Source organism: Gossypium hirsutum, chromosome D13 (genome assembly GCF_007990345.1).
Source record: "Gossypium hirsutum isolate 1008001.06 chromosome D13, Gossypium_hirsutum_v2.1, whole genome shotgun sequence".
Taxonomy (NCBI): domain Eukaryota; kingdom Viridiplantae; phylum Streptophyta; class Magnoliopsida; order Malvales; family Malvaceae; genus Gossypium; species Gossypium hirsutum.
The window spans coordinates 56,676,644-56,748,732 of record NC_053449.1 but is presented as its reverse complement, the minus strand read 5'-3'; the positions used below and the strand labels follow the sequence as shown (position 1 = coordinate 56,748,732).

The window sequence follows — 72,089 nt, the reverse complement described above, 5'->3', positions numbered from 1 at the left end:
AACGGACGAATATTTTACCTCATATTCAGTGAACTTTTTGCTGAGGTAGTAGATCGCCTTTTCTTTCTTTCCTGACTCGTCATGTTGTCCCAGTACGCAACCAATTGAACTTTCGAACACTGTCAGATACAAAATTAATGGTCTTCCCGGAGTTGGCGGTACTAGCACTGGAGGACTGGACAAATATTGTTTTATCTTATCAAAGGTCACTTGGCATTCCTCGTTCCATTCTCCCGGGTTATGTTTTCGAAGAAGCCGAAAGATTGGGTCGCATTGGTTGGTAAGTTGAGCGATAAATCGGGCGATGTAATTTAATCTCCCTAAAAATCCTCTAACTTCCTTTTGCGTGCGCGGAGGTGGTAATTCTTGGATGGCTTTTATTTTATCTGGATCAACTTCGATACCTCTTTCACTGACAATGAAGCCTAGCAACTTTCCCGAGGTAGCCCCGAATGTACATTTGGCTGGATTAAGCTTTAGCTGAAACTTTCTCAGCCTTTCGAACAACTTCTTGAGGTTCATTACATGCTCTTCTTCTACTCGAGATTTAGCAATCATATCGTCGACGTAGACCTCTATTTCTTTATGCATCATGTCATGGAATAACGCCACCATAGCCCTTTGATATGTTGCCCCAGCATTCTTTAACCCGAATGGCATCACCTTGTAGCAGAACGTTCCCCACATTGTTATGAAGGTAGTTTTCTCCATATCCTCAGAAGCCATCTTGATCTGATTATACCCCGAGAATCCATCCATGAAAGAAAACAATAAATGTTTTGCTGTGTTGTCCACCAACGTGTCAATATGTGGCAAAGGAAAATTATCTTTTGGGCTTGCTCGATTTAGGTCACGATAATCCATGCACATTCATACTTTTCCATCTTTCTTTGGTACCGGGACTATGTTAGCCACCCATTCTGGATATTTGGAGGCTTGTAGGAAGCCAGCGTCAAATTGCTTCTTGACTTTCTCTTTTATTTTCAACAGCATTTCGGGCCTCATCCGTCTTAATTTTTGCTGGACGGGCTTAGATTCTGGCTTTAAAGGGAGCTTATGGACCACTAAATCTTCATCTAGCCCTGGCATGTCCTGGTACGACCACGCGAAAATATCTTTGTATTCGCGGAGTAAAGTGATCAAACTACACCTGGTACTTTCTGAAATAGAAGTCCCAATCTTCACTTATTGTTTCCTCTCTTCAGTGCTCAAATTTATTGTTTCTACAGATTCTTCATGAGGCAGAACCTGTTTATCCTCTTGTTTCACCATTCTTAACAATTCAGGAGACGAGACATAATCTTCAGCATTTTCTTCGACTTCAAATTCTCTTAAGCAAACAGCCTTCTCAACATTAATTTCAAGATTCGTAACGGGCTTATTCATGTCGTCAATATCTGAGCACCTGAAAGTTGAATGGAAAAGGAAGCTATCGGGGGACATCCAAGTATTGGAAACAACAAACAAAATGTTATGTCATGGCAATGAGGCAAATGTAAGGATAGGCTATGAAATGAGAAAATGATTATGAAATTAATGATAATGCGAAAAATCATGACAAAATACATCTTCATTGAAATTCATTTAAATGATAAAGAGCGAATGCAAACTCTTACAAAAGAACTCTATTATATCTAAGGACACAATAGAAGGTTGATGTTTGGCATTACTCTGAAGGCTTATAAACTACAAGAAGCTCCTCAGCAATCCAATTGTTCAACATGAAACCAGGAGGGCAAGGGCGTATCCTCGAGACATCTTTACTTGCACCAGCTTCTTTGTCAATGACATTTATACTGACATTCTGAAAATCCCTTTCAATTAATCCCAGCATGTTTCGTGGATCATCTTGTCCAGGGTACATCATTCCCGCAGATGTAAATGTTTTTGACAAAGGAGGGTACTCTATTGGTTCCCATTCTGGTTCTCGGCCCAAAGTTCTTGCAATTCTTCTCTCTTGATCCTTCTTCCACTGTCTTCTTCTTTAGCGCATGTCAGGCTGGAACCCCAAACCGTATCGGGCCTTGTGGTGCACTGGTTTTAGAGCCCTGACTATTCCTTGCAGATATCTCCCTAAACCTCTTCTCACTCGAGCTCCCCTTCCTACAGTCAACTTGACACCCATTCTAGTATTTCTCGACAATTTAGGCACGGGAATTTTGTTTCCCTCAGTGAAGAATGTGGCATTGACGAATTCAAGGGATCGGAAGGAACATTCCACTACGTCCTTGCTCACTTCAAGGTATGGCGCATCAGCAGAGATAGATGCGACAATGTCTTCTTCTCCCTCGACAGTGACCAAACAGCCATCCATGATAAATTTCACCTTTTGATGGAGGGATGATGGAACCGCTCCAGCAGAATGGATCCAGGGTCTTCCCAAAAGGCAGTTATATGAGGATGTAATGTCCATGACTTGGAACTCGACATCATATATGTAGGGACCCACTTCCAGAGGGATCTCAATTTTTTCCATGACTTCACGCCTTGTCCTGTCGAATGCCCTTACCGTAGAATGACAAGGCCTTAAATGGGACAGATCCATCGAAATTCTGGAAAGCGTGGCCAAAGGCATAACGTTGAGTGCCGAACCATTATCGATGAGCACGTTCGGTATTATGTAGCCCTTGCAACGGGTTGTGATATGCAATGCTTTCACTGAGCCTCTACCATTGGGCGGTATTTCATCATCACTAAAAGAAATGAAATTATCCGCATTCAAGTTGTTCATCCACCTATCCAGTTTTTCAATGGATACATTGTTTGCCACATAAGCTTGATTTAACACTTTCAGCAGAGCGTTTCGGTGTGGTTCTGAGTTCAACAGCAGAGATAATACCGAGATTCGCGCTGGCTACTTACTCAATTATTCTACCACGTTGTACTCACTGTGCTTGATAAATTTTAAGAATTCCTGTGCTTCCTCCTCGTCCACAGGATTTTTAGCTTCTTGTTCAGGCGCAGTTTCATGCTCATCATCAGTCACATGTATCGGTGTTTTTCTTTTCTGTTTCAAGTCATTGTTCTTCTTTATCTCCTTCGAATAACATCTTCCACTACGAGTGAAATGACCTAATTCCCCGACGCTTCCAGTCATGGATTTGGGTTTTTCATCTTCAGGTGTGACGATATTAACGTCATATTTCCATGGTACTGCTTTATTGTCCTTGTAAGGGAAAGAAGATGGTACTTCGATTATCATTTTTAGTTTCACCGGCTCTTTCGTCGCATCGTAATAAATTACTAACGGTTGATCAGCGCTATAAGGGGGACCTGATGACTGGCTATCAGAGGCGCATACTTCTCTTTCATTGGTCTCTTCCCTTTTGTTAAGGATCTTAATCTCCTTATTATCCATCCGGTCTTGAAGCAACCTTTTAAATTCCTCACACGACTGAATGGCGTGTCCCACAATTCCATGGAAATTGCAAAAACTTTGACCTTCTTCTCCGATAATTCTATCGGGGTGACAAAGCAATCCTTTCTTAACCAGTACCTCCCAGATTTTCTGCAGAGGCGTCCTTATTTCCGAAACACATCTTCTGACTTTCCATTCTTCCACTTTCCCCACTATGCTCACATCCTTTTCGATATGGTTAGGGAATGGGTTCCCAGTTGCATTACTGGCACTATCGAATCGTAGGATACCTGCATCAATGAGTCCTTGAACTCTTCTCTTAAAGGCTAGGCAGTTTTTCATGGAATGTCCCTGGTTTCCCGTATGGTATGCACAACTAGCAAATTGTATGTTTTAACCTCAGCGAACGAGTATGGAATATGCAATGAATGAATGAATGCATGAATGTCAAATGACTGTTAGTCATGAAAGAAATGCAAGAAATTGGTGTTGATTTCAAGATAGCCCCTATTTAGGCATTTCCTTAATCAAAAGAGTCTATTACACAATGTTTCGGTCACTCGTGTAATTGACTCCTCTATCAGAAACCCCTTTTTGGCAACCAATCTCTAATCAACCCTTTCCTAACAAGATGTATATGATGCATGATGAAAAATAGAAATACAGACAAACAACATTGGTTAGCAAAACACATATGATCAGAGAAAAATTGTGGAAAATCTAACAAATTAAGCTACTTGGTCCAATGGACTCGATTCCCTTGCATAGAAAGCGAAAGTGCAAAAGGTAAGAGGCGTTCCTCCCGTGCACTTATTTTGGTGACTACTAAACGGACGGAGGTTCAGCATGGCTCTAGTTAGGTGGCTCGTATGGTTCATTATATGCGGTTTTGGTTCTAGATAGGTACTCGAATTGCCCGTACTATCATCTACTAATATTAACACGGAGCCTCGGTCATAGCCTATCACAGGCTCACGAGTTCAATTCGAGGGGTTACATTTACTTATGCCTATGCGGAGGGACAAGTTAACTCACGAAAGCATAAATCATATGTAACCCGAAAGTATTCACTAGCCTGTGCGGAGGGACGAGTTAACTCACGAAGGCGTAGCATTTACTTTCACTTAAACGGACGGAGCCCGGGTAGAGAGCTCATGTTATGCGAAAATGCAAGTGCACGGTGTGTGGGGAACAACTCATAAACCTTTACGTTTCACTTAAAGAAACTAAACCAAAATTAAAACCATAAAAAATTAAAAACTGAAAAACAACCAAATAAGCAAGTTAGAAGAAATATTTACAGCACGATACAAATGCATGAATTTTGAAAACGAGATTTTCGGATCACGACCAAATATTTACTTTGAACAAGGAAATTTGAAAATTTTGAACAAGGAAATCTGAACAATAAGATGATGAAAGAAGTGTGCGAGCAGTTCTAAATAAAACATCATAATTCCTCGCCCTATCGCCCAAAGATGAACGGGGCTGTTGAAGCAGCTAACAAGAACATTAAGAGGATCATTGGGAAAATGACTGAGACATATAAAGATTGGCACGAGAAACTTCCATTTGCTTTGTTTGCATATCGCACATCTGTGCGAACATCTACGGGAGCAACTCCTTTCTCTCTAGTCTATGGAATGGAAGCTGTGCTACCTATCGAGGTTGAGATCCCCTCTCTGCGAGTATTGATGGAATCAAAGTTAGAAGAAGCAGAATGGGTTCGAGCTCGATATGATCAGTTGAACCTCATTGAAGAAAAACGTCTAAGGGCAATTTGTCATGGGCAAATGTACCAAAAGAGAATGATCGCAGCCCATGACAAGAAGGTACGACCAAGAGAGTTCCATGAAGGAGAACTCGTTCTGAGAAAGATTCTCCCAATACAAAAAGACCTGCGAGGAAAATGGGCACCAAATTGGGAAGGACCATGCGTTGTAAAAAAGGCATTCTCAGGAGGAGCTTTAATCCTTACCGAGATGGATGGGAAGGAGTTACCGAATCCGGTGAATTCGGATGCGGTGAAGAAATATTATGCTTAAGATGAAAACCCGAAAAGGGCATCTAAAAAAAAGGGCGAAAACCCGAAAAGGGCGTCTTGATTAGTACAAAAAGATTAGGATGAAAACCCGAGAGGGCGTCCTAATGAAACAAACCTGGCGGTCAAACGATAGGTCAAGTAGTGAGACTACAGTATTTGAAGCACTTCTGAAAGCTCGAAATTTTCTACGCAAGAAGCCATGCTCGAAAAGATTATTGATTGAGGAACGTGGAAGAGTTCATGTGTTGAATATCTAGAGCATTTGTATCCGTTGAATACGACCTTTTCTTTCTTTTTGACATTTTTACTCTCATTGGTTAACTTTCTTTGTTTGCCACACTTGAAATAAAGGAATATGAGATATCCTTTGTGTCCCTACCTGACCATTTTCATGCATCTCATTATGTGTTTATTTAATGATAAATAGTGAAATGACATACTCTAAACAAAAGAAATGTCAAGCATTACCCGGATAAGAATTTGATAAGTGCAAGATCTTCAAAGCAAGAACAAAGTTTAACCAAGGGCAAAAAAGGTGATATCTGAGAAACGTCGATTACTCGTAAAGCTCGAAGATAGGTATGAGGCCTGAAGAGAAGGTCGAGAATCAAAGCAATGAACGCAGATCCTCAACAATCATGGCGAAAATGACATACGACCAATATGCTTAAGGAGCACTGCATAATCATGTAGGCATAAAGGCATTTAAGACAAACATGTGCATATCATGATGACATCATGCATGGCATATACAGGTAATCCAGTAAAGCAAGAAATCTTGAATGAGAGTCGCACTGAATCAAAGGAAAAGATACCCGAGTTCTACCAAAGGACTGGTTTTGGTATTTTGATGTTTAATATTCATGCTTTCCAAGGAAAATCAACTCATATTGCGAGAAATGAGTTGAGCCTCAAGACACGTTGAGGTATTTTTAAATTTTTAAAAAAATCAACTCATATTACGAGAAGTGAGTTGAGCCTCGGGGCACGCCGAGGTATTTTTAGTTTATGTTTTAAATTGACTCATATTGCGAGAGGTGAGTTAAGCCTTTTAATTTTTGTTTTTCAAAATCAACTCATATTGCGAGAAATGAGTTGAGCCTCAAGACACGTTGAGGTATTTTTAAATTTTTAAAAAAATCAACTCATATTGCGAGAAGTGAGTTGAGCCTCGTGGCACGCCGAGGTATTTTTAGTTTATGTTTTAAATTGACTCATATTGCGAGAGGTGAGTTAAGCCTTTTAATTTTTGTTTTTCAAAATCAACTCATATTGCGAGAAATGAGTGGAGCCTCAAGACACGTTGAGGTATTTTTAAATTTTTTAAAAAATCAACTCATATTGCGAGAAGTGAGTTGAGCCTCGGGGCACGCCGAGGTATTTTTAGTTTATGTTTTAAATTGACTCATATTGCGAGAGGTGAGTTAAGCCTTTTAATTTTTGTTTTTCAAAATCAACTCATATTGCGAGAAATGAGTTGAGCCTTAAGACACGTTGAGGTATTTTTAAATTTTTTAAAAAAATCAACTCATATTGCGAGAAGTGAGTTGAGCCTCGGGGCACGCCGAGGTATTTTTAGTTTATGTTTTAAATTGACTCATATTGCGAGAGGTGAGTTAAGCCTTTTAATTTTTGTTTTTCAAAATCAACTCATATTGCGAGAAATGAGTTGAGCCTCAAGACACGTTGAGGTATTTTTAAATTTTTTAAAAAAATCAACTCATATTGCGAGAAGTGAGTTGAGCCTCGGGGCACGCCGAGGTATTTTTAGTTTATGTTTTAAATTGACTCATATTGCGAGAGGTGAGTTAAGCCTTTTAATTTTTGTTTTTCAAAATCAACTCATATTGCGAGAAATGAGTTGAGCCTCAAGACACGTTGAGGTATTTTTAAATTTTTTAAAAAAATCAACTCATATTGCGAGAAGTGAGTTGAGCCTCGGGGCACGCCGAGGTATTTTTAGTTTATGTTTTAAATTGACTCATATTGCGAGAGGTGAGTTAAGCCTTTTAATTTTTGTTTTTCAAAATCAACTCATATTGCGAGAAATGAGTTGAGCCTCAAGACACGTTGAGGTATTTTTAATTTTTTTTTAAAAAAAATCAACTCATATTGCGAGAAATGAGTTGAGCCTCGGGGCACGCCGAGGTATTTTTAGTTTATGTTTTAAATTGACTCATATTGCGAGAGGTGAGTTAAGCCTTTTAATTTTTGTTTTTCAAAAATCAACTCATATTGCAAGAGGTGAGTTGAGCCTCGGCTCACATGCTGAGGTATTTTCAATTTATGTTTTTTTCAATCTATGCTTTTCAAAAATCAACTTATATTGCGAGAGGTGAGTTGAGCCTCAAGGCACGCTGAGGTATTTTCAATTTCTGCTTTACTAATTCTACTTTTCAAATCAACTCATATTGCAAGAGGTGAGTTGAGTCTCAGGCCACACGCTGAGGTCTTTTCAAATTCTGTTTTTAATTTCTGTTTTTTTAATTTCAGTGTTTCAAAAAAAAATCAACTCATATTGCAAGAGGTGAGTTGAGCCTCAGGGCACGCTGAGGTATTTTCAATTTCTACTTTTCAATTTCTGTTTTTCAAAAATCAACTCATATTGCGAGAGGTGAGTTGAGCCTCAGGGCACGCTGAGGTATTTTCAATTTCTACTTTTCAATTTCTGTTTTTCAAAAATCAACTCATATTGCGAGAGGTGAGTTGAGCCTTTTAATTTCTATTTTTCAAAAACCAACTCATATTGCGAGAGGTGAGTTGAGCCTTTTTCTATTTTTCAAAAAATCAACTCATATTGCAAGAGGTGAGTTGAGCCTTTTGCAAATTCTGTTTTCAAAAATCAACTCATATTGCGAGAAGTGAGTTGAGCCTTGGCTCACGTGCTGAGCTATTTTCAATTTCTATTTTTAATGTCTAGTTTTAAAGAGTCAATTCATATTGCGAGAAATGAATTGAGCTCAGGATCACATGCCGAGTAAAGAATAAAGATTGGACAATTGAACAAAATTTAGTGCTTTTAAGTCTTTGCACTATCCTTGTTTCACAATGATGAGCAAAGAGGGGTAGTTGTAAGCACCAAATTTTTGTCCGACTAGAATTTGTGTTTAATTTTCAAAATTTCAAAAAAAAATTTAAAAAAATAAAAATTGCATTTTGACCCCTAAACTTTTCCTAAATTTCATTTTGACCCTTAAACTTTCTTTAAATTTCACTTAGACCCCTAAACTTTCATTAAATTTCATTTTAATCCTAAATTTTCTAAAAATTACATTTAGCCCCAGAAGTTTTGCTGCATTTGTGATTTGGTCCTTCAGACAGGTTACGTGATTTGGGGCACCCACTTCCCAGATTTTCAGGCCACAAACATGGGTGGCTGCTCCTTCTTCACCTACCACCTGCAAAAAGGAAGCAAATATCAACTATAAAATGGGTTTAAAACCCCAAAATCAAACCCCACACCCACGAAAAAAATCAAAAAAACTTGCAAAAAGAGAGAGAAAAAGCTTCGAAAAAAAGAAAAGAAGAGAGAAAGAAAAGAGGAAGGAGAAGAAGGAGGAGTCGGCGGTGGCACTGTGGCGTCGGCGGCAGCAGTCGACGGCGGAGCAAGCAACGGTGGAGGCTAGACTTTGAAGAAGAAGAAGGAAGAAGAAGGAAGAAGAAAAGAGGAAGAAGAAAGAAAAAAAAAGAAAAATCCTTTTTTTTAAAATCAGGTTAACCCGACCCAAACCGGTCGACCCGACTGACGACCCGACCCGACCCAGCAGCCCAAGAAAAAAACAACAAAAACAAAAAAAAGAAACAAGCCCAAGAAAAAAAAAGAAGAGCAGGCCATTTCTTAGCAGACCAGCAGTAGCCCAAGCCCAGGCCCAGCGCAGCCTAGCAGGCCAGCACCAGCAGGCCAGGCCCGCACGCACCAGCCCAGCAGAAGCAGGTCCAACGGGTTGGCCCAGCAGAGAAAAAAAAAGAAAAGAAAAAGAAAAAAAGAGAAGGAAAAAAGAAGGAAAAAAAGAAAAAGAAAAAAGAGGTTCAATTCGTGTAACCCGTTCGACGAAGCTCGTGTTTCGGTAGCTTTTCGGTAATTTCGTTTATTTTATTTTTAATTTAATGCTCGTATTTTTATGTTATTTCGTTTTAATATTATTAGCATTTTATGCATTTTTATATTTATATTTTAAATTTAATTTAATTTTTATTTTATTTTATTTTAAATAATTTTAATAAATAAGGCAACGAATCGATTTAACATAAAATCGTTGATTTCATCGCTATGTTGGGTGAATATCACCGGTTTGCGTTAAACTCGATACGCCCTTTTAAAAATAAAAAAATATTCAAAAAAATTGTATTTCAAAAAAAAAATCCTCGGGTTTCGAAATTTTCGTGTCTTCAAAAAAATTTCTCGTGTTTTTCAAAAATAAGGTAACAAATCGATTTGACACTAATTCGTTTATTTCATTGCTATGTTGAGTGAATATCATCAATTAGTGTTAAATACGATACGTGCTTAATAAAAAAATCGGAAAATTTTTCGTGTTTTCAAAAATTCCAGTGTTGCAAAAATTTTCATGTTTTTCAAAAATTCTCGTGTTTTCAAAAAAATTCCAATTTTCAAAATTTTTCGTGTTTTCTAAAAACTTCTGTGTTTCAAAAATTTTCGTGTTTCTAAAATTTTCGTATTTCAAAAATTTTCTTGTTTTCAAATTTTTCGTATTTAAAAAATCCTCGTGTTTTCAAAATTCCAATGTTTCAAAATTTTTCGTGTTTCAAAAAAAATTCCCGTTTTTCAAAAACTTTCTCGTTTTAAGAAATTGACCGTGTTTCATAAATTTTCGTGTTTCAAAGAAATCTTGTGTTTCAAAATTTTCGTGTTTTTTTAAAAATTTGTGTTTCTAAAATTCTTGTATTTTAAAAAATTCGTGTTTAAAAAAAAGGAAAAAGTTGTTATGCTCTAAAATTATCGTGTTTCAATCGGATCACGACTAATATTAAATTGAACTCGTATTTTTGAAAATGAAGACAACGCGCGTTTAACGAGATATCAATTTTGGGCGTTGCGAGGGTGCTAATACCTTCCTCACGCGTAACCGACTCCCGGACCCTAATTTTCTCTGGATTTTTACGTGGACCTAAAATTACCTCTTTTTTAGAAAAAGTTTAAAAATAAATTTTTCTTCTAAAAAAGAATTTTGTAGGTGTCCGATCACACCTAGAAAAAATATCGGTGGCGACTCCTTTTTCAAATAAAATCGAGATTCAGTTTTCAAATTTACAATAATTACTTCGACTAGCGCCCGTGCCGAAATTTTTAGGTCGCTACAGCTAAAGTAAATGGATAAGTGGTAGTGTATTTATATCAGGACGATGTTTTTATTCAAGCTAAAGTGATATTTTCATTGCAAAATTGAGAATTTCATAAATGTGTTATTGAATGGTATAATCAATAAACATTGAGTTAAATGGTAAATACGTATTAGTGTTGAACTTGATGTCATTGAATTGTACGTGAATTAAATGGAAATTGCTAGTGATATGATCTAAATCGTGAGCATGAGAAATCGCGAATTGAAGGAAATGGAAATGAAGCATTGAATTGCATGAGTATGTATCGGGTCTCGTAAGCCCTAATTATTATGATTATAACATTTTGATGGTATACTGTGAAAAGTTATAGAAGCATGTTAATTATTTTGAAAGTTTTAATTTAGATGAAATTTTATAACTCGGTTAAATACGTTTACAAGTGCATGTGTTTTGGTAATGTCTCATACCCTATTCCGGTATTGAATACGGGTAAGCGGTGTTACAACCAGAATATGGTCGGAGGGGAAAGGGTTGAGAGCATTTTAGTGTTTTTTTTAAAGAAGAAAAAAATGAAGGTTTTAGGAAAAATTTTTTGATTTAAATAAGAAAGAAAATGGCGTCATTTTAGGTTAGAGACCCAGGCGCCAAAACGATGCCGTTTAGGGCCTATCCGCGCGCGACCCGACCTGCTCTAGGGGGTCCACGTGTTTTTGCCTTTTGGGTTATTTATAGCCCTTGCCCTTCCGCATTTATGTTCCTTTTAATTTAGTCCCTTTGATTTATTTTTTATTTTTTATTTAATTTAACCACATAATTTTTTTTTGTTTCTCAATCAGGTCCCTAGCTCACTGACACACTGGAAAGTGGACACGTGTCTAAGGATTGGTTTATTTACCCATGTGGCCCTCCGCCCTTTCGCGCCCTTTCATTTTGGTCCTTCTTTGTTTATTTTATTATAGTTTTTACCTTTAATTTCATTTTTTGTCTTGATTTAGTCCCAAATCTGCTTGGTTTTAATTTATTTTTGAATTTGTTATTCATTTATTTATTTTAAACCTTTTTCTTATATATTATTTATTTTAAATTATTTTATTATTATTTATTTCTAGTTTTCCATATGTCATTTATTTTAAACTATTTCAAACTATTATCTATTTTTTGTATATATTATTTATTTTTAAACTATTATATATATTATTTATTTTGAATTGTTTTTATATACCTCATTTATTTTTTAAACTGTTTTGTATATTAGTTATTTCAAACTTCTTTTTGCATTTTATTTATTTTAAATTTTTTATATATTATTTTAAATTGTCTCATATGTTATTTATTTTAAATTGCTTTGTGTATTATTTATTTTAATTTGTTTTACATATTATTTACTTTAAATTGTTTTATACTATTTACTTCAAATTATTCTATATATTTTTTTTCGTTTTCTTTGATTGTTAATATTCATATTAAAGTGACATGCTTCATGTGATTATTGTCATCATGTATACTGTAATTCGTTTATTCGTGTTTTCATATTATTGTCACTCATTAATGTAACATTTTATTCACAAATCGTTATTCCATGTTCTATATTATCATACCATTTCATTTTATCACTTCAAAAGTCACGTTTAATTTTTTTTATATACCCATAATAAACCATTCTATTTTATCCCTAATAAAATAAATGCACCTCGTTCAAGTATTGTACTCGCTATTATTCAAAAAAAAAAGAAAATTTTTAAAATAAGGTAATATTTCGAGTTTTGGAGATTCAAGAAATCGTACCCTAACTTACGGGGTTTCGATTTTCTTGTTGAACCTAAACAACCGAATATCCTTTTTGAGATTAAAATACATAAGTTTTGAATAAAAATAAAGGCAAGCTCATTCTCAAAGGTTCAATGTGTTGTGTCCTAACGTAGGGGATGTGACATTTTGCTATCACGAGACGAGAGGGTCTTTAATATTTATTTCGATTTATTCAAGCATTTTTTTTTAAAATAACATTAATAAAAAAGGGATCGTATTTTAAATTTCCTTTCAAAATTTCGACTTTCGACATTAAGACATTAAATAATCAATTAGGTACCAATTTTGGGTGTTACGAGGGTGCTAATCCTTCCTCGTACGTAACCGAGTCCCAAATCCGTTTTTCTAAATTTCGTAGACCAAAATTGTTATTTTAATAAATTAAATCGTTTCGAGGTGACCCGATCACATCTCATAAAAATGATCGGTGGCGACTCCCTTTTCGTTTTCAAATAAAAAGTCGACCCTTTTAAAAAATATGATTTCGACAGAGTATAACTTATCTAATCCTAATATTTTAGTTTACTTATTTTCTGAAATTAGTATTTATATTTTAATATTTCTTAACTTTAAATTCTTTTTTTCTTTTTTGCTGAATTACAATAACAATGCAAAGCTCGAACAATAAACGTGATTAGCACGACTCGAACTCATGCCACATCTGAGGCGGTGAACACCCTACCATCAAGCCATCACATGAGGTTTAACTTTAAATTCTTTTTATTTTCAGAATTTGTGAAGTCTCATTAGCTCGTGACGTTAAAAATAATGACATGAAGGCATAACATCATCAACGACAAATTAGAATAATTAAGGAATTGCTACTTAATTATCAAATGTTATAATATCGTCACTCACATTGTTAAGGTGTAATATGTTAATCACTCCTTAGATAGATGTTGTTCCCCCTTAATGTAGATAATTAAGTTAGAGTTAATATCTAATTTGGCCGTAGTTAAAATATTCAATTTGATACTTTACAATTTTTTAATAATATTTTTATAAACTATTTAAAAATTCTAAAAAAATCTGAAAATTCATACTTTATTTTCTAAAATTTTAAATTATAGTTATATAAAAAAATAAAAATTATACGACCAGAAAAAACGTTTATGAAGCTATTTATAATAATTGTATCCTCCATAATATTTTTAGCTTTTTCTCTCGATAATATTTTTTAAAAATAAGTATAATTTAATTAAAAATTATTAGTTAAAATATTTATATTTATATTAAAATAAAGTGAGTAATTAAATATAATTTTAATCATAAAATATAAAAATATATTATAATTTAATTTAATTTATAATTATTAATTAAAAATTTTAACATAAAAAAATTGTCTTAATTTTTTTTTAAAATATGTGCTAATTTTATTGATGTAAAATAAAATTATTACTTGAATAAATCATTAATAGCATTAATAAGTTAGAATTATATAAAAAGAAAGAACAAAATGTTAAAATAATGGTTCTTCAAGGAGTCAATATCGATATTATCTTCTTCTTCTTTTTGTATAAAAAACCATAGTATCTTTTTTTTACTTTTCTATAAGTTATTTAAACTATGTGAAGCAAGCACTTTTAAAATTGGTTTACTGTCTGGTGTATGTGAAAAATGACTTGTGGATTTGTTTTGAAAAGAAACTCAAATTTTAAATTTATTTTTTAACAACTATTATTATTAAATGTGTTTATTGATTTAATGTAAATATCTTTCGTATTTATCTTGAACAATTATTATAATTGTTATTTTACCTATTTTTTTATTTTTTCTAATTAAAATTACTGTTTACTTTCTTATATAGTGCCAAATTATCTATTATTTAAAAATTAAGATTAAAAATATGCAATTTAAAAAGTAATTAAAAATTAAATGCGTAAAATTATTGTATCTCGTGACATGTATGTAAGGCGTCAATATGCTAAGTTGATTATTATTTAATAATTGAGTTCTGATGTAATGTTAGAAGTTTTAAATGAACACGTATAATAAGCTTGATGTGTTTGAAGTTTATCCATCTTTGCATTCATAGAATTACCTCTTCACTTGAAGAAGGTTTTAAAGTCCATCAGGTTTGCTCTTTTATGGTGTCTTTGAACTATGATTTAATAAGTTTTGTGAAGACACTAGCCAAATTGAGATACTTAAGTATGCTTTTTTCAGTTGTTTTTGGTGTTTTATATTCAGTTTTTTAGTTTTATAAATGTAGAATTTCATATTCAACTCTTAGATATCAAAATATGGGAATTTCAAGAAAATTTTTGTGTTTAGTGTAGAGATATTAATGCTTGGAGCTTGTAATATCGCAAACAAATTAAACAAAATATAAAAATTTATAATACAGGACCTTGTATCGATATAATTGGGAACTTGTACCAACATTATACTATCTAATCAAGGTCTTTGTACTATTTTAAACCATTTTAACGTTATCAGTTCCGTTTTGAATTTGATCACCCTAAACACTTAAAAACCGATTTAAAATTGAATCTATCTATTTTTAAGATTTTATAAAAAAATGTTTTAAAATTTAAAATTTAATCTAATTTATTACTTAATGTGCCTACAATGTTTCGAGCTTTTTCGACTTTTCGAGATTTGGGGTCAGTTCTTCATTGCTTTTGAGAAGTGCTTTTGAAAAGTTTGTTTTAAAATTTGAGTGTTTAGTATTGCTCTCAAAAAGTACTTTTGAGAAATAAAATGTTCATTTTAGACATGTTATTATCAAGTAACAAATATGTATTTAAATAATATTTAAATTAGTTAATATTATTATATTTTAGTAAGAATATAAAAAATTATTATAACTTGTTAATATTTTAATATATGAAATATAAATTTTAAATATTTTTAAGCAATAAATATTAATTATTTATAAATTTTAATTAGAATATGTAAACTACATTTTAAATATTTAAATATAACCATTAAATATTTGTAATTAGTATTTTAAAATTTTTTTTTATTTTTAATTAATGATTTTAACACAATTGTAATTAAGCACCAAGAAAAAAAAAAGAAAAATACTATGTTATTTGAGGGGTGAAAAAGTAATTAAGCACCAAAAGTTCTTTTGGGAGAAAAAACTAAAATTTTTAGCTTCTCCTTTTCAGCTCCTTTTCAGAAGTGTTTTTCAAAAGCACCTTTGAAAAGCTAAAAATTTCAGCCAAAAACAACTTGTTTGTTCTTCGCAGCTTTTCTTTCAAAAGTACTTTTGGAGTCAGAAGTGCTTTTTTTAAGCAATGAATAACTGACCCTTGATGTGAGTTACGAAAACCTCCTACCCACCTCGATTCATTTTTAAATGCTTTTAACTTGTAAATATTTCGGTCATATCTCTCATTCGTGTCAACTATCGGAACAAAAGGAGGTTTTTTACAAAAATATTATAAAAAAAAATAAAAAATAACCAAAATATTATAACTTTTTTTTATTTACCAAAATATATTTTTTTATTTACCAAAATATATAAAAAAAACAAAAAAAACTGCAAAAAAAACTCTGCACCGATTTGACGGCACCTTGGTCACGCCAAAACGATTGGCGGCACCAAAGGTGCCAAAACGATTGGCGGCACCAATGGTGCCAAAGGCATTGGCGGCATTACTCGTGTTATAAACACGACCTCCGTTCAGCTGAAGGGAGAAAAATCAGAAGAAAAAGAAAGAAGAAGAGGAGGTGTTGCGGAAAAGAAGAGAAAAAGAGAGAAAGAGAAGAGAAAAAGAAGGTATTTTTTTAAAAATAATTGATTATATTGTTGTTATTGTTTTGCAAATTTTGTAATATTTTTTGTTTTAGTTTAGTTATTAAGATTAATAAAACTCAAATTGATCGTTTTAGTTAGTATTATTATTGTTGTTGTTGTTGTTGTTGTTGTTGTTGTTGTTAGTATTAAGATGTTATTAATGTATTAAGATGTAACTTAGTAGTATTATTGTTAGTAAAAAACTAGTATTATTATTATGTGTTCTTGTAGGTGAGCCGAATTTGGGGTGCATTTAATTAAGATTCATGCACATCAGGTTCAATGAATTGGTAGGTACATGCATGGACGGCATTGAAGATAATACATGCATGGACGGCAATGAAGATGCTTCAATGAAGGTGCATTGTGACTGATCACATGGAAGCTCAAATTCATGTCATGTCCATTCTTTAAAGATGAAGATTGTGGCTGTTCAATTCTGCTCATACATGAATTAAACAAGAGGAACGAATCTATCCATTCATGCACTCCAAAGGGAATTGTACGGGTTTTAATGTCATGCCTTGAATCTCCAAGATACATGCTTCAAGTTCATGAATAATTAGCTCATTAATTCAGCCTATGTACCAGCACATACATTCATCGAAAGTAGGGGCTAAATCAGTTAAATGCCAATTGCCCATTTATGTGCTCAATATGCCATTAAGATTCAATTAAAGGATATGCATGGCACCTTCACCTTCAAGATCGTCCAAGGGGGGCATTGACACATAAATTCAACACATTGAATGACTAATGTGCATGCACAAAGGGGGGAACGAATTTAGAAGGTACATGCTACCATTCATGAACCAGCCCATCATTAAAGCTTCAATTAAGAGAGATGCATGTCTCATGTACTTAGCATTCGACCAAGGGGGTTGGATATGAATTGAAGATGCACATTCATGGAAAAAGGAAGCTTTCTTATTGGTTAAGCATGCATGAACCGGTTCTGGGAAGAAACATGATTAGTCAACCATGCATGAACTTACACTATCCATGAACATATATTTAATGCTTGAACTGTGAACATTTTTATTATTGTGTGAACACATAGATGCCAAATTTGAGTAGTCATCTTTGTGTTTATAAATAGCCTTCTTGTAAACATTTTGGGGTTAGACTTTTGAACCTCTGATAAACGTTTATAACATTTTGTGAGTTTTCAACTCTTTTATTTCGTTTTATACTCAAGCTGACTTATCTAGCATAGCAAGTGGCGTCTACCTTATTTCTTTGATCTTATCACTCAACCCTAAGTGTGGCGTTCACCCCAATTATACCTTTGGTTCTTACTTTACTAAGTAACAAGTCAAGGTTCTATCCTATCTGTAACACCCCTTACCCCAAACCGTCGCTGGAATAGGGTTACGAGGCATTACCGGACCTATCAGGCAACTTACTAATAATTTATAATTAAAATAATGTTCATAGTATAATCTAATAATTAAATTCCTATAATGGACTCTCGAAGCCCAAAACATATATTAAAATTAGAACGGAACTTGTTCGAGTATTCTAAATTTTTTTTTAAATTTCGACAGTATTTCTACTTATTTTTAAATAAAACCCCCTGCAAATTTCAAAACACAACCAACCCAATTCCAGTATTTCAACCAAGGCATCTATATACTTAAATATATTTAAATCTTACTTGACATAATGTCTTAATAACTTAATTAATAAAAACCCTATTATCATTTTTAATTAGCTCGTAAAACTATTCAAACCATTTTAGTTCACTATTAATGCCATAAACAATTTTTATCATTTCACCACTTAAATCATCAAATCACCTAATAACTTACTTTACAATAAAATTATATAACATACCAAAATAACCATTATAATCCTTATGTACATGCCACTTTCACTTAAGGAAGAATACATCACCAAAATCTTTATGCTGGAGTCGGGATTGATTTGGATGCTGAACCGGAACCTTTGACTTCTATCGACCTGTGCACGGAAACAACCGTACGCTGAGTATTTGAACTCAGTGGTATTACCATAATTCAAATTATAACAATAACAATAAACATAATCATCAAACATATCATGCACAAATCATACATACAAGTTTAAATTCAAATTTCATAATACAACAATAACAATTTATCAATTAATTCATATATCCACAATTTGAGCTTTGAACACATCATGAACATTAAGTTCATTCCTCAATCTCGTATCACATTTCAATTCACAATTTGACTTTTTCATCTCATTTCAGTAGCTCGATTAACCAAACTCATTCGATTTATCATTTCATTATTTACCCCTATTAACAAAACTCGGACTTTGGCGGATACACGGATCCAACCAAACACTCCAATATGGCACCCAATGCCTCATCGGATAGTTCGAAGCAATAGTTGACACCCAGTGTCTCATCGGCAAAGCCGAAGAAAGTTGGTACCCAGTACCTCATCGAATATATCCGAAGAATTATAGTGACACCCAGTCTCATCGACTCGAGGTCGAAGTATCCCTGAACTATTCCAATCCTATGGCATGCCAACTATATCCGACTCAGCCCAACTAGTTAATAGGGTCTTCAAATTCACATTTCAATTCAATTTCACTTTTTTACTTTCAATCACAATTTGATTCAAATTCACTTTTCCAGTCTGACATCAATATTCAATTCAATTCCACACATAAATTCATCATTCAATTAAATTTCTTTCAACTTAATAATAATACTTACCTCATATTCACTTACTATACATATAAATTTAAATATAGCATTTAATAATAAATAATTTGAATTATAAAAATACAAACCGTAAATCTCCCGTTTTAGTCCTCGATAGCTTTCTCATTTCCTTTTGATACCGATGCCTCGGGTTCTTTGTTAGCTACGAAAATAATAATAATTTAAACTATTAATTACAACACTAATTAATAATAATAATTGAATTTCTATTCAATTTCTTCCTTATTCTCAATTTAATCCTAACTAAGTTCACTTACTTTCCTAATTCAATTCACACTCTATTTCTATTCAAATTTCATCCAAACTCAAAATTAACTATTAAAATTTCAGCATATTTTCCTAATTTCGAATTTCCCTCAATTTAGTCCCTAAAACATAAAACTTATAGTTTCTTTTACAACTTAATCCCTTTATCAATTCTAATTTAAAATTCATTCAATTAAATCCCTAATTCAACAATTTATTCAACATGAACCATGCTTAAAAACCTATAAACTTTCAAAACCTCAACTTAATTTCAACAAAACTCTATTCTAAAGCTTCTAAAACATCAAAATTAAAAGAAAAGACTTAATTGACTTACCAAATTAAACTCCAAGCTTTAAAAACCCTATTTTCTCTTTTTCTTTCTTTTTCTTCTTTCTTTCCTTCTTTTCCCCTGTTTCGAAATAGCTTCTGTTCTTTTTTTCTTCTTGTTTCTTTCTTTTACTTTATTTTATTTGCTTTATTGTTTTTAATTACTAAATAATTAATATAATATTAATATAAATATCTTATGCTTAAATATTAAGTAAACTAATTGTTTAATTACATTTGTACATATTTATTTTATTTATAAATGTACAATATCATCTATACCATACATTTGTCATCATTTATTTTATTTATCACACAAAAATCTTATAATTTAATTATTTATCTAATAAATATCTATCTAATAATTTAATATAATTATTACAAATGTCTACACTTCTATCAATACATTTGTATTAAATCACTACTATACATTTGTCTTTGTTTAACTTATTTCATAATAATAATAATAATAATAATAATAATTTAATAACATATTTTAACACATAAAAATCTTATGCTTATGTCGCCTTAAATTTGGCAATTGGCATAATTGCCTATTTAGCCCCTATTATTTTCTTTTAATCTATAATTAAACTTTCACCTCTATTGTAATTTAATCCTTTTTTGCTAATTACTCTTAATTAAGCTAAATTCACCTATCTAAAACCTAATTAAACACACAATTAGTCTAGTAAATATTTCTAATAATTATTTTCGAACTCAATTTCCTAAGGCAGAGGCCCGATATTATACTTTTTCGATGCCCGTGAATTTTGGGTCATTACACTATCCATTCCGTAAACCACCTTAAGGTCTTATAAGTTTCGGGTCGACACTCAACTATAGTGTTGGTTCATTCTTGATCTTTAAGCCCATTCACTTCTATCTTTCACCAACCATTTCCTTTACTTATCTTCTTTGTTTAGCCGAACCTATAATTCCTCAATATTCACTAATTTGAGCCTATCCTTGTTACCATCATCTAAACTTAGCCTAATTTCCATCGTATTTCAAGATCGAGCGATACTTCTCCATTTTAACGATCGAGCACATCAACGACTCGACTCTCATCACTGAGACCGAGATCGCATCATTTGGTATAGTGCTAGTCAAAATCGAGGAGTACGGACGTTCGTGAAGTTGCCGGAGTAAGTGATTGTAAAAAAATTTTGAAAAAAAATTCAAAAAAAATTGTACGTGATTGTACAAGTGTTGAATGTGTTTGTATTGAAAAAAAAGGAGAAGTTACGAAATTAAAAAATAAAAAAGAAGTTGTTTGAAAGTGTTTATAGTTTTCCTGATCTTCAAAGTACTTTCGACCAAAAACAAACCCATCGCCACACTTAGCACCACATATTTTCTTTTTAGCCCACCTTATACCCATTAATCATCAATACCCTTGCAAGCCTTTTGAAACAGACCCCTAAGCTTGCTTATAAGTCAAAACGAGTTTTTTACGAAGTTTGAGAGGTGGATTCGAGAGGTAAAAGGAACGAGTGAAAATACATCAAGATAAAAGCCAAAACGAGTGGAAACACGAGTGAGTGAAATTTTTTTTCCGAGTGACTTGCGAGATTTTGTGGTGAGGTATCTAATTTTCTGTTATTATTCTTTAACATTTCTTCTTTCAGTGAATAATCATGTCTCGAGAAGAATTCTCTACCGATGAATTCTCTGCCGAGGATTATGTTTGCTTGCTGAAATAGTCTTTTTATGGCTTGAAACAGTCACCAAGGCAATGGTACAAGAGGTTGGATTGTTTTATGACTACTCATGAATTCTGAAAAAAAATTAGCTTTGATAGTTGTGTTTATTTTAAGAAAAACAGTTATGGTTCTTTTGTGTATCTTCTTCTCCATGCTGATGACATGATGATAGCAACCAAAGATAAATGAGAGATAAGAAAGGTCAAAGCCTAGCTTAATAAAGAATTTAAGTTGAATGATTTGGGAGTAACAAAGAAGATACTTGGGATGGAGACTCTCAGAGATAGAAAAGCATGTAAATTGCACCTAAGTCAGAAAGGGTACATTGAGAAAGTTCTTTACAGGTTCAATATGCAGAATGCCAAGCCTGTTAGTACTCCATTAGCAGCCCACTTCAGACTTTCATCGGCTTTGTCACCGCAATCAGATGATGAGTTGACTACCTGTCACCTATTCCATATTCTAGTGAAGTGGGATCTCTCATGTATGTTATGGTTTGCTCACATCCAAATTTGTCATATGCAGTTAGTAGATACATGGCAAATCCCGGTAAAGAACATTGGAAAATAGTTCAGTGGATTTTCAGATACTTACGATATACTATTGATGTTTGCTTACAGTTTGGAAGAACTAAAGATAGAGTTATTGGGTATGTTGATTCTGATTTTGATGGAGACCTTGATAAAGACGGTCTCTCACAGGGTATGTCTTTACACTTGGGGTTTGCGCAATTAGTTGGAAAGTCACTTTGCAAACTACAATTACTTTGTCTATTACTGAAGCTGAGTACATGGCGATTACTAAGGCTTGTAAAGAAGTTATTTGGTTAAAGAGACTCTTTGGTGAATTCAGTAAAGACCTTCAGATTAATACAGTGTTTTGTGACAGACAGAGTGTCATATTCCTTACGAAGGATAAAATGTTTCATGAGAGAATAAAGCACATTGATGCTCGGTATCATTTTATGCGTGATATTATTGCTCGTAGTGATATTGTTGTGAGCAAAGTTAGTACTCATGAAAATCTTGCAGATATGATGACTAAGTCACTTCCTATAACCAAGTTTGAGCATTGCTTGGACTTGGTTAGTGTCATTGTTGAAGAACACCCCTTAAGGGGTTTCGTGGAAGAGGTGAAAAACTTGTTTGTTGAGAGTTCGTGGTGAAGAATTTGTTCGTTGAGAATTCGTGTCAAGGTGGAGATTGTTAGAGTTGAGTGACTCAAATCCTTGTTAAAATAAAATACAATGGTAAAATAAAATAAAAGTAAAATTTATATAGAACTATACTTTTTTTTATTTTACATTGATTAGAATAATGTTTTTTAACCTTACTACACTTCATCTATGTGACATTGATTAGAATAAGTTTTTAGATCTATAAATATATGTAGTCTAAACTCCTCTTGTATCATTTGAATTCGAAATTAGTGAATTTTCTTCTCCTCTGCCGTTGATTTTTCCCAAAACTGTTTTCCACCTAAAATCTGTGTGCTTTATTTTTATTTTTCTTTTTTTATTATTTTGTGATCATTCTATATTGCTATTATCAACATTAGTTGAACGCCTAACTTAACAAGCACAACATTTTCCCTACTGTCCACCATTAGCTTCAGTATACATTGAGCTCTCAACGTCAACAACGATGGGTGGAGGTGGTGATGAACATGTATCAATTATTAAGCTAACTCTACATAAAGGCCAAGTGGGGAGACAAAAGTCAAGCATGATACTATTTACGTGGGGAGCATGGCTGCATACCTCAAATCCACACAAACAAACAACACAATCAGAACTGAATTAAAGATCAAGAAGGTAATAATTGAGATGGTTGGGGAGAGGGACGATGGGGGAGGGGTATTTGTTTTTTTGTTTTTCAATATTATATAATTATTTTATTTAATATTAATATAAAATAATTTTTAATTATATTTTAATGGATTAATTTTTTTTAAACGATAACAGCGAATTCTAAAACCCAGTTATGTCCACAATTTAAAAATGAGATATAGAAAATTTAATGAGTTTAATTACGTATACGAAAGTGTACTTCTGAAAAACATGATTCATATGGTACTAATGACGCAAAGCTGTCCCGATTCTGAAAATTGATAGTGATGTTGAAATTAAGGTTTAAATAATAAATTTGACTATTAATATTGGTATGTTTTTGTAAAAGTTGTCTTAATTATATTTTTGAGTTTTTTTTTACTATTAATCTTTAACTTTTTTTAAATTGTATTTTCTAATAGATTTAATGAATAAATTCAATGTTTTAATCTTTTTTTTCTTTCAAAAGGCTTTAATCTTTTGTACATTTATTTATTGAGAAGTTTTTTTATTAAGTTTATTTTTTTAGATAATTACATTTATTTTCTTTAAATTAAGAATTATTTTTTTAATTTAATGTATTATTTTTTATTTTTTTTATTTCCACATGTAATTATTTTATTTTGTTATCTAAGTAATAAATTACATTTCATTAAAAATATTTTACATACAAAATTTTATATTATCCCCGTAAACTTTTAAATCTATTAAAAAAACAGTTTAAAAAAAATAAAGATTAATAGCAAAAAAAAGCTCAAAAATACAATTAAGACCATTTTAATAAAAGATTTAAATGTTAGTAAACAAATTTATCACTAAGCCTTAAATTAAAACCTCATCAACTTTGCCCAATCAGCTTCTTCTTCAATTCAAGCGATCCTCTTAGCAGACTCCAAATCTCCGATTTATCATTTTCAATCAAAAGTATCAGATCAGCTAATGCGCTTGCATTATTAAAAAAATTTACTCATTGAGTTTACTCATGTTTCTATTTTGGTTATCTATTTCAAATTTTTTTATTTTAGTCCCTCATGTTAGATAAATTATTGATTTGAGTCACTTCTATTAGATAAGTTGTTAATTTTAGTCACTCTATCATTAAAATGAGTTTGATCACTAAACAGAATGCTGATGTGGCTTGGTATAATAACAAAACTAGACCTCAATGTTTACTAATTTTATTAATTTAATCCTGATTTTGAAAAAAAACAAATTCAACCCTTAATATTTACACATTATACCAATTTGGTCATAATTCTAAAATTTAAGAAAATATAAATTAAAATTAAAAAAATTAGAAAATACATAAAAATCAACAAATGACTAAATCCTCAAAAAAATTATATATAAAAAATAATGATGTAGAGCAAAGTACTCGACATATATCATTCTTGGAAACCTTCATTGGAGAGTCTCATGGATGATGAACCTCAAGGACTTGAATTAATGGAAGAAAATAAATCATGAAGGCTTTAACCCTTTTTTTTTTTGTAAACTACTAAATATATAATCGTTTTCCCCTCATATTGGTTTTCTTATTCATAGTTTTAGTTGGGAACTTCATGGCAGATGGTATATCAAAATCTTCATTTTTTTCCTATGTCGATCATTGACTTATGTGATGAACCAAGTCTAGGTTATATCGATTCCTTAATTAGCCAGGAGTTAAATACAGATCTATATATATATATATATATATAACTTTGGTTGATTTGCAACTCTTGATGGATTTTTTAAAGATGAATGTTACAAAGATATTAGTTGAAGTTCTTGATGAAACAAAATTACTAAGTATTTATGAAATTAGTTTTTAGATACAATTTTGTAATTAATGTTTTCTTAGTTGTAAACACAAGATTGTAGCATTAACTGTAAAGAGTGTATACTCATTTAATGATAGAGATTGTAAACACAAAATTTCTGGCTATTTATGAAATTAGTTTTTAGAAATATGTTGAGTAATTTGCTTTGCATTATTTTTTTATAATTTTTTTGAATATTTTATATATTTTTATAAATTCTAGTACTTTTTAAATAGAACGCAGGTAAATTCGAGTGACTAAATAGGTAGTTTACCCTTTTTTTAATAATGTGTAACCCTCTATCTGGTCAATTACCACCAATTTAACAACCCTATCAGAACCAATTTAGGGTTTAAGAAGAGAAAAAGAATAAGAAGAAAAGGAGAATAAGAAGAAGAAGGAGGAGAAGGAGAAGAGAAAAATGGAGATGCCTCCAGTTTTCAAATCAATCCCATATTGTATCTCTGCAAGTGATCCGTCCAAACTTCAAAGGTAACGATCTAAGGCCAAAGCTTTAACCCAATTGCTTCATATTCTTCTACAGTTACTTAGGCATGGCTGTTGCAGCTTCAAACTAGAATGTTGTTGCCTTGGGGGTCACAGTAACACAAGGGGAAGGCAATTTACCCAAGCTTCTCCTCACTTTTGATCATGGCATGTAATGTTCAAATCTTCAAATTTTGAAGAAATGACCCACTTTTTGCAAGATTTTCTTTTCTGGGTCTTTTCCAAATTTATTCAACTCCTTTGCTGGTTCAATCAATGGGTCAACTCCTTTCCAATTTTTTTTTCTTTTTCATTAATTCAAGTCTAAAAGAAATTTTATCTTTGTTTTTGGGTGTTTTAGTGAAGCTGAGATTTATCTATTTGGTGGTTGCATTACATCTTGAAAAGACATGGTGTTTTAGTGGTCGAAGGTTACAAAAGAAGAGAACCAAGAAGAAGAAGAGCAAAGCCATGGTGTTTCAATGGCAAAGAATCAAACCCTGCCAAATTAGGCAAAGAAGACTTTTTTTTACAGTCTCTTTGTTGACACCATTTTTTGGATGAAAACGGGGTCGACTTGGGTTTTGAAAAATGAAAATGAAAACAGGAGTCGCCACCAATATTTTTGATGAGGTGTGATCGGGTCACCTCGTAAGAGGGGTTGTTTAATAAACAATTTAATTTTATTAAAACAACGATTTTGGTCCACGAAATTCAAAAAAATGGGTTTGGGAGTCGGTTACGTACGAGGAAGGATTAGCACCCTCGATACGCCCAAAATTGGTACATATAACAAAATCTAAAAAATGGTATAAATGGATAAATAAAATGCAATAATAATAATAATAACAATAATAATAATTGTAATAAGGCCCAATTGGCCTAGACTATTTACAAAATAAAAATGGGTCGTCCAGGCCCAATAGTCCAAAACCTAGCCTACCTAACAGCCCAAATTACCCAAACCCTAGCCCCATGTTCGGTTCAGCGTCGCAAGCCCCCAACAGTCTTCAGTGTCGCGCCCAACGCCCAGTCACCGCAAGACTCGGAGATCGGCCTCCCCACGCGCGCCGTTCGCTCCTCAAATACCAGCAAAATGGACTCAAAGAGTCCAGATAATGTAAAACAACAAGAAACAAGGAAAGATGTTAGCGTTAGGCTATAAAAGCCTTAGAAAATCTATAAAAATGGGGGATATTGAATGGGCAGAGAAATAGACAAAAAGAAATAGAAAGAAAAACAGAAAATACAAGTTTTATTAAGGTGATTCTTTAGTTTTCTTTGCGGTTACCGTCGTTTTTGTTTACATTTTTTTTATTTTTTCTCCTTTATTTTCATTTTATTTCATTTAAGATAACAAAAAGGGAGGGAAACTTACCTGAAAACGCCGTGCCACCGCCATCTCCGTCGTGATCGGAGTTTTGGTGAGAGGGCCGATTGAGCGGCGGCACGATGATGCTAGGGGCAAAACCCTAGCAGAGCACCAGAGGACCTTTGAGTGTTTTTTTTATTTTTTTCTTTTACTCTGTTTCAAATGTTTTTTTAAAGGAAAAATCTGTTTTAAATAACAGATCAAAACGGCGCCGTTTCGTCTAAGCCTTGACCCGCGCGGTGACCCGACCCGAAGGGGAGGATCCGCGCGTTTGGCTTCAAAGGGAAAATTTTGCATTTAGTCCTTCCCTTTTGTAGCGCGCACCAGTTAAACCCTTTTTACTTGTTTTAAAATTGGACCGCATATTTGATGTCCGTTTCAATTTAGTCCCTTGCTGCGCAGCGTTTTGGAAGGAGGGGATAATTTCCCTTTTGGTCCTCCACTGTTGTGCGCACATTCAATGTGGTCCTGTCCTTTAATTTGCTTCAAATTTACCCATTTTTTTTCTTCTTTTTAGGTTCAATTTAGTTTTTTTTTACTACTTTATTTATTTAATTTTTTTTTTAAAATTATGCTATATCATGATTTCATTTTTTATTATTATTACCATTATTTCATCTATACCTACGCATGTTTTATACATCATATCTAGGCCTATTTAATATACATGTATTTTAGGTTTTTATATATGCGTGCTTTGTTTTATATACATTATCTTATTTCCTTAATTTTTTTTGCATCCATATATATATATATGCCTATGTACATACGTTTTTGTATATGCTTCTTTTCTTAGACTTTTATATATTTTATATTTTATATATTTATACATACTCATATATTTCTGCTATTTTGTAAATATATACCATGTGCATACTTTTATCCATTTATTTTATTTTCATGACTTCCATATACATATATACACGTTTTTATTATTAGTTTTTTTATTTAATATCTTACATTACTTTTGATATGTATCCTTGTATATGTGTGTTAAATATATGTGCACACATATTTGCAAATATACTCGTAAATTGTACTTGTATATATATATTTTGTAAATATTCATTCACATATGTTTTAAATTAAAGTTTTTGTATCATATTGTACTTTTTTTTTAAAAAAACATTCCCTTTTTGAAAATATAGTTTGGCTTTAGCCATAAATCAAAATCATCTTCTCTTGATTCAAAGGTTTTTTTTAAAAAAAATAAAAGTAATATTCAAAGTTTGGGGATTTTCAAGGAAAATTGAGCCCTAACATATTGGGTTCCGATTTTCTTTGTTGATTTCGAATAACCAAGAATATTCTTTATTTTAAATACGTGAGCACAAAAAATTCATTTTTGGGAACTTAACTTGTTGTGCCCTAACGTATTGGGTGTGACATGTTACTTTCTCAAAATGAAGATTTTCGTATAAAATAAAAGTGATATTCAAGTTTGGGGATTATGAGGAATTGTACCCTAACGTATTGGGACTCGATTTCTTTACATGACTTGAACAATTGATTATCCTTTTGCAAATTTCATCATTCAAGCTTATTTTAAATTTTTTTTTAACTTTCGACACTAAGACATTAAATAGTCAATTAGGTACCGATTTTTGGGCGTTACAAGGGTGCTAACCCTTCCTCGTGCGTAACTGACTCCCGAACCAATTTTCAAAATTCGCAGACCAAAATAATTTTTAAGGTGGGCCGATCACACCGTAATAAAGGATCGGTGGTGACTCCAATTTTTGTTTTTTAAAGTCGACAACTAAAATTTTTGTTTTCAAAAAACGGTTTCGACAATAATAATGATAAAACTAATTATTTTAATAATTAATAAAATAACGGGACTAAAATGAAAACAAAACAAAATCAAATGAGTAAATTTAAACAAAGAAGAAAACTAAAACAGGGACCAGATTGAAGGAAAGCCCAAACGCGGAAGGACTAAAAGGGTAAATAGACCCTCAGTCAAAAAACACGCGGATCTTGGCCTGGAGCGGGTCGGTTCTTGGGTCGACCTTGAAACAACGCCGTTTTGGGGCTTCTGAGCACCAGCCAAAACGACGTCGTTTTATCACCCTTATATAAGTTAAAAATTTCTAAAAAAAAAAATCATTTTCCCCTCTTTTCTCCAAAAAAAAAATTCTGAAAATGCTCTCAAGCTCTCCCCCCTCTAGCCCCGAATCCGGCGAAGGCTCCGGCGAGTCACCACCGCTCCGGCCGCCGGTCACCGGTGACGGAGCCGCCGTCCACGGTGGCCGAAAAAATTGAAAATGGCCATTTTTTGCTTTTCGACTTCCCTGACTCAAAAATGCCATCTTTCATCGAAGATGACAACCTTGGCCCCCCCCACGACGGCGTAAACACCCGAAAAGGTAAGATCTGGCCTCTCTCTTTTTGATTTTATACTTTTTTCGACTTTTTAAGACGCAAAATAAAATAAAATAAAATAAAAGTAAGGGTCTGTTTGATTGCCAGTAAAATATTTTCCGTAAAATGATTTCAGGAAAATGTTCTACTTTTTTGTAAAATGATTTGCTGGAAAATATTTTCTGGTGTTTGATTGAATCTGTGTAAAATATTTTCGGCTGTTTGGCAGATTTCCTGGAAATATTTTTCGAAAAAATTGTTTTTACATATATTGATATATATTAATAAATTTTTATATTTTAAATTATTTTTACATATATTGCAATGATTTATTTATAATAATACTCAATTATTAAGCTACAATATTAATCGTTATAAATTGAAAAAAATTAATATCAAATAAATTATTTGTAATTGTGTTAAAAAACAAGTATTGAATAATTAAAAAAACAAGTTACTGGAAAATCGATAAACATAAGCAATTTTCTACCGGAAATGAAGAAGGAATGAAGGAGGCGATAGAGAGGAGAGCACGGAAAATGTCTTACGGAAATTGAAAGGGTAAGACATTTTCCCTAAAATGTAACCCATTTTCCCTTATTTTGGAGTTCATTTTCCAAATGGAAAATGTTTTCCGCCAATCAAACGCTGGAAAAGTTGGAAATGATTTTCCAGAAAATCAATTCCTTCAATCAAACAGACCCTAAAGTAAAGAGCAGAAAAAAATAAAAGAGTAGAAAAAAACATCTTGAATCTGTTTTTTTTTTTTGCTTTTTATTTCTTGAATGTTTGTGAAAAAGGGGGGGAACTCGTTTACAGTGGTGGTTATGGCTTTATAGCCATTTTTTACAATATTTGCTATTATTTGCTATTGCTTTTTCTCTTGTTTGTAGGTGTTGACGTTGATGGAGTAGGTGATTGAAGGGCGGCTCGGCGTCAGAGGTGGTGGTGGCAGAGGCTACGAGCAGCGGCCAGACTAGAAGATGTCAGAGGAGGCAGAGGCGGCTAGGGTTAGGCAGTAGGCTAGCGTTTCATTTTTTTTGAAAAAGTCTCAAACATTTTGGGCTACTGGGCCTTCATTTTTTGGGTTGGATATTGGGCCTCGGGTTTGGGTTGAATGTTGTTGGGCCAGGTGTTATTGGATTGAGGTTTGGGTGTATTGGGTTTTTGGGCCCCGGGCAAATTTGGGCTTGTACACTCTTCTTCTTCTTCTTCTCCTCTGTAATTTAGGGTTTTTTTTATATTTCTTCTTAAATTGGGTGGGTTTCCACTGTGGACATCCAACATGGCAAGTTAACTGGACACATCATCAATTAACTTGCCACATCAGCAGTCTTGTTAAGACACTAAGGGAAACTGTTAATTAGTTGAGTGACTGAAATGGAACCTAGGTAATTGTTTTGTTAACTACCCCAAAGTTGAGTGACTGTTGGTGTAATTTACCCTAAGTTTAATTTTAAAACATAAAAAGTGACATTAAAATGATTTTAAAGAACTAACAGATTGTGTGAAAATTTATTTCTATATAGTTTCTAACTTAATTTTAATTAGTAATTAATGAATGTAAGTTATTAATTAAATTAAAAACAATGTGAACAATAAATAAATTATTGTATATCAATAAAGTTTAAGTTATTTTAAGCTTGGAAAAAATGAAAAATTCTATTTCTCTTTGTGATAAAGAATGGTGAAGGAGATAACCCTTCTGCTGATTCAAGTACTAAGAAGGTTCGGTTAAGGAATCGGTGACCAATCCAAAGGATGTGATGGTTGTGGATTCAGCGCCAACAGGTTGAATTTTCTCTCCTTAAAAGGGATGTTAACAAGTCGGTGGTTAATGGTATTCCCTCTATTGAATTCTCGAAAAGAATACATCAATTTCTTATCAAGGAAATGTCCACTTTAGTAGTTCTCAATTTGTTGGGAAGAAATATCGGGTTTGTGGCTTTGCAAAACAGACTTTATGGAATTTGGAGGACATCCAAGCCTTTTCAATTGATGGACATTGAAAATGGCTATTTCTTAGCTAAATTTCAAAGTCCTGATGATTATGAGAAAATATTATCACAGGGATCGTGAATCATTTTTGGGAAATACTTAACAGTTCAGCCCTGGTCAATTGGCTTTAACCCAATGCTACCTTACCCCCAATACGGTTCTGACTTGGATTAGGTTCCTAGGTCTTCCCAGTTATCTTTACAAAAAAGAAGTTCTATGGGAGTTGGAGGAATTGTTGGCAAAGTGACTTAGTTGGATTTTAACAGACATTAGGGTGAGGGTATGATATGCACGTATGGCAATTTACGTATATCTGGATAAACCTTTGATCTCAAAAGTTCTAATCAATGAAAATCTTCAAAGAATTGAGTACAAGAGCCTATCGGTGGTATGCTTTTCGTGTGGGTGTTATGGGCATAATAAGGATTCTTGTCCACATGTTTCAATAACACCCACTTTGCCGGAGGAGGTTGTTCCGTTGGCTAAAATCATTCAGGAAAATACGGCGGCCAGGAAAGGGGAATTCTGCCCCTGGATGCTAGTGGAGAGGAAAATCAAATGCATTTCTCGGGAGCCTAAAATATTAGGAAAGTTTGGATTTGATGAGAAATCATCGGTTTCGAGATTTCAATCTTTAAAAATTTTAGATTTTGAAATGTTGAAGGAAAATCCGGGAAAGGAATTCACACCGGATCTGAAGAGGCATGGAAAAGGAATTATGACAAAATTTGGGAGAGTCTCAAACGAGACAAACTTCTATAGTTAAAGGATCAAGAAAAGAGACTTTGGGCCAGTTGGTGGAGGTTCTTAGTTTAGGCCAGGTTTAGAAGCCCAAATCCAAAAGCCCTCTTAATGGCCAATTTCCTATTTGGAGATAATAGTGGACTGGAGCAATCTGTTAAATTTTAACAAAGACCAAGGCTGCAAACGGTCAAGGTGTTGGGCCATCCAATGTTTTTGAAATTAGGGTGACGGCTAGGGCGGGACCTTCAAGCCCTACTGAAGGTTTTCGCATCTCTTTGGATAGTAATAGGGAGGTCCATCTGATTGCTGCCTCAGGTAAATCTGTTCCAGTTTCTCTTCCTATTATTCCGGTTAAAACTGTTCATGCGACGTGGATATGGTTTCTTTAATCCCTAGCGGGCTCCAAAAGGATCATTTTTTACATTTTAATCCGACTTTTAAGGAGGTGACGGAAGTCAATGTGGCTGTGAAGGAAGGGATTTTGGATGCTAAAAATCACACAGCGGTAGTATTTAAGGAGAACACCCACCCGAATTTATCAGGAGAGGCAGTTGGAGGCAATTTGTCTATCTCCAAAAATCATCCCATTATGGTTAATGGTAGGGGGAGTGGAGTCAAAGCTTTCGGTTCGGAAGGAGGGTGGAAAATCAATAAAACTTTGAAGGGTCCGGGTAATCGATTCAAGGCCACCGAAAGTTCTCGAGTTTCCTTTGCTGAAACTATGAAAATGACAACGAACCTTATTTCAATAGAATTGGATAGGCAAGTTGTTAAGAACTTGTCAACAGAAGAAGGGGAACAGGTGGATAACGTTGTCACTGGTCGACAGTAAGATAAGTCTTTTATTATTATTATTATTATTATTATGAATTTATCTATCTTGGAATGTGCAGGGGTGTGCGAATGTAAAATTCTCGACTCTTTCGTGAGTATAGTATAGAATACAAGCCGGATATAGTTAATCTTCTGAAAAAATTTCATCGAGTGGAAGCGATTGGCTTTTCTGGAGTTATTTGGCTAAAAAGAATCAATTGATGTAGAGGTGACTGGAAATCATCCCCAATTTATTCTGTTTCACATTTGCTCCATTCTCCAATCACAGCCGATCTTTATCGCCTTTGTGTATGGGAGTCTTGATAGGCAAAAAATGAAGATTCCTTCGGAGGGATTTGAGTTTGTCTATTCTGCCAGGGCATTTTTCATGGATGGCCATCGAGGATTTTAACACCATTCTCTCGCCGGATGAAAAAAAAGTGGTTGGAAATGATTGATCACATAATTATGTTCATAGTTGAATTAATAGATTAAGGGGGAATGAAAAATTGTTAGTTATATGAATTAGATATAACTCCCCCTTTTAATTTAGTCCGTCTTTGGTTGGCCAATGTAACTTGTCATATTTAATTGGTATGTTTTGACCAAAATTATAGAACGCTTTAAATGCACATTTTTGAGAATTTTTAACAACACTCTAATGAAGTAAAATCGTGGAGAAAGTCAAGTAAGAGTATTTTGAAGACTTTCAATGTGATCGTGTTTGATTTGTCAAGAAGAACCGATGGGATCTTTTTTTAATTAATTCGATGTTGAAGACTTTTACTAAGTTGAATTCAAAGAATTAGATATTCACATCTATTGTAATTAATCAAGTCATTTTATATTTATTTAATGAGATTGAGAAAACACTTATCCATTCTAATTAGGAATTTACTTTTAGTAAAATTGTTGTAAACAAGTTGTTCAGATTGCAACTAAGCTTTTAAGGGAAAGTCTTGATAAAAAAATTTTAAATTATGTGTAGAAATAATATTACAACTTGATAAGTGAGTTGAACTTAAATTATGTATTTTAGAAATAAATTTATATGGTATTACTGTTTAGCTAAAAAATTTCCAAACAACGTAATAAAACTTCAGTGAGTAAAAATCCATTCGCAATTGGGATTAGAATACAAAATCAACGAATTCTCAAATTTCAATTCCATTTTCCTTTTCTCGGAGTAAAATGGGGCATCAAAAGAGGCTTGTCCGTCCACTATTCTCAACCAAGAAAATGCTGTTATGTTATTTCTTCAAAAGCGACTTTTCTGTATGTACATATGATATCAGTCCTCATTCACAGATTTTGATGGAACCAAATTCCTTGAGTGTGGAAAAATATAACTTCAAATTTTAAAGCCGATATTGTAAAAAAAACAATCACAAAACCTCAACATGAACTATAATACCAAAAGTATTCATTATTGTTGAAATTATAAATGATAACAAATATAATGTATGAGTCATGAAAATCAGGATCAAACGTCATTTTCAGATTCTGTTCGAGTCACTCTCAATCCAGAAAATGCCAGCAGCCCATTGTTTAATTAGCTTTAATGGACCCAATCCTGCCGGAGCCGAATTTCAAGAAAGAAAAAGACAATCATCTAATAGCTGAAAAAAGAAAATAAAAGACTCTTTTGTTTCAATATGTCGTAATTTGAGAAAAAGAAGATGAATTCATGCGGGCCTGCTGAAGAATGATACAAACAGTAATTAAAAAATGATTCTTCTGTTTCAGTATGCACGTACTGTTGGATGTGGTACAAATTCAAGAAATGAAATAAAATAAGCCCAAATCATAGACTAATTCAATGACTTCAACCTATAAATGGCCATTCATTCATGCAGAGCCTCTCAAATAAATAGATTATAACTCTACCACATACAAAAAATGGAAGCCCTTCAGATTTTCGTAGCCATTTTCATCTTGGCTCTTGCATCGTCTTTGACCTTTGCCTCTGATCCTAGCCCTCTTCAGGACTTTTGTGTAGCCATTAATGATCCCAATGGCTCTGGTATGTCTTCTCTTCAAATACTTTCATTTTTCTTGAGCTACTTGTGTCTGTGTCTAATGTACATCCAAACATGTAGGGGATATGAATCTTAAGACCTTTCACACTCGTATCTATCACATCCATATATTCGACACTTATACTCAAGTTTTAGTAACATAAACTCATCTTTTTTTTTCTTCTTCTTCTGGTATTGACCAACATTTCTTGCTTTCATGCAGTGTTTGTCAACGGAAAATTCTGCAAAGACGCAAGCTTGCCAAAGCAGATGACTTCTACTTTTCAGGTCTCCATATCCACAAAAACACATCCAACACATTTGGATCAACTGTCACACCTGTTAACGTTGCACAAATGCCAGGACTTCACACATTGGGGATATCTATGGTTCGAATTGACTATGCACCTAACGGTGGCCTGAACCCTCCTCACACTCACCCTCGTGCCTCAGAGGTTCTAGTTGTTCTGGAAGGCACACTCCATGTCGGTTTCGTTACATCGAATCCAGATAATCGTTTGATTTCTAAAGTCCTATATCCCGGAGATGTCTTTGTTTTTCCTGTGGGTCTCATTCACTTCCAATACAACATTGGGAACACCTATGCTGTCGCCTTTGCTGGTCTTAGCAGTGAAAACCCAGGGGTGATCACCATTGCAAATGCAGTATTTGGCTCAAACCCTTCGATTAATGCTGATATTCTTGCCAAGGCTTTTAATCTGGAAAGGAAAATGGTGAAGAATCTTCAATCCAAATTCTGATGGGATAACAATCGAAGGAATGTTCGAATGATGTTTGAATGTCATTTGTTATTTATAGTAAAATTAATTTTTCTTTTTCTGAAATATAGAATAAAAGAGGTTCTTTTTATGTAAACATGTTTAGCATATTATAAAATTTTAAATTCATAAGATATATTTAGATTTGACCCAAAAATATTATCTGTTGAAATTCAAATATTATTCAAAATTTGCAATATAAAAATTTAAATATTAGTTAAAATTATAATAACTGAATTTGGAAAAAGACAAATTATATTTGTGTATAATATCTCAATTGTCATCCGTCTAAAACTACTTCTATGTATGTTGCTACGGATGAAGTACATCCAAACTGTTGAGTCAATCATAAATTCATATATAAGACCATTCAAGTTAATTTGGACGAAATAATATCATGCTATATTCATAGGTATTTATTTTTTATTAGTTTGGTTATTGTATTTTCATTAAAGAAACTTAAGCCAACCAAAGAGGCATTGCCATATGAAGAAAAAGTTAAAAACATACTTCAAAATTTTAGAAAATAAATCTTAAGAGTTAGAAAATTATAAAAATTTCATAATTTTTTTTTTTGAAAATTGTAAAGATGCGAAACTGTAAAAAAAATTAAAAAGAAATTTCAAATTAAAATTTTTTTTTTGGAATTTTTGGTTTTTTGGAAAAGTTTAAAAATTTATGAAGTTTTTAGAATTTTAATGTTTTCTTTTTGGAATTTTTTAGGAATTTTGCATTTTTTATGATTTTTTTATTTTAAAGGAACTTTGAGTTTTTTACACATGGTAACATTTTATTGGATGGGGAGATTTTCTTACCTTATGTTTGGATAAATATTATTAAAAGAAAAGAATGGAATGGAAGGTTAAAGATAAGAAAGGATATATTTATTTTTTGTTTAGATAGTTAAAGTTCATAAAGGAAAGGAAAGGTTTTTTATTTTGAATGAAATTTTGAATTCGCATAAATAATAAATTAAGATTAATATTCTTCATTTAAAAATATAAAATGTTACACATTTTCTTATTTAAAACAAGCTTGTTTTACTAAATTAAAAAAAAAATGTAAAAAGTAAACATTATAATTACATGAGCTAATTATTTGGACAGAGTCCCAAGCATCCTGTTAGTGGCTAACTAATATTTAAGATTTAAATGCTAAAATTAATAGTAGAAGGATAAGTCTAATGTTGAATCTTCTCTAGGTAGAAGGATGATCAAATAAAGAAGTTTTGAGAACAAAAATATATTTCCTTTCCTTTCACTTTACCCCAAATTAGAGTCTTAAACAACAGAGGAAAGTAATGGAAATTGAGGGACTCTCAACTTCTTTTACTTTCCCTCCTTCCCTAAAAATAAATTATCCAAACAAGGAAAAGTGGATTCCTTTCCCTCATTTTACATAGCTTTACATATTTTGATTTTCGATTTGATGCACACTTTTTCTCTTATAGAAATTGTTCTGCACTGCTTGATTTATGTTTTCGGACATTGATGCATAGAAAACAACCTACTTCAACAAACTAATCCTTTGACATGAAAGATACCTTGTGTTCTGTTGCTGCAGCAGATTATATATATATATATATCAAATAATTTACCCAAGTTAGTTCGTTTGGGACCTTCCATCTGGTCAAATTCAAAGTAGCAGTTAACCTGAGCCACTTGATATATATATTTATATATATTAGTTGAATTACCTTCAACAAAAAATGTCTATTATTATAATTATAATACATGAGGTCAGAGTTTTGAAATAGAAAAACAGTTGCAGATTCGAAATTAAAGAATATCTTATGTTACCTCAACCAGTTTCTTCTCTTCTTAGAACTGGATTTCAAGCAGAAACAAGTGTATTCAATGGACACTATTTTCATATTAGAAACCTAATAACAGTGTCTTCAACATTAACTGGACACCATCCTAACCCACAAATGGTCTTCCAAATATCTCTGTTCTTGCGTTTCGTTTTACTTTCTTGTCACCTAAAACCCATACTTTTCACAAATCTGACACTCATTTACCTGCCTGTTGGTTTCCATCTATAAATTGCTTTATCTGCCATGCAAAGTTTCTCAATCTTCTCCCAAGCAATAGCAAACAACCAGCTAAGTCAACACATATCATAATGAAAGGAATTCGCTCCATTCTTATTGCTTTTGGCCTCTTTGCTTTTGCTTGCTCATCGGCCTCAGCATATGACCCCAGTCCTCTCCAGGACTTTTGTGTAGCTATCAAGGACTTCAAGAATGGCGGTACGCATTCAAGACTTTGTGTTAATGTTCATCCTCGTGATGTTAATAAAGACTGAGCTGAACAACATTACGTTTCAATGTTCTAATATAACTTTTTAACATTTCTTCATTGCATTGTTTGTAAATGGCAATTTTGCAAAGACCCAAAGCATGCAGTTACAGAAGATTTCTTTTCAGGCCTAAACAGGCCGGGAACACATCAAATCCAGATGGATCAAATGTCACTATGATCAATGTAGATCAAATACTAGGACTTAACACTCTCAGCATATCTCTGGTTCGAATCGACTATGCACCTTATGGTGTCAACCCTCCCCACACTCACCCCCGGGGATCCGAGATCCTGCTTGTTGTTGAAGGCACACTTTATGTCGGCTTCGTTATGGCGAACCCAACCCACTGTCTCTTCACTAAAATCCTAAACCCTGGAGATGTTTTTGTTTTCCCCTTTGGGTTGATTCATTTCCAGTTCAACATAGGAAAAACTGCGGCGGTTGCCTTTGCTGGTCTCAGTAGCCAAAATGCTGGGGTTATCACCATGGCTAAAGCAGTCTTAGGCTCAAACCCACCGATCAACCCAGATGTTCTGGCCAAGGCGTTCCAGTGGAACAAGAATGTGGTTAAGTACCTTCAATCTCGATACTAATGGGATTAGCAACTACTTTAAGAGCCAAATTAAAACCCCAGAAGTTTGTTTGCTTGTTTGAAATAATGTTTGCATGCATTTTTCTAAATCAAGTCGTACTATTCTGCTAAGTATCATGTAATAAACAAAGAGGTTTAAATCTACTTCTCTAGTCTCCTCTCTTGGCGTGCTGCTTTCAGATATAAAACCAGAATTTGTAATGCTCTCGGATTTAAATTAAGACCGCAATCAATGGCACCGAAGCATATGTAGTTCATGTTGTTATTGTTATATTTATGTCATGCTAGCCTCAGACATGTACACAGCCTTGCTTGTATTCCTTGTTAGTTGGACTTAGAATGCAAGTGTTGGAATTTCTTCATCTTGATTTACGATGAGATAACAAATTGATCAAGAAATTACTTGAAATCTATATTTTTTTAAATAATAATTTGGATGAGATCCATCTATATATCTCAAAGAGAAATCAAATTGGAATGAAGGGTTGAGCCAATTATATAAAAATTAATATGAAATGTGTGACTCAGATTTTCTTTCTTCCCCTACATATCTTATTTAAGTGTTGGATTCCATTTTATAAATAAATAAATAAATAAAAAAGAAAAGTGTTGGATTCCATCCAAACTAGCCCATCTATCAAATGGGTTCGCCTCAAACTTCATATTTTGATTTAAATATATGAGGTCAGGATTTGTTGAGTTGCAGGCTTGTTGAATCAGCCAAGAACGGCAACTAAGGAAGGGTTTGTGCTCTGATTGAACAATAAATTGCGTTGCTTTTATTAAATTTTATTTTTGTATTATTTAAGTATGCTCGGCTTATTGAGTTTTAGTTGATTCACTTGTCAGTGTAGAAAGATATGAATTCAAATGTATTGTATCAAAAAATAATAAATATAATAAGAATATTTAATGAGATTAATATTGAAAAAAAAGTGTAATTTTTACATGCATGTGTGATAAAATTTTTAATTTATTATATAAAATTATTTTATCTTTGTCGTGACTGTGTCATAATTTAATAATCTACTATATATAATGATTGTATTAAAAAACTATATATTTGTAATTAATTTTTTAAAAATTTATTTTAATTTTTAATTGAACACAAAGATATGGGCCTTGTTCGGCAATTGGTTGATAGCTGATAGCTAATTGTAGTGGCTGGTTTGACAAACTGATTGTATTAACTGTTTATTTAAAAGAGTTTGATAAAACTTAACTGATAGCTGAAAGTTGATATATGTAAAATGACAAATAAGGGCATGACATATTTTATTGTTAAGTATTTATTTGTTTACAATACTTTAGTCTTTATTGGGTGAAATTATTGAAATAAAACACTATTACCAAGGACTTAAAACATCTATTATGGAAATTAATTAGTGAATATTCCTGAAATTTTAAATAAATAAATTTCTTAAGTTCCTTATTTGCAAATATTAACCTTGTTGAAATTGATAAATATTAATAGTGTATCAATATAATTGTAAACCATATTCTTAATGATAATTATGTCATGTTCTTAGTATATAAATTAGTGATAATTATGTCACAGTCTGAATAAATTTGTCAAGTAACATATTTCAATTAATATAAATTTGCATAAGAAATCATTTTACACAAGTAAATTGAAAATAAATTAAGAGTACATAAATATTCAAGAAATTTATACATATCCAAACAAGTAAAAACAAATATTTAAGAAACACGATGTTGTCGTCTAGTTGCCATTAAACTAGTAGTGATGTCATTATGAACTTTTGTCATTTCATTAGTACCCATACGATCAACTTCTTGAATGGAAATGCATTCAACATCCAAAAATGCTTCGGGAGGAATAAAATTTGGATCTCCATCTATGACCTTAAATGTTGGGTCAAGAACTTTACTTAATCTGATGTAGTTATGTAATGCAAATGCATCACAAATTATTCTATTTTGATCTTGAGACGAATATATCGATATTTTCACTAAAATCTTCCATTGCACCTTTATAATGCCAAATGCTCTCTCAATACAACTTTTTAAGGATGAATGGGCTCGATTGAAAATTTCTCGCCCCTCTTGGATTTGCACCACGAAACTTTGATGGGTGATACCTTATTTTATGATAAGGTGTCAAGTAGCCTTGTCTTTCAGGGTACCCTTTGTCTGCTAAGTAATATTTGCCTAAGCATGACCAAATAGAGCCACAAAATTAAAAAGCCTTTATTTTAAAATTAAAATGAATATGCACAAACAAATAAGAACAAAATATTAACTAAAATGAAGAAATTTAATCGGAGGAGGTTTTGGAAAATTTAGACTTGGGTCCCCAATTTTATCTAGGAAAATACGAGAGTCATGAGCTGGTCCCTCTTAACCACTTAGCACACATGTAAAAAGCAAATCAGAATCGCATGCCGCTAATACATTAACGGTGGGTGTCATTTTCATTCCTCTATAATGCAATTGATTTTCTTCATAAATTATAACATCTATATGAGTACCATCAATTGCTCCAACGCAATCCTAAAGTGAAAGAATTTATTATGATATGAGATATTGATGAGATTGTAAATTATTACTATAGAATATAATATAAGGAACAACAATATCTATAAATAATCGCCTTAAAATGCAACAACCCGGTTTTGACCCTAATCGGAATAGTAGTTTCGGGACCACAAATCCGAGTCAAAAAATATTTTAATATTATTTTTCGTGTTTATTATATATAAATTTGATGTTGTGAAAATTTCGTGAATTAATTTTGTTATTTGTGTGTTTAATTTGACAAAAGTATCTAATTGCATAAAATGTGAAATTTGCATATTAAAGTGTAAAGTGTTTATTTGATAGTGGCTTTTTAATATGAGGTCCTTAAAGGGCAATTAGCCCATTTAAAGGATAGTGGACGGTAATGGTCAAAAGTGACCTTAATTTATATGTTTTGTTTGTTTATTTTTTTAAGGTTATTTTAGTAAAAGGTTAATAAATTATTATATGTTAAAATTTAACTAAAAGAAAGCCATGTTCATCTTTGTTATTGCCGAAATTCAAAGAAAATAAATAGAAAAAAAAACCTAGGAACATTCGGTCACTTGGAAGCTCAAATTCAAGGTATGTTTTGTTTCGTTTTTGATAATTTTTATGTTTTTGATATCGTTGCTTCGTGTTCTTCAAAACCCATGTCTTAATTTTATGAATTGTGGATAATTTTGAAATGTACCATTGATGAATGCTTGAGTTTTATGATGCTAGTAGGTGAAATATAAAATAAATTTGTTAGATTAATATGTATTGTTTTGAATTTTTGATGAAATTGAGTAATTAGGGTTAAATTGTGAAAATAAATTTTTCAAGGGGCTAAAATGCTAAATAAATGAAAATATGGAATTATATGGACACTAGGAATATTCAACCATTAGGAGTGTAGTTTAATTTTGTGTATTTTGTGTTTTGAGCAAAAAGGATTAAATTGTAAAAAGTGCGAAATATTAGGGGCAAAATTGTAATTTTCCCATTCATGTATTTTTAGGCTAAATTGAATAGAATGGTGTTTAAATAAGCTTAATTTGAATATGTTTAGATCAAGAATTAAAGAAATCGAATTTGCATCGGGGAAAGACAAAAGTGATCGAATAGCCGATTTAACAGTGGACGATATCCGAGGTAAGTCAATAAGCATTTAAATGTTGAACTAACTATGATATATATATTTGTTATGCATTAAAATGAATTATTTGAAGTTATATAAGCTAGGGCCGGATGTAATATTGTGAATTGATTATATTCCGAGAATGATTTAATTTAGATGTGAATTATGTGACAGACCGATTTTGTAAGTTTAGGCTTTATGCCTAGCAGGCTTTATGCTGGTGAATTATATCAGGCTTGATATCAGAAGGCTCTGTGCCAGTGAATTATATCAGACTTTATGTCTATCAGGCTTTGTGCCGGTGAAATGTATCGGGCTTTGTGCCTAGCAGGCTTTATGCCGGTGTTTTATACAAGGCTTTATGTTCTATAAATCTTATGTGAGCAATAGTAAAAGAAAATAAATGTGTTAAGAAAGCTAAATTATTCAGGTATGTTTTAGCCATTTGCTTAATTGGTGATAAGGTAAGTTGATTATTTTAAATTGATAATAGTTTCAAATGAAATATAGAGTATGAGTTAACCATTTGAGTATAAGCATGTTTTGGCATAATGATTTATTGAATATTCGGCTTTGCTAAATATTTATGTGTATTTGGCCATATGGTTTGTTTATATGAAAATACAATGTGATCTTTATTCAAGTGTTATATGGTACAAAATATTAGGATATTTGGTTTATTTAACTTAATGATGGAATAAGCATTAATATATATATATATATGAATTTTTGCTTATGACTTACTAAGCTTTAATAGCTTAATGTGTGTTTGTATTTGTTTACCTCTGTTTTATAGATTTTGGAGTCACGTTACGAGCTCGGGGATCATCAGCATAGTCTATCACACTATCGACCGTCTTTGGTATTTTATAAATTTGAATTTGAACCTATGGCATGTATAGTCTAGTTAATATGTTTAATTTTGGGATATGTGAATATGAGCCATGCGAAAATGGCTTGCTCATTTTGGTTAAGCTTGGTTTTATGTTTTTGATCTATTTGATATATATATATATGATGTTTAAGCTTATGTAAATTTCGGTTATATATATAGAAGTGTGATGTGTTTAGCATATTTGTTATTAGTTGTATAAATTAGTTATATTTAAGCCTATTTCGAAAATAATATTTGTATTATATGTATATGATGTATTATGTATATGCTGCCCATTTGTTGTATATATACTATTCAATTTTGGTGTAAAATTGCAACTCAATTTGGTATGTATATGTTGCCTATTTGTTGTATATATGCTGTTAAATTTTTGTGTAAAAATGCTGCTCAATTTAGTATGTATATGATGCCCATTTGTTGTATATATGTTGTTAAATTTTGGTGTAAAAGTGCTGTTAAATTTGGTATGTATATGTTGCCTATTTGCTATATATATGCTGTTAAATTTTGGTGTAAAAGTGCTATTAAAATTGGTATGTATATGCTGCCTATTTACTGTATATATGCTGTTAAATTTTGGTGTATAAATGCTGTTTAATTTGGTATATAAATGCTGTCCAAATTGATGTATAAGAGCTGTCCAAACAAGGTAGATTACCTATATTATAATATGTAGTATAGTTAGTAAATTGAAATGAAATAAATGTGTACAGATAAGTGTTTGGATACATGCTTGATTTATGATATATAATCTTATAGGTTTGGAAATGTTTTAAGAATTTGAATTATATCAAATTTTGATTAGGTAAATGATAATGATATGGTTGAATTTTGAAACATAGTTGGTATATGTAATTTGATTAATGATGCATGTTTGATTTTAATTGATTATGTGCTTAAATATATATATATGTATATATATATTTATGGGAGGAAATTTTGTGGTTGAGTTAGTATTAAAAAAGAATTTCGAATTGGGTTTTGATAGGTAATGCCTCGTAACTCTAATCCGGCGACGAACACGAGTGGGGTTGTTACATAAAATGTGACATATATTTGGTATCATTGGCAATCAGGATCTCTTGGTCTTATTATGTCTCTTGACAAGCCACCCATGGCATCTAAAACCTCTTTAAAAATTCTACTTACAATTTCATTAGAATGTTGAAACCTCTCTTGGACATCCCGATTGGAGGCTCCCTTACTAAGAGTAAAGACAAATAAAATCACTTCTCCAAAGTTTATATTCTATATGAAGGAAGCAACCTATACTTACTTTCGAAATCCATGCACAATAGGCTAAATGTGCGTTGTGTCATTCTAAACATGTTAAAACAACACTTTTCATGACCATTCAACAATTCTTGCATCCATTTTTCTCCCGTTTGAAAAGAAATCATGCATGGCTCCTTGTGTATGTACTTTACATGATAAAGAGATATATAACCAAGTGCACAAGCTACCAAGTCCTAGAATTCACTATTTTTGTGCCTCTTACGTATTCTATTGTGTATAACATGCAAATACATGCCTACAAATATATATAAAAACTATAATTGCTTCAATATTGCCCACATAAAAAAATTAGGAGAACAAACATTGCTTCCATAATCAAAACAAAAATCAAAAGTAAGAACCAAACTTTAGATAAGTCAGTTTCACATTACAAATAAGATCCATTACAAAATGTATATGTAGCATCAGCTTGGTCTTTAAAATGTCATCACATATTGCATCAAACAACAAAATCTAAGCAAGCATACATTTGCTAAATACTAATTGCTAAATACTAACTAAAAGTTGACTTCAAAATATGTTTACAAATCGATAATAGAACTAACTAGAAGATAACAACTATATTAAAGTTAGTATGATATTCATTTTTCACTCTCATACAAGTATTTAATCCAATGAAGTCTAGCATCGTCATCTGGTAGACCATTAAGTATTGTCATTTTTTGGGGATCCTCAATCAAGGTGCAAGCAAAACAAAATTTTGGAGTACTAGGTATTAAGCTAGGCAATGATACTAACTTCGTTAGAAAATCAACAAATGTATGAGAAGAATTAGCAAGTGTGCATGCTTCAAGATTCATTAACTCTATCTTTAATGCTCCTCACAGTAACAGCCTGAATCATAGCATCAAGTTTCTCCATCAACATTGTTGATCTTCCAACCCTTCTAGAGGATTCAGTCTTAGAACTCTTATTACTCCCAAAAGCATCATTCTCAGAGCCTCACTTGCTTCCTCTTTGACCGCCTCCGGACATACTAATGTCTAAAGTGTGAATACTGCAACTAAAGATATGAAATTGAGGCGGTGTCAACAAGTATACGAGTTAAGTTGTAATATAGCTTTTACAACACTAAACGTAAATAGACGTTGTTTCAACACTAAACGGTTAGCTAGAGACTTAGCCACATAAACAGTTTCTAACCTTTTCCACAATGCGGATGAGATTTTCTCCATCAATACCTCTTGTAATACCCTATTCGCAGGACGACTGGATTGCAGACAGGACCTCTTCATCAAGCTCTTCCCATTCTGTCTGATCTAGATTCTCAAGCTTTTTCCCAATAACGACCTTTTTTAGGCCTGTTTGAACTAGAATTGTCATCATTCGAACTTGCCACAGATTGACATTTGTGACACCATCGAACTTCTCAATGTCAAACCTTGTTTTTTTGGTGAATTTTCTACAATTGTAAAAGAGCCTATTTATAGGCTAAATTCGTAGCTCAAATAATAATAAAATAATCTAGACTAATTAGAGTTCAACTTAAACAGATAAAAAGAGTTTAATTGGGAGATTATCTCTCAAATTTTATTGAAATATGAGACATATTCAACAAAAATTTTCAAGAATTTTGGATGAAAAAGTTGGTTTTCATGGCAAAAGACCAAATTGCAAGAAAAATAAAACTTTCCCTTTTCTAGCTCTCTCTCACGTTGGAGCATGGAAAGATAACAATTTCTCTTCATATTTTGTTCCTTTTTATACTAACATTTTCATAATAAAGTATTAATAAAAATCTAATTAAAATATTAATATTATAACATTTATCTAATTATTTAATTTAAAATATCTCTCATGTCATCATTACACTCTAGAATTCTATATCATGCTAATTAACCATTTTGCCCTTTATAATCCTTAAAAATTCCATCATTGAACCATCATTTAATTTGGTAAAATTACAATTTAGTCACTCACAATTCTTCATTTATTCAATTTAGTCATTATTCATCCATTTTTCTTATTTTATAGACTCATCCACCTTTAATGTATTTTCATTATTGTCCCTTCAACTTTTTTATATTTATACTTTAACCCCTATATTTTAAATATTTACACTTGGACCACAAAACTTTTCATATCCTTACGATTTAGTCTCTAGCTCAAATTAACATTTCACAACCTACTTCTTATTTCATTTTTCTCTAACATCTCATGTCCTTTACTTTCTTTGTATCTTATTTTACTAAGAATCTATCTCATATTATTTTCTACCAATGGGGTTTTGACAATGTTGCATTTTCGATTAAATCCTTCATGTGATTTTTTATTTATAGAAGGAAGACCTTAAGGTGACACATGCCCCACCATTTCACACAATATCTTTTTTCTACATTATAAAACTGGTCAAATCTCATTTTTGGTCCTTCTAATATACCTTAATTAGAATTTAATCTCTATTCCTTAATTTTTAATATATTTTCCCCTATATTAGTATAATGTTAGTCCAAATAGTTAATATTTTATTATTTTAACTAAATTGTTAACATGATTTAAAAAAAACAGCTTGGTAAATTGGAATAAGTGTTATAAAAAATTCCACATTGACATATGGGTTCCCTTTTTTTCTTTTACATTTATATGAAAATTATGAAATCTTAGTTTTGGTCTATTTATTATGCCTATTTTTTTTAGATTTAACCTCTATACTTTAATTTCTAACATAATTTAGTCCTTATATTTGTTTATAATGCTATTTGTTAGTCCAAATAGTTAATATCGATTAAAATTTTGACATGATTTTTCAAAAAAAAAAGCTACTATTTTAACAAAAAAAATTAATTTCAGCATGATGAATTGGAGTAAGTTTTTTTTTAATTTTTTTAAATACAAGTTAGCTACTAAAATCATTAAGGGTTTTAATTATTTAGACTAGCTAATGAGATTATAATAATAGAGGACAATAATAGATTAAATAAAAGTATAGAGATTAAATTATAAATTTAAGCATAATAGAATGATCAATACCTTAATATGAGCTAAGAAAAATTTATACCTAACACAATCATTCCTAATATATATAGTCATTGAATGTGTAATGACCTAATTTTCAGTAGTATCAAAAAATGTGGTTTTGGGACCCTATTTTTGTAAACCGAGTACATTAATATTAAATAAAGATATATACGGATATATTATATAGATAAATTAAATTTTTGATAATTAATTTAGTCAAATTAGTAATTAATTAAGGTTCAGAGACTAAATTGTAAAGTCTGATCGCTATAGATTTTTAATTATAAAAAGACTTGAGGACTTAAATTGCAATTAACCTAAGGTTTAAAACAAAAATTAGACCATGTTAAAAGGTATGTAGGTGGACGGTATAATAATATAATTAATAAATTAGTTAAAATAAAGTTTAATTTAATTAAAGTAAGGTTGATTATGCAAATTAACCATTTTTAACTTAATATATATGTGTGTTTGGTGGGAAGGAAGAGAAATACACCTTCTCCACCTGAACTTAAAGAAGAAGAATAAGAAGCAGCCACCATTAATGCACCTTCAAGCTTTCAGTCTTTAAATTGGTTAGTGCAATTTAGTCATTTTCTTGTAACTTTTATAGATTTGAGGTCATTAGAACTTGATTTATAGCTAGCCCATGTACCAATTTGTAAAACTGCTAAAGTTTTGAAAGATTCAATTGTTGAGAATTGGAAGTTTTAGGTGTTAAATTGATAGATTTTAAGCTTAGACATGCAAAAAGACTAAATTATAAAGCTTAATTGATAGTTCCGTACATTAGGAACTAAATTGCATAAATTGTAAATTTGACAGTAGAAATAAGAAATAGGAGGTCCCTAATGAGTAATTGGAGCTTTAAATTGAAAGTTAGGTTAGTCCCGATTTTAAGGACTAAATTGAATAAATTAAAAATTTTGTATAAATTGGTAATTGATTGTAAATTGAATGATTATTGATGATTTCATATGTCTTATGTTAATCTGTAACTAACGTCACCTGGATTCATCGAGAGAGAAAGGAAAATCCAAAGCTGTTAACGAATAGCTCAAAATTTTTGGTTTGTGTTTCTATGATTCAATACCTATTTAATTACTACATTTTCATGTCATTTCACATCATACATTGTTTAGGTAAGCCATTGATGACTATTTGAGTTGATTTGGTATGTATGAGATTGATTTTCGATATAAGGACTAAATTGAATAAAGTATGAAACTTGAATTTACTTGATATTTGTTAAATGGTATGGACTTGTGTTGAAATATGTTATATAAGTTATGGAATTATGATATTTTGATTGATTTGATAATTTTGAATTGTAAATTGAGTTGACTATAATGAATCGGAAGTGGAATACTCGATTAGTTGTTCGGACCGAATCGGATATAGTTGGCATGCTATAGGGTCAGAGTATTGTTGGTAGCAATCATTGTGGAGCAACCCGGGATAGTAGATTATATATTGAGTCATCGTTGTCGGCAATTCGGGGTGACAGGTTGATTGAGTTGAGAAAATCATTGTTGTCGGGCAATTCAGGATGGTATTATGTATTGTTATAGAGTCATCATTGCCAGGCAACCCAGGGTGACAGATTCGCGTATTCGTTCTGAGTCCATGTCAAGTTAATAGGGTTAAAAACATGTAAATTGGTTAAACGATAAATGAAATGAAATGTGAACTTTATATTATGCGAATTGAATTGAGAACGAGCCCTAGGGGCCGGTCGAGTTCTGACAAGATTTTAGTCTCAGAAATGATTGATTTAGTAACATGGAATTGTGTTTAATGGGTTCAAGTGAGTAAATTATAATTTGAAGAAATGAATGATATGTTTAGACATGCCTATGTAATAAGTCCAAAGATAATGATGTTTAAATTTATATGTATATAAATGGTAGTTTTTGGTATGACTAGGTGAATGGTTGACATGTAAGATTGGTAAAAGCATGTTTTATATGAAACTAAGGTGCTTGACTAGAATGGAATGAAATTAGGTTAGAAATTAAATATGTGCAATACATAAACTTGTTTATAATGCTTGAATAATAGAAAATACCACTGAGTGTTTTACTTAGTGCATAGTTTTGTTTTCTCCGTGCGCAGGTACAATAGATTCCTGATTGTGAAAGCAATTGGTCTTGCATCCTTGAAGCAAATTCTTGGCTCACCAAATTTTGTTACATTATGTTTTGGTATTGAATTGGGCATGTACCTAGATTGAATTATTTTGGTATTATGCTATGTTATTTGCACATTTTATATAAGATGTTAATGTATGAATTGGTTAAATTGTTAGTATGTTTAAGTGAATGATGAATATGTGTCGATATGGTATAAAATCTTGAAAATGTTAATGATCTTAGTGAATTTGGTAGATTTCTTATGTTTTGATTGAATGGCACTAGAAACTAGCTTATAGGTAATGAGGCTTTTGTGTGTATTGTTGAATAAGGTTGAAATATTCATGTTTGAGTATTGAAATTGGCATAGGTAAGTTGAACTGAATGGAATGTATATGTACTTGGTGGTTGGATAAATTTGCAGGTCAAAGAACATTAGAAATTATAGAAATAATATGTGACGTCGCGACGAGGGCTGTACTCCAAGCCACGTCGAGATGAGGAACCCTGTCATCACGATGAGGACAAGTCAGTATGCCACATCACAATGAGGAACTCCATCATGTCTTGACGTCAACCCTGTAATTTGATTTCTTTACAATTAAGTCATGATTCAATCTCGGGTTAACTTTAGAGCTTATGTAAGCTCGTATAAGACCCGAAAATATAAAATTAACATATTGTTTGCCTATAATGTTTGTATTTGGATGATAAATGGCTTGAATTGCGTTTATTTTTATTGTTGTTGCTTCGGCAACAAATGTAGCACACTGTAGCTCGGACGTGGCGGTCGAGTTAGGTATGAGTGTTACAGAATGTATAATAAAAATTAAATATTTAACACTATTCAATCTAGTTTTTTCACGAATTTATATATTCTATATTTGAATATTAGATTTATTACTTTGTATTAATTTATAGTTAATAGAAATATGAGACAAAGAATATCCATTACTTAGATTTACTTTGATTTTAATACAACTATCTTAGATATTTAAATTTATTACCAAAATTTGGGTTAGCATGTATATTTTTTGGGCAACTTTTTTAGTATTTCCTTTTGTTGGGTTACAAATAGCAATACAATGTTACAAAAAAGGAAATAAATATTAATGTTCACAATACATTTTTTGACACATGGCACTCTCTATATGAAGTACTTATTTATAATTTTGGTAAATTACTCTTTTACTTCTTACTTTTTAATTTTTTTAAAGTTATTCCATGCCTTTTGTTTAAAATTTCTTTTTATAATTTTTTACATGTTAAATATAAAGTTGATTTTAAATAAATTCTCTTTATTTTAACATTTTACTTAATTGAATTAACTTTTAATGTTATAATATTAGAATTAATTAATATTAATTTGTTAAACTTAAAATATAATTTTTTTTTAAATATACATTGTCGAAACCATTTTTTATATTTGAAAAATGGGAGTCGACTTTGAAAATGAAAATGGAGTCGCCACCGATCTTTTATTGAGGTATGATTGGATCACCTTGAAAATGTTTTTGGGTCTACAAATATTGAGAAAATAGGTTCGGGAGTCGGTTACGCACGAGGAAGGGTTAGCACCCTCGTGATGCCCAAAAATTGGTACCGAATTGATTGCTTAATGTCTTAGTATTTAAATTTTGAAAAGATTCTAAAATACGATCCTTTGAAGTTAAAATTTGAATAAACCAAGTTGAATGATAAGACACACTCATTTCGAAGAAATAAATTGTCACGCTCAGTAAGTTAGGACGCAACAATTCAATCGTCAAAATTAAGTATATCTTTTTAATTTTTAAATTTTAAAACTCATTCATTTTGAGAAGGTTATTTGGTTATTTAGGTCAATCAAGGAAACAGAATCCAATAAGCTAAGGTTCAATTTCTCGAAATTCCTGAACACCAAGTATTGCCTTTATTTTAAAATCGAGATAACAAAATATCATACCCAGTAAGTTAGGATCCAACATTTTGAAATCTTAAAAGCTTTATTTTAAAATTGTATGGTTTAAATAAAATAAACACTTAGCTATCTAAATTCATCGAAAAGAATTGAGGCCCAGTAAGTTAGGGCACAATCCTCTCGATAACTATGAACACCAAGCCTTTTTTGAAAATTATGAAATAAAAGGATTGTAGTGCTTTATTAAAATACAATTTTTACAAATGAGACATGATTGAATAGCAATACATAATGTAAAAGATAAATAGCAACCCAAACCTACACTAAGAAGTAACAAGCAAGATAAGTGAATACAAATAGCAATAATGATTTTAATATTATACAGACACCAATATTAATAATTAAGCATCAAATAAATTGATAATCAATCTCCTAAAAAGATACCTCAAAACCATGAAAAGGAAAAAAAATTATAATCAATATATCCTTTATACAAAAATTCAAGAGAAACTATATACATGACTTCAAAATAAATTCAAAAAATATTAAATACTTAGTATTTGGAACAAATTAGGAAATAGATTTAAAGTAAGCAATATACATTTATTAGTTAGACATGATAATACATATAAAAATATAAAAATAGTGATATATAAAAAAAGTAAGTAAAATATATTACAAAATTTTAAAAGGAATTAATTACATATAAATAAAATAGGCTTGAAAGATATGTACGAATATATTAAAAAAACACTTAAAATTAATGATCATAACAAAACCAAAACATTAATACGTACTTAAGAAAAGAATAATTTAAGAAGCTATATATTTATATGAATAATAGTATTATAACAAATATTATCATGTAATATTTACCGTATAGGAATAAAAAGGTAAATTCAAAAAAAGCAATATAAAATAAAACATCAAAATTTATTCAAATCATATTGAGTTCCAATAAAATATATAAAACAATTAATGATGAAATAAACAAAATATATAATAGATTTAAAACATCAATATATGATAAATTTATATAATATTAATAACAATTTAAAATAATAATATATTATATTTTAAAATTGTACTAATAATAAGTTTAAAAACAATATCAAACTTAAATATTAAAATAATGTTAGAAATAACTATGTCAAAATAAGAATTAAATATATTTAACAATAAATAAATAAAAATTAAATTGCAACTAGAATTAAACGAAAAAACGAACTAAATTATTAATCGATTCAAATCTGAAGGACCAAAACGGCAATTAAACGCAAATATTCGGATGTTCAAATCCGATCAATAAGAACGATGCCGTTTGACTGAGGATCAAAATAAAAACAGGATCAAATATATGGTATAATGTAAAAAAACTGAAGAAAATCGAATTGAAAGAACATAAAATATAGAAGGACTCATTATGCAAATAGACCTTTGAACAAAATTGCACGGATCCTGCCCCGGGTAGGGTCACCGTGCGGATCTTGGCCTTAAACGACGTCGCTACTGAAGCATGCTTAAAACGGTACCATTTCCTTCACAGTTCATCAGCTAGAATAAACCTAAAATTAACAGCCTCCTATTATTCACACATCAAACCCTAAAAAAACTATTCTCCTCCCCTCTGAGCTCCGTTTCAGACTCGGACCCCCTTTCTATCCTTCCCCGACTCAAATTGGAGCGGAAAGAGACGTCGATAGCCCCCAACGAAGGTAAATCTCCCTTTCTTTTTTTGTTTTTCGTATAAAACAAAAAGAGTAAAAGAAAACAGTAGAGAAACGTAGAGGAAAAAAATGGTGAATCACCTCTTCTTTGAACTGTTAATCGTGCTCTTTTTCTTTATTGATTTTTTTTCCAAATCGGATCCGTTTTACAGCGTATTTAATGGCTTTATATAGCCGAATAAAGAGAAATAAAGAAAATAAAATAAATAAGATCCAAAACTGTTACGAGCTAAAAAAATCAGCAGAGAAATTTACAAGCCTAAGTGAAACGGGGAGTTTAGGGATTAGTAATATGGAGCATTTTGATTATAACAAAATAGTCCACATCATTACGTTGTAGTTTCTTTAAATCTGCATGTATTGCATAGAAGCGATTATCAAGGAAAATTTCAGTAACAAGCAAATCTCAGAATTCTCTCTTCATCTTCTTCCTCTCAATTCTCTTTTCTTTTCTTACTCAAAATTTAGGCTCGCATCAATGGTATCAGAGTTTTCACGATCCCTTCTGATGGTTGGCGATGGAGTATCTACGAGGTTACAGAAGGAGGTGGGCAGTATGCAGCAGGAGATTTCTAAAATTTAAAAGGAAATCGCTCGGGTGGAAACAAAATTGGAACATCGTCTGCAGGAATTTAAAACTGAGTTTTAGGGAGATCTTCAAGCTTTGCTGAGTTAGTATTTCAGACCACCACCAGCAGGGTCGTCGGCAAATGCTTTCGGGGACAAAGGTAAGGGTGTTTTGGGAGCTCCTCCTGGCTTCATACCTAAGAACACAGAGTTACCTCAAATGCAGATAGAACCCGTTGTTCCAAATGGGGGTAGTGTACAGATGAAAAATTCCTCATATGTGGCTGGAGTTTCTATTAATCATAGTCGATTGGAATGCCCCAAGTTTGATGGTACCGATTTTTGGGGATGGTGGACCAAGTTAGAGTAGTATTTCGAAGCAGAAGATATACCTGATGCTAGTAAAGTCCATCTGGTAATGTTGAACTTGGAGGTCCGAGCGTTGGAATGGCATCATTTCTACTCTCAGCGTAATGGAGGTCTGCAAATACTGTCGTGGCCGGCGTATATAAAGAGCCTCCAAGATCATTTTGGTTGTGGAACATTTAAGGATCCAATGAGGGAGTTGGTCAACTTGAAACAGCAAGGTACGATTGAGCAGTTTCAAGATCTCTTTATAGGATTACTTAATCAATTACATCTACCTGAATCGTATGCTCTTAGCATTTTTCTAGGAAATTTGAAAGCTGAAATAGGCCATTATTTGGATTTATTTGCACTATCGACACTGATGGAAGCCTTTCAATTAGCTAAAAATATTGAAATACTAATTTTTCATTCGGGGAGAAGGCCTACAACTCTTAGGGTTAATTCACCTAAAAATTTTAGCAACACTTCTGCTATATCGAGGCACTCTTCTTTTCCCACAAGATCGGTAGTTAGTGTTCAGTCTGCTATTAAGGTCTTATCAAACAACCCGGGGTCTAGAAACATATCTCCAGCAGTGATGGCTGAAAGGAAGCAGAAGGGCCTTTGTTTCTGGTGTAGGGCTAAATATCATACGGGTCATAAGTGCATGAAAACTCAACTGTATCAAGTCTTACTGGAACCTCATTCTGATGGAGAGACTGAGGAGTTTCAGGAGTGCTCTAACAAGTTGGAAGAAAATGGGAATGATGAGGAGGGTCCTAAGTCTCCTACCATTTCACTGAATGCTCTTACTGGGATGCAAAGGCATAATACCATGAGGATGGCTGCTAAAATGGGGACCCATTGGGCTATCATTTTAGTTGATTCAGGTAGTACCCATAATTTCGTTGACACAAAATTGGTTCATAGATTGCCTCTACCAGTGGTGCGACAAGAGCAGTTGAGGGTCTCTGTAGCGAATGGAAGTTGTTTGTTTACTAGGGGTTTGTGTAAAGAGGTTACATGGGAGGTGCAAAATCATAAGTTTACAACTGACTTCATAGTGTTAGCTTTGAAAGGGTGTGATATGGTGTTGGGGGTGCAATGGTTATTGACCCTTGGGGACATTATGTGGAATTTTGGTTCCCTAACTATGCAGTTTAATGTAGTAGGGGAATCTTGTGTTCTCCAAGGCATAGCTCCTGGTTCATTGGCAGCAGGAAATATGGAATTTAACCCGAGATGTTTTGCAACAATTGGGCAATCAATAGGACCTTTTACAGTAGTGTTGAGCTCACCCGAACAAGTGATGCTCTCTACCAAGGAGAACAAGGACCATGAAATTCACCTTCGAGAATTGTTGAGGGAGTTTGATGGCATATTTCAGGTCCCAAAGGGGTTACCACCCCGCAGGTTGCACGACCACAAAATTCTATTAATGGATGAAGGACCAGTAATCAAGATGCGGCCTTATCGATATCCAGCGTTTCAAAAAAATGAAATGGAGAAGCTCATTCAGGAAATGCTGCAAGCTGGAATCATTCGCGACAATACCAGCTCTTTTGCTTCCCCATTGTTATGGTCAAGAAGAAATATGGGAGCTGGAGATTGTCCGTGGATTATAGGCAGTTGAACCAACATACAGTCAAAGATAAGTTTCTTATTCCGGTGATCGAAGAGTTACTGGATGAACTAGGGGAGGCCAATGTGTTTTCTAAACTGTATTTAAGGTTCGATTATCACCAAATCTGAATGTGGGAGCCTGATGTACATAAAACTGCATTTCGTACGCATGAAGGGCACTATGAATTTTTAGTGATGCCCTTTGGCCTCACTAATACTCTCTTAAGCTTCCAAGCTCGCATGAACTCAATCTTTAAGTCCTTGCTGCGGAAATTTGTGCTAGTATTTTTTAATGACATTCTTGTCTACTCAAAGTCTTGGTCGGAGCACTTACAACATTTGAGGTCAGTTTTGTTGATTCTAAAGGAGCAGCAGTTGTATGCTAAAAAGACAAAATGTTGTTTTGGGTCTTCCCAAATTCATTACCTGGGACATGTTCTGCAGGAAGGAATCGTTTTCATGGGCACCTCAAAAATTGATTGCATACTTACTTGGCCCGTTCCTCGATCAGTGAAGGAGTTGCGCGACTTTCTTGGTCTCACCGGGTACTACAGGCAGTTTATCAAGAATTATGGAATGATGGCTCATCCATTAACTGATTTGTTAAATAAAAATGGGTGGGAATGGTCTGACAGAGCTACTGAAGCTTTCTAGACACTTAAACAAGCTATAAGCTCAGCTCCAGTGTTAGCACTTCCAAATTTTCAGCTCGAATTCGTGGTCGACACAGATGCTAATGGGGTTGGCATTGGTGCAGTTCTATAGCAGCAAGGGAGGCCGGTTGCTTTCTTTAGTAATGTAACAGCCCGATTTTGGGTCTAGTTGGAACAGTGGTTTCGGGACCGCAAATCCGACGAGGAAAAATTGATTTTAAAATACGACATGGGTTGCATTATGATAAGAAGGTTGCATGAAAATATTGATATGAAAATTTTATTGATTTAGTGATTAATTAAGGAAAGGACCTATTTGTATAAAATGTAGAATTTGAATTCTAGAAGCTAGAAAGGTTAACTAGCTATGAAATTGTAATACCCCGAAAATTACTACAGTAAGAAAGTAAGATAATATCCCTGATATGGTAAAATAAGGAAATAAAGTGATAAAAAGGGAAATTGAGTTATGTCAACAATGGAAGGTATATTATGACATATTAATTCAAGAAAGGATTAAATCGCAAAAGTGAGAAAAGTTTTGTTGCCCAAGAGTAAATACTCAAAATTTGAAGGGTTAAAGTGTAAATATGAAAAAGTTGAAGGACTAATAGTGTAAATATTTTAAGGGTGGAATGATCTAGAAATTAAGAAAAATGGATGGATTAGGACCAAATTGAAAAAGGTGAAGAAGTTTGATGGACTAAATCACAATTTTACCAAATTAAGTGATGACTCAAGGATGAAATTTTAAAAGATTATAAAGGGCAAAATGGTCAAATAGAAGAGAGAGAAATCTAGAAGATAATGATGATGTTGGAGATATTTTAGATTAATAAATAAATAAATATTAGTTTATTAATATTTTAATTTAATTTTTTAAATGATATTTTATTATTTTATTATTAATTTATTTAGTATATATATATATGTGGAAAGAAAGATGAAAACCAAGCAACCTATCATTTTCCATGCATCCAACGTGAGGAGAAGAAAGAAAGAAGGAAAATTTTACTTTCTTTACAATTTGGTCCTTCCTCCAAAAACTTACCATTTTCACCTAGAATTCAAAAGAATTTCCATATCCATCAAGAGAGAAAGATAACAAGGAGACTATGGGGAGCTAGAATATCAATTTGGATTCAAGAAATTGAAGCTGGAGGAGAGAGAAAATCAAGTTAAAGATTGAAATCAATAGGACAAGGTAAGAACATGGAGATTTCAATATATTTTTAAGTTTGATATTATTGAAATAGCATGGGAAAGATGTTATAGTAGAGTTTTCTTATATAAAGTCTTATGTTCTTGATATATTAGTGAAGTGAAATAAGTGAAAGTGATGAGAAATATTATAGAGGAAGGAAATAAGGAAGTTATAAATTTAGTAACTAACATTTTGCACTAAAACAGTTTTGGACAGCAGCAGTGGGTTAACTTTGAAAAATCACCATAAATTGTGTAAATGAAATTAGAGGATGAAAACATATGGAATTAAATCTTACTTAGTCTAGTTTCTCATAAAAGAAACGGTGTAAGTAACGGAATTTTAAATCATGAGATATAATAGATTTTGTGAGACAAGGTCAGAATGATTTCGGGTTCCCCTGTTCTGACTTTAGAAAATCATCAAAAATTGTAAAAAAATAATTATGGGTTGAGGTTTACATTCTTGAATTCCTTATTGAGTCTATTTTTAAAAGAAACAAACAAGAACATTGTTTGAATTTTTTACAGGGAGTTAAGTAAATTTTAGTAAGGAGAGGTCAGGGCTGTTGGGCAGTGAAACAGGGGAAATTTTAAAGAATAAACTGTACTAATTGGCTAAACCAAAAATTCTGGAAATTTTATGGTAGAAAGGTATATGAGTCTAGTTTTAGGAAAAATTTACGGAATCCAATTTGGAGCTCTGTATCTCCAGATAAAAATAATTTAGTGACTTTGACTCGGATAAACAGTTTTGGATATACATGTGAATGAATAGAGAAATTATAATTAAGGTTGTTTAAGTGTGTTATACACATTAAGGATGTGGAATGGAGAGGAGGAGGAGGAAAATATATGATTATTTAACTAGCATGAGTTTACATTAAAAATGACCAATTTACATGTTTTAGGTTCAGGGACTAAATTGAACAAATGTGAAACTTTAAGGGTAAATTTGTAAAAATGTCAAAAAGTGACCAAATTGCATGAAATGAATTGTTTTATTATTTAAATTAGTAAATGGAATGAAATATTAATTTAGATCATGATTGGGTGGAAATTCGAGAAAAATAGAAATTTTTAAAATGTTCATGAATTTTAGTATTTCTGCAATTTAGCCTGTTAAGCTCGTATGAACTATATTTTGTATAATTTTAATTGAAGTGATTTAGTAATGAATATTATATATTTGTGTGTGTTTTATTATTGGAATTGAATTATTATTGGTAATATGTATTGGTAGATTAGAAAGTGGAAAGTGAATTTGAATTGAAATGTGATTATTGAATATAAATTGAAATGGTTTGAATTGAATTATTGAATTAAACTGGAACATTGAAATTGGTGATTGATATGGATTTTATTGGAATTGAAATTGAGAAAGTGGAAATTGATATGTGTGACTGATACTGAACTGAATTATGGAATACTGAATACTATTATGTGTACTGCATTGAACTGTGAAAATACTGAAGTAACGAATTACTGCAATGCTGTGAAACTGATTGAAATAAGAAATTTATAATTGATACTGAACTAAGATGGAAATTGTACTGAAAGGTAAATTAAATACCCTATTAACTAGTCGGGCTAGTCGGATATAGTTGGCATGCCATAGGATATGGAAGAGTACGGGGTATTTGCCGGCTTACTGATCAAGCACTTATGTGCCGACTACTGTTACTGTTACTGATTCGGCACTTTGTGTGTCGAATATTGTTACTGTTACTGTTACCGATTCGGCACTTTGTGTGTCGAATACTGTTACCGTTACTGTTACAGATTCAGCACTTTGTGTGTTGAATATTGTTACTGTTACTGCTACTGTTACCGTTACTGATTACTGTTTACTGGTGTGTTTGGTTGGAATCCGTGTATCCGTCGAGTCCGAGTCAAGTTAATAGGGGTAAATGAAATAAAGTTACTGATAAAACTAAATCTGAATGATATGACATATGTGAAAGGTAAGAATTATTATTCAAGAAACAGATAAGGATAAATTTTATGAAATAGATTTTGATAATATAAAAATGAGAAATGAAAATGAAATAATTTGAAATAGTAAAATAATACTTGAATTTAATTGAATACAAGTTATTGAAATATATTTATGGATTTAATGTATGAAGTGAGTATTTAAAGACTTTAACTGTAAATTGATTATAAAAGAATGAATTGATGATGGAAATTGATGATGGATAAATTATTAAAATGGAATGGGAAATTGAAACAAATGTGAAATAGTTACTGAAAGACTAATGTTGTAAGGTTTTAGATATGAAATAGAATAAGTTATTGAATTGAGATGTATAAATGAAATGTATGAAATAATGATTTTATGAAATGGTTATTGATGAAATGCATGAAATAGATACTGATATAGTAAGAAGATAAATAAGTTAAAATAAAGAGAAGCAATGTAAAATACATACATTTGAAATAAAATTAAAGTTTAAATGCATGAATAATATATTAATGGTAAAATAGTGGAAGATTTAATATATTTATATATATGTGTGTTGTTTTTGCCTTAAGTATTTGAATTATAGTAATACCACTGGGTGTATACTCAGCGTACGGTTTGTTTCCGTGCGCAGATTAGATATAGAAATTTTCGAAAAGTTGAATTTGAGATTACGAGTTTTCATCTCATCACATCTTCAAGCAACAACAGGGTATGTTTTAAAGTTTTGATTAGAATGGCATGTACTTAGGAAAAAAAAATATTAGGTATGTTTCAAATTTTTAGTTTTTGTGTTCAAATATATTAGAAATTAGCCAAGAATTAATTTGGCACCAAATGTAACATTCCTATATTAGGTTCCTTAAGTCGAACATGGTATAGGGGTGTTACAAGTAAAGCTCTCGGGTTACGCCACCAAGTCTTGTCAATTTATGAAAAAGAGATGATGGCAGTACTGTTGGCGATTTGGAAGTGGCACCCTACTTAGTCGGTCGACATTTTAAAATTAGGACAGATCACCAGAGTTTACGATTTTTATCTGATCAAGTGGTTGTTACCCCGTTTCAGCAACGATGGGTCACAAAAATGTTGGGATACGATTTTGAAGTGTCATATAGAAAATGGATTAATAACAAGGTTGCTGATGCTCTTTCTCGACAACCACATTTTGATCATTGTCAGTGCTATCAGCTATCTACTAGTTCAGTTATTTCGGGTCTCTTGGAGCAGGTACAACAGTCATATACGTTGGATGACAAGCTACAGAGGATTATTTAGAAGGTTTAGCAGTTTTGAAATACTGACCAAAAGTACTCTTGGGATGGTCGATTTCTGTTTCGAAAAGGGAAAATCATTGTGGGTAAAGTTCCTCAACTGCGTCGAGAACTGTTCCTTCACTTCCACTCTAGTTCCATTGGAGGTCATTCGGGGGTGCATGTCATTAGGAAAAGAATCTCGAGTCAATTATACTGGAAAGGGCTTATGACGGATGTTAAGAAGTAGACTCGTGAATGTTTAGTGTGCCAAAAATGCAAAGGCGAATCAGTAGCTTCTCCTGGTCTTTTACAGCCTTTGCCGATACCAGAGAGGGCTTGGTCGGTGATCAGCATGGATTTTATTGAAGGCTTACCAGCCTCAAATAAGAAGACTTCCATCCTTATCGTGGTTGACCACTCACCAAATACGGTTACTTTTTGGCGTTGAGTCACCCGTATACAGCTAAAGACGTGGCCCATGAATATTTGACGCAAATTTACAAATTGCATGGTATGCCTGAATCTATCATTTCGGACAGGGATAAAATTTTCATTAGTAGCTTCTGGCAGGAGTTATTTCGACAATCGGAAACTAAGCTCCTATTATCGACAGCCTATCATCCACAAATGCATGGTCAGACTGAGGTCCTTAATTGCTACCTAGAAAATTATCTAAGGTGCATGACAGGGGAAACACCTGCACAGTGGGTTCAATGGCTGCCACTGGCTGAATAGTGGTACAATTCATCCTACTATTCTTCTATTCATCTCACACCATATGAGGCACTGTATGGACAGCCTCCCCCTACACATATGCCTTACTTGGCCGGTGCTTCTTCCGTGGCTGTTGTGGATCGCAGTTTACAAGCTAGAGAAGCTGCTCGAAAACTACTCCAGTTTTTCCTCAAGAAGGCCCAGACTCGTATGAAGCAACTGGCAGACAGACACCGATCAGAGAGAAGCTTTTAGGTGGGTGACATGGTTTACTTACGCTTACAATCATATAGACAACAATCCATTTGGAAGGTCTCTAATCAGAAGTTGTCTCCAAAGTACTATGTCACTTTTCCTGTGATTAAGAAACTAGGGGCAGTGGCTTACACTTTGCAACTTCCGCAGCATTCCCGAATTCATCCGACATTCCACGTTTTTCAATTGAAGAAACATATGGGAGTGGCCCCAACTCAGGCTCAATTGCCACTGATGGATGATCATGGTGCCTTGCCAAAAGAGCCAATTCGCATTATTGACCGAAGGATAGTTAAGAAAGGGAGCCAAGTTGTGACTGAGGTGTTAGTAGAATGGGCCAACTCTTTTCCTGAAGATGCAACGTGGGAATCTTTCACTGCAATCCAGGACAAATTTCCTAATTTTCAGCCTTGAGGACAAGGCTGTTCTTCCAGGAAGGGAGTATTGTTACGGGCTAAAAAAATCAGCAAAGAAATTTACAAGCCTAAGTGAAACGGGAGGTTTAGGGATTAGTAATACGGAGCGTTTTGATTATAACAAAATAGTCTACGTCATTACGTTGTAGTTTCTTTAAATCTGCATGTATTGTATGGAAGCGATTATCAAGGAAAATTTCAGTAACAAACAAATCTCAGAATTCTCTCTTCATCTTCTTCCTCTTAATTCTCTTTTCTTTTCTTACTCAAAATTTAGACTCGCATCAAAAACAAATTCTTTTATTTTACTAGTGCATCTTTTTGCTTTCATTTGCTGGCCTCTTTTCCTTTGTTGCCCCTTTCTCTGCCTTTGCGATTTCTGTTTGTTACAGGTTCACCAGCTGGAGTGCACGCGCTTAGAAGTGTAACACACACAGGGGAAAAATGACTGGTAGCTGCGGCGCGTGGGAGCCTGGTTGCGGCTCATATCATTCCAAAAACCCTAGGGGTTTCTAGAGACTTCAGAAAAATGGGCCATTTTGGTTTTGGGTTTGGGTAGAGATTTAGGCCATTGGGCTGGTGTTGGGTCTGTATTTTAGGTTAATTGGCTTTGTAAATTTTGGTTTTTATATTTTTATTGTAAATGGACTGTATTAGGACTTTAAATTTTATTGTTTATTTATTATTTGGGTTTTTTAATCAGGCCCGGACAAAATTTGGGTATTACACACATATTAATAACATTTATCTACTTAAATTTATATTTTTCAAATATAATAGGACTTAATTACATTCTTTTTTTTTTGAGTAAAGGACTTAATTACATTCATTGATTGATTAAAGTAGAGAAATATAAAAATAAATTTACAAAAAATTGAATATTAATCATTTTAATGTTAAAATATATATAACAAATAACCTATAAGAAATTATTAATAATATTATTTAAACAATATATAATATATTAATATTAACATACAAACTATGATGAATTTTTGTATTATTTTAATATTTAATATTTTAAAATAAAATTAATATAATTGATTTAAAATTAGTTAAATATTTTTAAAAATATTTTTTAATTACATTTTTCTTCAATTTGTTAAAGAATTAAAATATTTTTAAATTTCAGTTCTAATCCATCTACTTTTTTAAGATTATATAAGAATAGTTAAATTTTAGTTGTGATCCCAATATTTCACTCATATTTGAGATTTAATCTCTATACTTTAATATTAACATAATTTGGTGCATCAACTTTTATATTATTATTAGTTAGTTTAAATATATTATTCTTATTAAAATGCTAAGGTGAATTTTTAAGAATTATCAACACCGTTAAATTATTTAATTATCAGTCTTCTATCAATTCAAATTATGTATGTATATGTGTGATAACGAAATAAATCATTAATATTTAATTTCTATTAATAAACTCTAATATTTTTTACCAACAGTAATTAGATGTTGAAAACCTTTGGTACAATATTCAATTATGTAGCAATTAGTACATGTATTAAGAGTAGAAAAGAGGAATTTGTATAAAATGATTTAATTTGTTTAAGAAGATTAAAAGAATACGTGTATATAAAATGGTAAAATTTTAAAATGATGTATAACCCATAATGGTTGAAATCATAATTCCAATTTGGTTTGTGCCGACACCAGATATCGGGGGGGTTGTGGACATAAATCCGTTAATCATATGCGTGCAAGTTGAGGGGTGACTCCTATAGTCAGCGCTATACCCTGCTTTAAAATATTATTACGAAATCGGCATGTTTTTTGGTTGTTGTCGAAAAGGGGTTTTTTTTGGGTTACATTTATTGATTGCATGGCTACCATACCATGTGCTGTGCACAAGGTTCAAACGTGGTCATATCCGGTAAACAAACTGCCGGCAATATTTAGATAAATAATAATAATAATCAAATTGAAGGACAGGGAAAGCTGCTAATATGACATGATTTTTTTAAATCAAATTAAAACCAATTTTGTAATTCGGACCTAAATATTTTTAGGTCACTAAATAAAAAATTTTGATTTCTCTATTAATAAAAATTACAAAAAATTAAAATATTTGTAAAAATTTCAAATTTTATATATTTAAAAAATTATAAAATTTTTAAAAAATTCTAAAAAATATATAAAGAAAGTCAAAAGATTTTAAAAAAGTTAAAAGATAATAATTTTGGGACAAAATAAATTAATAATAATTCAAGTTTATTATACTAAATAATTTTTTTATTTTGCTTTGAAAAGGTATTTTAATAAATATGATTTTAAATTTATGTGCTTTAATATGTAATTAATTATAATGTAACGAAATTTTAATTTGTCATGTTTAAAATTTTAATTTAACTCAAATAATTATTTGAAAAAATTTTAAAATCACTTAACAAGTTGATAAATTTAAAATTTTTTAACTCCATTAATTCAGGTAGGTGTAGGCAGTTGGTGGGGAGGAATAGGATCACATGCGGACTCCCAGACCAATTCCCATGGGATATAAATATCTACCCCAAGCTCCCCATCAAAACTAACAAAACAATTCTTTCGGCTTTTACTTGTTAGTTATCCAGAATCTCTGTCTCATACTCCTATGGTTAGATTTTTATTTCAACGGTTTCAGTTTCTTTTTCTTTTTATTCATTTACCAACTATAATTACATTAATGAGGCCCTAGATTTTGTTAATGAACGAAGTTTCTTGTTTTTTTTTTAAAAATCAAACAGGATAATCAAGATGGGGTTATGGCTATGGCTGTGGAAGCTGCGTTGGAATGGAACAGAAGGGAGAAAAGGCAGATGAGAAAGTTGCAAAGGGCTGTTCGAGAGAAGGGTAGGGAGCGTACGTTGCTTAAGAGAAAGAAGGAGGATATGGCTGCTAAGAAAGCCGCCAAGCAAAATGTTGTGGACGAGTTCATGCCCTTCTTTGATGCAATTGCCAAAAACGACATGGAGACTGCCCAGAATTTTGACGAAACAGCTATGATGAATACTATTCGCACTACGTTGAACGATGGCTAAGGTCACGCTGGCCACAATGCCGATTAAAAAGAAGCATGAAGGATAGAACTAGTTTCTTTGCATGAAAAACCAGTGGCATATGTATGCTTTGTTTATTTTGGGACTGCAGGACTGTTTAATGTTTCTTAGTTTTTTTTTTGGTCTCTTCTATGTTTTTCTTTTTGGGTTCATAATTTTGTCTCTTCTGTATTGTAGTTCTCGAAATAAGAGAATAAATAAAATATAATTCTGAAATTGTTTTCAGGAATTTAAATAGCGGTCCCGGTATAGCAGCCGCTATATATCAATAGCGGCGCCATCCGAAACTACTACTGCTAAAAATAGCAGTGTGAAGTGAAGTCACACCTTGCGACCGTAATTTAAAATTTAACAGGTAACAGTTAATTGCAGACGGGCCACTATTCCTGTTATTTTAAATCCTCAAAGACATGCAGGGTTTTCGTGAAGGATAAAAAGTTTGGATTTCGTTGTACCTGAGTCCGGAGGAATATAAAAGGCTCCGATGAAGCTCAGGATCTTAGAGGGTTGTTGATTAAAAATCAAGGCCACTCTGAAGATTTTCTCCCATGCAAGAAAGGGAGTTGTGTTTTAAACCAAAGGGCTTTAACGTTTTTTAACTTTCAAATTGATTTATGTTGTTTTCAAGGTTTTATTTTTAGTTTTAGGGTACAGTGCTAGTGTTTTAGTTTCCCTTTCTTTGAATGACATGTGTCATTGATGTGAAGGGGGGAAAGTAGTATTTTCTTATGGCCTATTGTTTTGTTTTCCTTTTGGTTTTCCCCATTCTTAATGCAACGGTTAATTTTGCTTAAAAAAATAGAAAACACTATAAAAATCATTAAAATTGACTTTTTATAATTATAATTATAATTATTATGTTTTATAATAAATTTAGTGACCACAATAGCATCTGTTATGTCCGCAACCGCAATAAACTTAACACGACCGAAAACGTGGCTGCAACCTTAATTTAAATCCCTGGTTGTTCTTTTATTTATCTTAGTTAACACATAAGAATGAAGTCTAAAAGGGTTATTTGAGATTATTTCAGACGTTGACCAAGAAAAGCCTAAGAGATAATGGTGAAAAAAGAAGAGAGGCAGAAACTTGATGCAGATCTTCATCGGGCAAGGGGTCAGACAGAATATAAAGTTCTGGGTCTTCTGCAAGAACAAAAGGAGATGAGGTAAAGCTATATACAGTAAATGGGTATAGGTAGATTTACATGTGAAATTCTTGTTGTGGATTGCTTTTCTGCCTTTCAACACAAAGCTTCAGATATTGAACAAGTATCTTTGTAATTGCTTTGCTTATGGTGGTGAAATTTTTGGTTACTTGCCACAGGGTTTCCCACTTATAAATCTTTGGTGTGCTTCGACTTTTCTGCTGATATGTTGTTTTGGGGTCGACTGATTTGGTTGGATCTATCAGTAATCTGTAAATCTTGTGCTGATTTATTTTAGGGGTATGATTGTGTTGGAATTTCAGTTTTGAGGTGGTTCGATAGAACCCAACAGGATACTGCTCCCAAATGCAGTTTTCTCAATACCAGAAATGTTAAATCTGCAAAGAAATTATGGTGTGTTGAATCTCTTGGCCAACTATCTTCAATATCCTTGATGGGAAATCCAATTTGTTTAGAAGCTATATATCATGAAATTTGTTTCTTGAATTGGCCTCCCATTAAAGTTTATTGAAAATTTCTTGACCCGATCTAAATTTGGTGCTATATGCACTTGGAGGGTTCATGGCAACAACTATTCATGCTACATTTGACTGGAATTTGAGTACGAGAATCACATCTAATACAATTCTGTTCAGTGTTATTCTTATGTCGGATGTGCATTAATGTTATTCTTTTTAAGTTGTTTCATGTATTTGGATTCTATATGTATATATTAGGAAAAGAAATAATTAGAGCTAAATAGAAATGTACTTTCAAATGCTCTTGGTTTTGTTAATGATAGTTGTTGACACTATTTTTTTGATAAAATGAGGTCAACTTAGATTTTGAAAACAAAAACGAATATGGGAGTCGCAACAAATCTTTTTTTTGATGAGATGTAATCGGGTCACCTCGTAAAAGTGGTTGTTTTTAATAAACAATTTAATTTTATTAAAACAATGATTTTGGTCCACGAAATTCAGAAAAACGGGTTCGGGAGTCGGTTACGTACGAGAAATGATTAGCACCCTCGTAATGCCCAAAATTGGTACCTAATTGATTAATTAATGTCTTAATGAAGAAGATTGAGAACTTTAAAGAGATTTAATGTACGATCCTTAAAAAAAACTCGAATGACATGGATTGAGGTGAAAGAGGATATTTGGCTATTTGGTCAAACGAAAAAATCGAAACCTAGCACATTAGGACATGTTTTCTCGAATTTCCAAACGCAAAATATTGCCTTACTTTGAATTTTTAAAAGGATATTTGGCTATTTGGTCGAACGAAAAAATCAAAACCCAGCACATTAGGGAACGTTTTCTCGAATTTCCAAACGCAAAATATTGCCTTACTTTGAAATTTTAGAAAGATATTTGGCTATTTGGTCGAACGAGAAATCGAAACTCAGCATATTTGGGCACGTTTTCTCGAATTTCCAAATGCAAAATATTGCTTTATTTAGAAAAAATTTTCTTTTTGAAGTATGGTGTTAATATGTATAATGGAATAACAAATATAATAATGTAAATAAAAATAATATGAGCAAAAAGAAAAATAATAAAGAACAAATCAATCATGTATATACAATAACAAGTAAATAAAAAACTAAAACATTAAAAAGAATTATGGACATATAAATAAATAAATAAATGAACATCAAGTAAAACAATAATAACAATAAAGAAAATAGATAAAAATTATAAAATATAAATATATATATATATATGTACATATAAGAAAAATATATATGTATGTGAATTATAATAAAAAATAATAATATATATATATATATATAAAATATACATATTTTAAAATGTGAAAGATACATATAAGTATGTATGTATATATACATATAACAAAATTTGAAATTTAAAAGCTATAAATGAGTAAATAATTATAATAATAATAAGGTAAGTAATATTAATAAATCCAATAGTAGTAATAGAATATTAAATAATAATAATAATAGTCAAAATAATGGTAATACTATTAAAATTAATTAATTTAATAGCAAAAATGACAAAAAAAGGACTAAATTGAACCTTAAAACAAAATTTAGGGGCAAATCTACAAATAAAATAAAAAGGGGGGACCTTTCTGAACGCGTGCATAACATGGGAGGACTAAAAAGGTAATTTTACCTTCCCCCTAAAACGACATCGTTTCAACGAGGACTAAATTGAAACGCGAAAAAATTGGGGGTAAAATTGAAAAATAGAAAATACTCAATTAAAAATCCATCAAAAAGCGGAAGGACCAAAGCAGTAAATATCCCAGAAGTAAAAAAACGCGCGGATCTTTTAGTGGGTCGGGTCGCACATGCGGGTCTGGGAGTGAAACGATGTCGTTTTAGGGCTATCAGGGTCAGCCCTAAACGACGCCGTTTGGTGACCCCATATAAGTTAGATTTTTTTAAAAGGTTCATTTCTTTGCTTTTCAGAAAAAAAGTGAGAGTTTTCTATCAAAAGCCTCTCTCCCCCAGTCCTAGCTCTGGCCAATGGCCACCGTGCCCGACTCTGATCGTCGGCGTCGGAGTCGCCGCGCACGATGGGCGGTGAAGGCAAAAAACTTATTTTCTAGATCTTGACCCCCTTAAGCCCAAATCCGGTCTCAAAATTCCCAAAAAAATAAAAGAAAAAGTACCCTCAGTCCTCCCAACGACCGATTTGAACACCGAAGAAGGAGCCTTCGACGACAAAGGCGTAGCATGACTCAGGTGGTTCCTCTCTTTTTTTATATATTTTCGTATATGTAAAAAAATAAACAAAATAGGAATATATAACCAAAATAAGTACCTAAAATGAAAAAAACCTTGACAGCGTGGTTTTTTTTATTTCATGCTCGTAAAAAAGGGAGAACCCCGTTACAGAGATGATACTCGGCTTTTATAGCCAATTTTACATGTTATTTTAGTTTTCTTTTTCTTTTTCTCTGTTTGCTATTGTTCTTTGCATGTTCATCTTCATTTTGCAAGTGTCAGTGGAGTCGGTGGCGACGTGACCGTGGTAGTGGCAAGTGGGCAGGTGGTTGTGCAGCAGCAGGCGTCAGAAGGGCTAGGGTTTCAACTTTTCTGAAACCCTGGTTTGACTTGGTTTGTTGGGCTGGGGTGTTGGGCTTATTTTGTAATTGGGTTTGGGTAGGTTTAGGTGGGCTTTGTTTTTTATTTGGTGTGGGCTCGGCAAAATTTGGGCTATACAGCTGCCCCTCTTTGCTCGTTGTCTTGTAATGAAAATAGAGCAAAGACCAAGGAAGACCAATTTTGCCTGGTCTCACCGAGCCTTGACTTCTTGGTGCTCATCTTCTCTTTTCACGTAGCTTTATTCCAATCTACTGTGTCTTGTTCCTTCGATCCACTTCACTGCACTTCAGAGAGATCTGACTTTTAGCTTCAATCTTCTTCACAGCAACTTCAGGGGGACAAGATTCGTGGTTTTAGTCTACTCCACTGCAACGCCAGGGAGATAAGACTTATATCTTTAACCAGCTCCACTGCAACTTTAGGGAGGTAAGGTTGAATGATAAGACCTACCATTTACTGTCTGCTCCACTACAACTTTAGAGAGATAAGACTTGTTATGGTAGATTTAATCCGGCCTACTGCAACTTCAGAGGTATAGGATTCATTATTTTAATCCGCTCCTAATGCAACTTCAGGGAGATAGGATTAGTAGCTTCAGTCTGCTCCACTACAACTTCAGTGAGATAAGACTTGCATATTCAACCTGCCCCACTGCACTTTGGGGGATAAGGTTTATGGCTCTAATCTGCTTCACTGCGACTTCAAGGAGATAAGATTTGTAGCCGGTCTTCAATCTACTCCACTGCAACTTTAGGGAGATAAGATTTGTATCTTCAACCTGCCTCATTGCAACTTCAGAGGGATAAGGTTTGTTATTTCAACCTGCTCTACTGCAACTTCAGAGAGATAAGGTTTGTGATTTATAGCTTCAATCTGTTCCACTGCAACTTCAGGGAAATAAGATTCACTATGTTCAGTCTGCTCCACTGCAGCTTTAGAGAGATAAGACTTGTGGCTTATGTAATACCCCCTACCCGTATTCGTCGCCGAAGTAGAGTATGAGACATTACCAGATTTTACTGAATTTTTTTTTCAAGATAGATTTATCATATTCATAAGATAATTTCACCACATACCAAAACCAAAATTTGTTAGCCATACCAATGGCTAACCATACATTCATTTCACAATAACATCTAATTTACTAGCTTATACATGCCATTGATTTCCAAAATAAAGTTTCTTTATGTACTGAGATCTCGAGATTGATAGTGTGATGTGTCTCCGACCAAATCTGACCTCCGAGCTCTTAACTCTACTAACAGGGGAAAAAAAACAGGGTAAGCACTTTTTGCTTAGTAAGTTCATGCGACAGGAATTATACTTACCATACTTATACATCCATCATTTAATAACACAGGCACACAGCCAATTCACATAAACATATACCTATCACATACAAACTCAACCTCATACAAATTCATTACAAAGATAAATGATTGATGAGCTCATCAATTCCATGATTTCCATTTCCTTGTTATTTTTCCATATTTATCCCGTTGAACTACTTGGAATTTCGATGGATATTCAGGGGTACACCTAAGTGTACAAATCCGGGTCCGTCAATTCATATTCATGTGCGCACATTTCCATTTCAGAGAGCACACTCCCGCGAACCTCATCCCTACAGCGGGATTACCAGTCCAGGCTAAATCCCCTGTAATATAAATTCACAGAGTATTGTCGAGATTACCAGTCCAGGCTAAATCCCCTGCAACGACAATTACTCTAATGAGCTTGGATCTGAATTACGAGTCCAGGCTAAATTCAGACCCTAATTCGGATTACCCGTCCGGGCTAAATCCATTTTCCACATATTCTTCGGGAGGGCTATATCAGGATAGGATCACCCGTCCGGGCTAGATCCTTTTTACCGTCAATTCCTTTACAGAGATCCATCGAATTTTCCTTTCATTCAACCGGGATTTATTTCCTCTTTTCATCCAGAATATCAATACTTCATCAATTATCATACAATAAACATCCAAATCATTTTCACATCAATAACAAACATTTCAAGCATTTAAGAATATAATTCAAGTTACACGAACTTACTTCGACAATTGTTCGTAAACAAAAATCTACTAATCCCGAACTTTTTCTTTTCCTCGATCTTGCTTCGTATTTGAATTTTCCGGATCTAAATAAATAAATTTAATCATTAATCTAATACATTTCATGTTCATATGTAACTTTCTCTACAATTCCATTATTATTTAGAGTGCATTCAAAGCTGCCTCACTGAGTCACAGTCACTAAATTATTTATATCTTGAGCTACAGAACTCCAAATTAAGATCTGTTAACTTTCCCTGAAACTAGACTCACATATATTCTTACCATAAAAATTTCAGAATTTTTGGTTTAGCCAATAAGTACAGTTTATTCTTTAAAGTTTCCCCTGTTTCACTGTATGACAGCTCTGACCCCTCTTCACTAAAAATTAATTATCTCACTGTACAGAATTAGGATGATGCTTCCCTTTATTTCTTCAGAAAATAGACTCATTAAGGATTATAAGCATATAAACTATAACTCATAATCATTTTTGTACAATTTTTAATGATTTTCCAAAGTCAGAACAGGGGAACCCGAATTCATTCTGACCTTGTCTCACAAAATATATTATATCTCATGATTTACAATTCCATTGCTTACACCGTTTCTTTTATAAGAAACTAGACTCAATAAGCTTTAATTTAATATTTTATTCATCCTCTAATTCGATCTCTACAATTTTTGGTGATTTTTCAAATTCAGAGTACTGCTGCTGTCCAAAACTGTTTTAGTGCATGGTGTTAATTACCATTTTTCCCTTAAACTTTCAACAATGATAATTTCGTCCCTGCTCAATTAACCTCTCAATTGAGCTGATTTTTCTCAATAAACACTTTATTA

General features: G+C 32.4%; 3 protein-coding genes, 1 long non-coding RNA gene and 1 pseudogene across 4 annotated transcripts; all 5 read left to right on the top strand.

Moving 5' to 3' along the window:
• The first annotated feature begins 31,734 nt into the window (after nucleotides 1–31,734).
• On the top strand, nucleotides 31,735–33,290 carry LOC107940047 (uncharacterized). The gene is made up of 2 exons (XM_016873456.2): nucleotides 31,735–32,663; nucleotides 32,755–33,290. Exons 1-2 carry the CDS (start codon nucleotides 32,238–32,240, stop codon nucleotides 32,788–32,790), a joined length of 462 nt encoding a protein of 153 aa, XP_016728945.1. The 5' UTR covers nucleotides 31,735–32,237; the 3' UTR covers nucleotides 32,791–33,290.
• Nucleotides 33,291–34,392: 1,102 nt separating this feature from the next.
• Nucleotides 34,393–35,567, top strand: LOC107922392 (germin-like protein subfamily 1 member 11; annotated as a pseudogene).
• A 2,203-nt stretch (nucleotides 35,568–37,770) lies between these two features.
• On the top strand, nucleotides 37,771–38,569 carry LOC107940056 (germin-like protein subfamily 1 member 14). Its single transcript, XM_041109225.1, has one exon. It carries the CDS (start codon nucleotides 37,847–37,849, stop codon nucleotides 38,366–38,368), a length of 522 nt encoding a protein of 173 aa, XP_040965159.1. The 5' UTR covers nucleotides 37,771–37,846; the 3' UTR covers nucleotides 38,369–38,569.
• A 15,334-nt stretch (nucleotides 38,570–53,903) lies between these two features.
• Nucleotides 53,904–55,466, top strand: LOC107922401 (uncharacterized). Its single transcript, XM_016852424.1, has one exon. It carries the CDS (start codon nucleotides 53,904–53,906, stop codon nucleotides 55,464–55,466), a length of 1,563 nt encoding a protein of 520 aa, XP_016707913.1.
• A 10,406-nt stretch (nucleotides 55,467–65,872) lies between these two features.
• LOC107940063 (uncharacterized) lies at nucleotides 65,873–66,818 on the top strand. The gene is made up of 2 exons (XR_001695351.2): nucleotides 65,873–66,131; nucleotides 66,290–66,818. It is a non-coding gene; the product is annotated as an uncharacterized lncRNA (long non-coding RNA).
• The last annotated feature ends 5,271 nt before the right edge of the window (nucleotides 66,819–72,089 follow it).

Bases quoted from the DNA above. Each gene is read 5' to 3' on its own strand.
- LOC107940047 (XM_016873456.2), top strand. From the start codon at position 32,238: ATGGTTTCTTTAATCCCTAGCGGGCTCCAAAAGGATCATTTTTTACAT. The intron at 32,664-32,754 runs GTGGATAACGTT...TGGAATGTGCAG, and splicing joins CAACAGAAGAAGGGGAACAG to GGGTGTGCGAATGTAAAATT.
- LOC107940056 (XM_041109225.1), top strand. From the start codon at position 37,847: ATGGCAATTTTGCAAAGACCCAAAGCATGCAGTTACAGAAGATTTCTT.
- LOC107922401 (XM_016852424.1), top strand. From the start codon at position 53,904: ATGTTGAACTTGGAGGTCCGAGCGTTGGAATGGCATCATTTCTACTCT.